Genomic DNA, 72,089 nt, shown 5'->3' on the forward strand with positions numbered 1-72,089 from the left:
TAACCTGCATGGTTTGTTTTGAACTTGTAATATTCGGAGGATAAATTTTTTTTGTAAAGTCCCGAATGTACGATGGCCCAAAAATCAGAATTTGGGAAAAACTGATACTTTTCAAATTTTGAACTTGCACTAATCGGAAGTAAACTTAGTTACCCAAACTTCCGAATTTACAACACAAATCATTGTCATTTATCTGCTCTTCTTTACTTTACGACCGTGACTACCTCCCAGTCCTGCACGACCATGGGTTTGAGCACCTTCAGTTGGAGCACCTTCAGCGCTCGATGAAGCTCGAGTTCCTTTACCCGTCTTTGATACTGCCACCTTGGGTGGATGCCTCTTCGTGACTTTCTCCCCAAACTGGGCAGCATAATCTTCGTTATCCATATTATCAACTAGGTCTCTAGCCTCTTTGATCTTCTCAGCTGGCATGGGATCTCCGCTCTTCAGGCATGCAGTTAACATTTTGGAAACACGCTTGAACCTATTCACCTGTTTTTTATACGTAATGACATAACATCAAACGGTAATTACCTAAGATTTATAGTAATAATATAAAATGAACAAAAATATAAGAACACGCACCAGTCTATCATAACCAGCTGGTTTGTCTTTGATGATACAATTATAACTTGAACTCGCCGCAGTAGTGTTGGATTTGATTTCACGTATAACCAAAGGATGTGATACGTTGTTATACCAACTCATATAGTCTGGAGAATTTTCATCACCTCGGGTGGTTCGTCTACCAGTGTCGATAATGAAGTCATTCCTCTTATCCCAGTTATCAAGAGCAGTAGGTGGGCCTGTGTGAACAATCGTGAGATTATCACCACTAGAAGAGCACAACTCCAACTCCAATTTGTAGTAATCCCCCATTTTCTCCACAGGTTGATGTTGTATATACCCGTGTTGTCGCATCACCCTAGAGGGGTTATACATCACATATCCTGTGGGGTGCCACAATGGTCCAAAATAAAGGGACAAATCCGATCGAACATTTATATGCCCACTGGCTCGATCTTCCTTGTATGGATCAAAGCATACGTCTGAGGCCTTCAATTGGTCCAAAATCTCCCTCATGCGAATCAACTGCTGCTCTTTTGTCCTAGAACGGTTGTCTTCAAATATATACTTTGTTCCTCTAGGAGTACCTTTGCACCATCCCGGTTTCTCTCCGGCCAACTTCAGGATAGGGAAGTGGTCATAGATCCATGCCTATATACATAAGAAACCAAGTTTTAGTAAATAGATTGTGTATATTCGGTAGTAATTTCCAAACATTATTTCCGATTATATATAATCGGAAATAAAACTGAGTACCTATCCACCGAATACCCAACATTCGGAAACAGATATGGATCATTTCCTAACGAATATGCGTCATTTGGAGTTCAGTAACCTATAGTTTTTCTGGCATGTATATTCGGTAGTAATATCAAAAGAATATTTCCGATTATATATAATCGGAAATAAAACTAAGTACCTAGCCACCGAATAACCAACATTCGGAAAAAGAGATGGATCATTTCCTACCGAATATGCGTCATTTGGAGTTTAGTAACCTATAGTTTTTCTGGCCTGTATATTCGGTTGTAATATCAAAAGAATAGTCATCGACTTCATGGAGAGGATCCAAAAGTCGTATAAGGTTTGCGTCGATCCGGTTGCCAGAAGTATTGGGGAATATGACACATCCCATTACACAAAGGAGATATGCGGTGGCAGCGTGGTTCACTTGCTCATCAGTTAACGTTCCATTATTTTCCTTCTCCAAGGTGCCTCGGAACATATTCATCAAAGCTGTAATGTTGATCTATCTTGTTCTGTAACTTGCATGCCTCCTAAACTCTGCTGTTGTTGTCTCTTCATCCCAACCTAAGCACTTTTTAGTTAGAGCATAAAGTTGTGCCCAACTTAACTGCTTTGTGTAGTTAAACTTCACAGCTGTGCCTTGGTCGGGAAGGTTAAGAATCTGCACAACATCATCCGGAGTAATCGTCATCTCCCCAAACGGCATATGGAAAGTATCGGTCCCAGGATACATTCTCTCCACGAACGCCGATATGGCCACACGATCATGTTCCAACAATGAATTCTCGGCGGCATTAGCTAACCTCGAGTTGGCAACAATTGACTTGAACCTTTCACATTCACCGGATAAAGGCCACGCAAGCATTTTTGTTGGTGCGGCGATAGGTTTGAGTAGACGGACCGCATCTTGATGATCCTATTAAAGTACATAAAAAAAATCCTTAATACAAATATTACGATATAACACATAGACAATACATTAATAAAAAATAGTAATTTTATTACCTCGGTTTCGTATATTTCTCTGGCCCATGAGTCTTTGTATCCAAATAGCAATTTTCCTCCATCCGCTGGTAGCCCAAGGATTGTGCCTGCTGGAATACCCTTCTTCTTCAAGTGCTGAGGGACAAGATGTGATGCTTTCTTAGCAATATCCTTCTTTACACCATCTTTTCCTTTTTTGGCTTTTTGGGTACCACTTGTGTTGTTCTTCTTCTTCTAATCTTGGCACTGGATCAACTGGTTCAATTTCATGGTGGGGTGTAACTTGTGGAGCAGTTGGTTCTGCACTTTGTTGAGCGGCTTGTTCAACACTTGGTTGCACCCCTTGTTCACTGCCTTGTTGTTCTACACTTTGTTCAGCACTTGGTTGCACTCCTTGTTGACTGTTTTGTTCTTGTAAGCTTTGTTGAGCACTTGAATTATCTTTGGCACTCCTTTCCCTCCTAGCATTAGCTGTCACTTTCTTCCTCCTTTCTCGACTTTGTGTAAACAACAAAGAAAGGAACATTATTTACAAACTATACAATCGGAAGACAAAGTATGGAAATATAACCCGAATGTACACATTCGGACGTAAAAAGACACATACTGTTCCCGAATACAAAAAAATCGAAAGCTAACTAAACATATTTACAACCGAATATGCATCAATTGGAGTTCACAAGCTCTAAATTTTTCATCCTACACAATCGGAAGAAAAAGTACAAAACTATAACCCGAATAAACAAATTCGGAAATAAGAAGACACATATTTTTCCCGAATGAAAAACAATCGGAATATAACTAAACATGTTTACAACCGAATATTCATCAACTGGAGTTCAGAAACTCTAAAATTTTATCCTACACAATCGGAGGTATAAAACATTATATTGTCTTCCGAATAAATACTGGCCCCAAAATGGGATTTTTCCTATATCAGAAATTTTGAGATTTTTTCAATATATATATATATATATATATATATATATATATTCGGTAGTGAGTGTACTTCCGAATACTGTGTGTCTACTTAAATATATTCGGGAGCCAAAAAATTCATTAAACTACCGATTATTACCAGTTTGTATCCAGGAAGATATGGCCAACAATATTCGGCCGATAACCATCAAATATTTCTCCCGAATACTGTCGATGTTCTTGATAAATGAAGAACACGACTACATTCAGAAGTAAATAAGCATGAATATTGCCCGAATCTAGATAAATGACCGAAAACCCTAGATTTTTTTTTTCTCGATTCGTCGAATTAAAGCGAAATAAACCCCAAAAATGATAGATTCTTACCTAATTGGGGCCATTTGAAGTTGACGAAGTGTTTGACTATCGGAATCGCAACCACCGACTACATCGACGGGTACTTCTTCTTCGCGTTCTTCTTCATTTGCAGCAACAATTTCTTTATTTCTTGCTAAAATCCCAATCTTTGGATCAATACCCCGAGCAACGTTTTTGGTTCTAGGTCTGTGGGTTTCATTTCCCTTATCTATTGTTTTATAAACGAATCGACGATGTTTTGATTTTACTATTCGCGGCGATGTTTCGGTTGAACACAAGAACGAGGGAAATTTTTTTTTTCTTCCACAATCGGAAGATAATATGAAACTGGAAGAAGAAGAGTTGAAATGAGTAGAATTTTTTTTGATTTGGTTTTTATACAGTTTTACCAGAAGGGCATTTATGTAACTTCAATACAATATAGGGTACCCCTTAACTAGAGTCTTTGGCTGGGTATAAATTGATGGCCCCTAAATTCTTTCGGGTGGCCCCTAAAAACGCGAGGTTAAATAGGGTAAAACTTAATTCTAAGATAATGCAACGAGATAGATGAAAATGATTCTGAATTTGTCAGATTTCAGATTTAGACAAATTTTTACAAGAGAATGAGTGAGACGTGAAACATGATAGTGAGACGTGAAACATGATAGTGAGACGCGAAACATGATGTAAGAAAAGAGATTGAACGATTCATTTGAATGATTGAACGATTCATTTGTAACATGGGATCTTCATCACTGTGTAAATAGAATGAAATTCATTTCGAGGAATTCGGAAAGTTGATGTCGTAAAAAAAATTGAGATCTGGATTGATGATAATATTAGTCCGAATGACGAAAGTAACCTTATTTTAATGAAGATTCACATCAATACCTACAGGAAGTGGGTTTCTGCCACGTCAAATCCAGGCTTCAAAATCCCGCTCTTTTGCGGTTGTGCATGCGGATGTAAAGAGTAGCTTGGGTTGGTCAGTAGCGTATAGTTGGATGCCAGCAACAATGACCTTTATTAATGCGGACATGGTCTATAGACAGATCAAGTAAATATTGGGAACTTCGGAATAAAATTAGTTTGGTTTCAAAAAGAAAAAAAAATATTGGGATAGTTCCTAATATTTCTAATGGCTAAGGCTCTGGGATCCGCTTACCGTGACCCGGTTAACTAAATGTGCTATTACGGCCGTTTTTAATGGCTGGATCACAGGTCCAGGCTAACTTACACGTTGACTAAACATACTAATATGACACGACACGATTAACGAAATTTCGGGATCATTTCTAATGGCCGGGACTCGAAAAATTAAATAAACACCCTATTATGACTTTGACGAACTAAACATTCAGCCCTTCGTAATAGCCAAGGTCGCAGGCTTCCACTATTCTGACATGACTAATTAAACATGCTATTAAACTGGCTAACTATATATTGAGATCATTCCTAACGGCAGCGTCCGTATAACCTGATATTATTTCCACAGTAACTAATATATGTTGCGATAACCCGACGAACCAAATATTGCGGCCCTTTCTAATGGTTGGGATCGTAGCCTTTACTGCTATGACCCGACTAATTAAACAAGTTATTAAAATCTGACAAACTAAAGACATTATCATGACTTAGCTAACTAAACACGCTACTATAACACCACTAACTAAATACTGGATTGTTCCTAATGGTTGAAGTCTATGTCCCGAGCATGGTAATTACAGCAATTTGATGAGATAATCACCTCAATTCCAGATCCTAAAAAGCAAAGGAATAATTATTAGCAATTCTCTTTCAGGTTTCTTTGCGGATTTCGCAAAATAGGTTTCTTCACTTACAGCTACAAAATTTTAACCCTAAAACTCATTAGAAATTAAGGGGTTTTAGATTAGGTAATGTGTTCTTTATTTATAAATGAAAGGATGTAATTGATGCTTATGTAATGGTCATACCCAGAAATCTTGGACGTAAGATTGATACATTAATGAATTACTCCTCCCAATAAAGAGAGAAAAACAAAGAAAGAAGAAAAGATAGTCTTTAGTGATACGGTATGTACGAGGTTCGAATTAAAAATGTAAGATATTATTTAAACATAGACAAGAGTGAGACGTCCCGTATAGAATAGAACTAGGTGATAATAGACGTACAACACGGGCCATATGAGTCCAACCTTCGAATTGATGCTTTAGTATCACGTTGTTGTACATGTCTTTTGTTAAGTAAAAGACTAACATACTGTACTTTTAAAGTAAATTACTACCAATTTAATCTTTCATGGAGTTGACCCAATTTGAACACTTCTGTTATGTATTATTATATTTAGAAATATGTTTGGTAGAGAAAAAAAGACATCTTATTTTTTGTTCTCTCATCGTTATCATTATTACATTCTAAAGTAAACTAAGTTGCTTCTTGAATAGTCTTTCGATTTTCACTAGGATTATCCGGTTGTGGCGTGCTGGTCATTGTGACTCTGTTGTCCCCGGATCTCAGTCCATGTGAATTTATGTCGTGGTTTTAGCAGTCAAAAAAAGATATGGTACTACTTTTTGTTCTGGGCACTTGCTTCTTCTTAAATTCATTGACTCATACCTTCAGACTGATCAATACTCTAGAGGCATTGGTAGTTGCCAATGCAAGTGCACCTGTTGCAAGGTATAATGGTTTGTTAGGTAACAAAAAAATATAATTGTTGGCACGTGTCTTGGTTAATTAGAAACGGACCACTAACCTCGAAACTCGCTTACAAACGTTCCAGTAATGATAACAATTATTGGAATATTGATGAAATTAAATCAAATAATTGTTTTTTTCGCTGGAAATGAGTGCCTAATTGCAGACTGATACGATTACTACAATATTATTAGGTGTTTACTAATGTTACAAAATTATAAGTACCCTGAAATGAGAAAGAAATAAATTATGTACACTGACGCTAACATGGGAGGTTGAGCCTGGTGATGTTAAGTTGGTCGAAGTGGGCGAACGTAATCTCGAACGTCCAGATACGAAACTTGAGTAATTCTTCGAGATCTATCGCTGCACATTCAATTCTTTTTTCTCTTTCGAGCAGAGATAAAAAGAAAACATAACTCTTCGTTTGCTCAACTCTGTGTTTTAATTTCGAAAAAATCCTTCATCTCCTTCGCTGAATCACAACAACAACAATTCTTGCCGAAAGAAAGAAACACAAGTGTATGTTCTTCTCTCTAAGAATCGATATGAGAAGATAGATTACTTGGTTAGTAAGGAAAAATTCTAGGGTTTGTTCTTTTGATTTTTAATTTATCTCTTGTTTTTATTTTGATGATTTTAATTATGCTTGATGAAGTCTTCTTTTGATTGGGACATTTAATTGGTGAATGGTTCCCAGATGTTACTTTGTTGTTGATTTACTTTTTTTCTTTTTCTTAATGTAGATGCAATAGGTTGATTTGAAGGTTAGGTTCTTTGTTTTTGTATGTTTACATTCGATTTAGTTTTAGGGTTGGTAAAATTCCTAATTGTCGTTTATTGATTGACAGACAATACGTTACTGATTGGGGTTCTGTTTTGCTGTTTCTCGTCGACAAAAATCAAGCAGAAGGCGATTTCCATATGTTTCCCAACAAAAACCTAAAAAGACAACGCTAGGTACAGGCGTACAACCCTTCTTTACTATCTATGTTTTATTTTTTATCTTTCTTCTGAATTTTTGATTTAGTGTTTTATATTTGGGATTTTAGGACAAGTTAGTTGAATCAAATTTAAAATTTTGTGTTTGCAGGAATATGGGATCTTTTTCAATCTTCACAGATATGGAACAGAGAGTCTGTAGAGAGTTGGATGATCGGTTCTGATTGAACAATGGGAATCATGGAAGCATTTATTCTTTTGGATGCAATCATGAATGATAGAGAACTTAGCTGGGTGAATAATTTAGAATTGGAAGGAATTCTTTTCAGTGCAAGGACTATTACAGGTAAAATTCCTTCCTCTACGATCTTTCGTTTTCCTTCTACATGCATCTAAATTACTGGGATGTGCATTTTCTCCTATGCTATTGTTTAACCAACATTCATCTTTAAGAGTTTTGTTTTATGAGGTACTTTTCGTTCTATAATCTAGACTAAATGAATAGATGCCACATTACTTTTGTTGTACTTAACATTCCCTAATGGATCAAATGTCAATTCGTAGTGGAATGCAGTTCATCATGGATAGTGTTGTTCAATAATTTTCATCTACGAAACAGGTACCAAAAGAGGTTCTCTTGGAAAGATGGGTGGTCGCCAAGGACTGACGTGCTTATTATTACTCCTAACAATCTTGCTGATGTTGATGGGCTTATCTTTGGTAGATGAGCCTAATGGTGTTCTTTTATTTTAGCTATTCAGAGATTCAATCATCAAGTGTAGCATTCAAAAGCCATGAAAGAAACTAGATTTCTTTCCAAAGAAAGAAGCTTCTACCCTTTAGTTTTGTAACTGGTAGCTGGAACACTAAATAGCGTCAAGGTACAATTTTATGAAAACCACTTTATAGAACAATGTATGCATATAATTCGTATTATGATACTCATGCAATGTTATTTTTCTTTCTATTATATTTGATTGAAAATGTCTTGGATGGAGTACAAGAGATCTGAAAACCTCCATCTTACTTTGTATATAACACAAATCCTCTGTGAGATCACCGACAGCTTGAAAATCGGGTGCACATTTTCTTACTATCTTCCTTTTCTCTACATCCCTCTTTTATCATTTACAAGAACAAATCAACACTTGATATTTTTTTGTATCATAATTACGTTGTGAGCTGTGTCACATGATATGATTAGTTCATTTCATAACTACATAATGTTAAGCTCTTTGTTTGGAACAGAGCTTGAGGTATCTATACTCTGCTGATGTTTCTATATACACATCCACCATTTCTTAACTTTGGTTTATGTCATCATGGATTAGTCAGTCGTGACACTTTCTTTATATTAATAGGTTGTATCTACCATGTGTTATGATAGTCATCATGGATATATGAATAAGACGGTTTTAGATTGATCTACTCTAATCAAGGATTTGTTTGACTTATTATGATGTAATCCTCCTACCTCACCAAATAGCCTTACCTACTAATGTAATTAAGTATGAAACTTACCAAAAATAATTTTCAACACTTTCCGGTGTTTCTTCTGTAATGGATACTTTTGATAGATCCTCAATGGTGGTACCAACATGACTTCTCAGCAAAGGTGTCTTTATTCGATTTTCTAAAACCAAAGTATGTAACTATATCTCTTATCATATCTCTATAGTCTTTTTTATTTGGATTCCGCAACATGTATATACTGGATTATAGCTAGATATTGTATGCACTGCCTCATGCATATTTGAAGTTTGAATTACATATGGATGCAAAACAACGCCAAAGAAAAGGTGATTCTCGGGTTCAAATTTGTATTGAACTTGAATGCAAGCAGAGATAGAAGGCAATTGTGCACGATAAGTTACCACAAGTAGGAAGAGTTGGAAGGAAACCAATGTCAACTGTAGGTTACTATAATGTCTTTTTTTCATGTTGAATTACAATTGAGTACTTATGTTAAATCAGAGTAAGATAGTAATAACATTTATGTGTTGTCTCTATTTATTTAGTCCTTTCATTTCAGCATCATCAGTTTATTTTACAATTTTTGCAGGAACACCCTATGACAAAAGAATTGAGTTGTCTATTAATAACCTAAAATGTATACATTCCTCTGGACAATCACTCATGCATTAAAAACATGTACATCGTTTAAGAAAATGGAAAAACCCCTATATTAAGAAAATAAAATAAGGTATTTCACTAGGAAAAGAATGAAATCTGGGAATAAAAGCACCAAAAGGTGACTGAGTAACTAAATTGCTTACTTTGTTATAAACGTTTATTTATATTAATAATATCTAGGGTAATTCCCGTTTATAACGGGATGCCCTTGTGCCTAGCCTATATAGAGGTTGTATTCTCCTTTATTGTTACACACATTAATAAGAATTCTCCTTCTCTCTTTATTTTTCTATCTTTTACACTACGTCATCAGCTAGGAAGCTCCATCAACTAAGCGGTACATGTTTTTCCTAAACCTAAACCTAATTATTATTTTTATTTTTATTTTCGTTTGATTTTTGAGCAGTTTACTTTATTTGTCCTCTGTACTATTATTGGTTTGTCTGTTCCATAGAAGCTGTAGACATTATTTTATATTTATTTTTCTTTGAAAGTCGTGATGGCTATACAGCTTCTCCTTGGATAATTAAATCATTAGATTATTTTTATTTTAAATCTATAGCAGAACTACAACCCTATGTATTCTCATGCTATATTTGTCCTGTTACATGACATATTTTCTTAACTGTTTTCTGTCTCCTTTAGTAAGACAAGTTCTTGGTTCCGTGAAAGTACTTTACAAGTCGTGTAATTATGTTGCACATCTATTCAAGCCAAAACTCACGAGTTAAACTTCCAAAAATATATATTTCTTTTTTTATAAATGGGACTTTGGTATCCATGATAATATACTACAACTAATGTTTTTATGTTATCATAATTTTTTCCCTTTCCGGGTTTTCTCTATAAGTTATGTATCTTCTCTTACCGCACTTCAATAAATTTATTGGTCATGTCTGGCTATACCGTCTAACCAATAATTTTTTTTATTATTATTTTTCTCTTATATACGTGCTTCATAAATTTATTGGTCATGTCTGGCTATGTCGTCTAACCAATAATTTTTTTATTATTTTTCTCTTATTACGTGCTTCACAATTGAATTTAACTTTATTATTTATTATACCACGTTTAATATTTTTTTTTATTTTTATACTCAGACAATGTCCAAACTCTCTAACCTGGACTTCATGATCCTTGACATTACTGGAAAGAACTATTTGTCATGGATTTTGGATGCAGAAGTGCACCTTAGTGCCAAGACTTTGGGAAACACTATTGTTCAGAACAACAAAGAATCCCCTGAGGATCACAGCAAAGCCTTAATTTTTCTCCGTCATCACCTTGACGAGGCTTTGAAGTCCCAATATCTTACGGTGAAAGACCCGTACACTCTGTGGACAGAGCTGAAATATCGTTTTGATCATCAGAAGACAGTGATTTTACCTCGTGCAAGGTATGAGTGGATGCATCTGCGCCTCCAAGACTTCAAGAGTGTAAGTGCATACAATTCAACACTTTTTCAAATTGTCTCTCGTTTAAAACTATGCGGTGAAACAGTTACTGATGTTGATCTTTTGGATAAGACTTACTCCACCTTTCATGCTTCAACAACAATATCGTGAAAGGCAGTTTAAGAAATATTCCGAGATTATCTCTTGCCTTCTAGTAGCTGAGCAGAACAATGAGTTATTACTCAAGAACCATCAAAGTCATCCAGCAGGTTCAATAGTTGCTCCAGAGATGAACGCTACAGAAAGTCGTGGCAATACTACTGAAAGCCGCGAGAAAGGACACGGACGTTGGTTAGGTCCTAAAAAGCCCAACAACAAGATGAAGGCTGGTAATAATTCCCATTATCAGAAGGGGAAGAAGAACGTGTTCCAAAAACACAAAGGTAAAAGCTCGCAAAACCATTCAAAGCATCATGAATCTGTTTGTCACTGTTGTGGTTCACCAGGGAAAATGTTTGTCGTACTACAAGGCACCTTGTTGATCTTTATCAGGTGTCTATTAAAGGAAAGGAAAAGAAGGCTGAAACCAATTTTGCCCAATATGACATACCCATGGATATGTCCCATCTTGATATTTATGACTTCAAGAATGATGGAAATGAGATTGAAGACATGGATTCCTTCCTCAAGGATATCTGAGTTTATTTACCTGTTTTATGATCAATTCTTTTTAGTAGATTGAATAGTAGTTTGGTTTGAATAAGTGACAATACTTTTGTCATATTTTTTTTTTAGAGATTGTTTTTCTTTTGGGCAGTTAATTTTAATGTATTAGTTATTGAAATTCTCTTTAGTAATGAAATTATTTTCTTAGTATTAATTCTCCATGACTTATATTATTGTCTTTATTTTTTTAAAGGGATATGGATATTGCTAATGGAAAGCCGAAAAGAAGTGACGAAGATATATCTCTTGTTGACAGTGCGACAACGCACACAATTTTCCGTAACAAAAGGTTTTTCTCCCATTTAATGTTGGCTACGACCAATGTTACTACAATTTCAGGGACTTCTATTCTTGTTGAGGGACATGGAAAAGCATCGATAATGCTCCCTAATGGTACAAAAATCCATGTCCAAGATGCCTTATTTTCAACAAGATATAAACGCAACTTGTTGAGTTTTAAAGACATTCGTCTTAATGGGTATCATATTGAGACAACAAACGAAGCTAACAAAGAGTATCTACGCATTACTGCCATTGTCTCAGGTAAGAAACAAGTCCTAGAAAAGCTTCCATCTCTATCTTCTGGATTATATCACACTATCCTAATAGAATCACATGTTGTGAGTCATCCTAAGATTTCTGATCCCGGTGTTTTTAAACTTTGGCATGACCGTTTGGGTCATCCGGGATCAACTATGATGCGTAGAGTTGTTGAAAACTCATATGGACATCCTCTAAATAGACTAAAAGTCTTATCATTTAATGATTGTCCATGCATCGCTTGTTATCAAGGAAAATTGATTATTAGGCCATCATTGATGAAAGTTGGCATCGAATCACCTAATTTTCTGCAACGAATTCAAGGTGATATATGTGGACCAATTCACCCTTCGTGTGGACCATTTCGTTATTTTATGGTTCTTATTGATGCTTCAACACGATGATCACATGTTTGCTTACTTTCGACTCGTACTGTTGCATTTGCAAGACTTCTTGCACAAATTATTAAGTTACGAGCTCAGTTTCCAGATTTTCTTATTAAAACTATTCGTCTTGATAATGCTGGTGAATTTACCTCTAAAACATTTAATGATTGCATGTTAATTGGAATTTATGTTGAACACTCCATCGCTCATGTGCACACTCAAAATGGCTTGCAATTGATTGCCCGACCATTAATCTTAAGGTCTAACTTGCCATTTTCAGCATGGGGTCATGCAATATTACATGCTGCAGCATTGGTCCGTATAAGACCAACCAGCTATCAAAAATACTCACATGTACAACTCGTATATGGGCATCAACCAAATATACTCATCTTCGAACTTTTGGTTGTGATGTGTATGTTCCCATTGCTCCACCATAGAGAGCGAAAATGGGTCCTCAACGTAGACTCGGCATATATGTTGGCTATGGCTCTCCATCTATCATTTGGTATTTAGAACCCCAAACAGGAGATGTTTTTAAAGAAAGATTTGCTGATTGCCAATTTAATGAATCAAATTTCCCGTCGTTAGGGGGAGATAAGCCAAAACTTGAGGAACGCCGTGAAATTTCATGGAATACACCATCATTGCCCACTTTGATCCTCGTACAAAACAATGTGAACTTGAGGTTCAAAGAATCATACATTTGCAAAATATTGCAAACCAAATGCCTAATGCATTTACTGATACAGGTAAGGTAACAAAATCACATAAACCTGCTGCAAATACTCCTGCGAGAGTAAGTATCCCAGAAGAACATCATGATAATCAGTCCACGATACGCTTAAAGCGCGGAAGACCTCTTGGTGCAAAGGATTTAGTTCCGCGGAAAAAGAGATCATTAGTTGGCATTCCGGAAAAAGCCATTCTCTCTGAAACATTGATTGATCAATCAAATACTGATACACAAGTTGCACCTGAAGAGGCACATGTACCTCAAAAAAATGAGATCTCTATAAACTATGTTGGTAGAAGACAAAACTGGGATAGGATACAATTATTCCTGACAGTAAATTTGCTTTTACAGTTGCTTTGGATGTCATTGAAAATATTGATGATCCTGAACCACAATTTATCGAAGAATGTCGACGTAGAAAAGATTGGCCTAAGTGGGAGGTTGCAATCCAAGCAGAGTACAACTTATTAGTAAAACGTGGAGTCCTTGGTCCTGTTGTTGTAACTCCTGAAAATGTAAAAGTTGTCGGATACAAATGGGTATTCGTACGAAAACGTAACGAGGAAAAATGAAATTGTGAGATATAAATATCGACTCGTTGCACAAGTTTTTTCACAAAGACCAGGTATTGATTATCAAGAAACTTATTCTCCAGTGATGGATGCCATCACATTCAGGCTTCTTATTAGCTTGACAGCTTCAGAAAAGCTTGAAATGCGTCTTATGGATGTAGTTACAGCTTATCTTTATAGGTCACTTGATAGTGTTATTTATACGAAACTTCCCAAGGGATTTTGTATGCCTGAAGCAGACAAGTCCAAAAATCGTAGTATATACTCAATAAAACTTCAAAGATCTCTATATGGACTAAAGAAATCTGGAAGAATGTGGTATAATCGCCTCAGTGAATATTTATTGAAAGAGGGATAAACCAATAATGTTATTTGTCCATGTGTTTTCATTAAGAAATCCAATTTTGGGTTTGCTATTATTGCAATATACGTTGATGATCTAAATCTTGTTGGAACTTTCAAAGAACTCACTGAAACCGCTGCTTACTTGCAGAAGGAATTTGAGATGAAAGATCTTGGTAAAACTAAGTATTGTCTTGGTTTACAAATTGAGCATGTCTAAAATGGGATATTTGTCCATCAATCTACTTATACAGAAAAAGTCTTAAAACGATTTTATATGGACAAAGCACATCCACTGAGTTCCCCTATAGTTGTGAGGACGTGAATAAAGACCCATTTCGACCTAAAGAAGATGGTGAAGAACTTCTTGGTCCGGAAGTGCCATATCTAAGTGCAATTGGTGCTCTTATGTATCTTGCAAATTGCACAAGGCCAGATATTGCTTTTTCAATTAATCTGTTAGCTAGATTGAATCCAAATTCTAACAAAAAAGAGAGATAAGAGTTCAAGAGTTCTCTCTCATGCGATTTTTTCTCTCCAAAGGCGATTTTTCTAGGGTTTGAAACTTTTTCTCGTTTTTCCTTCATCCTTGATCATCTTTTGGTGATTTAGGATGGGGGAAAACCATGTTTCTTCCACGCAATCTAAAGGGGTTCATAAGGCTACGTTTGCTGATTTAGTCAAGGGGAAAAAACCCTATATGTTAACATATTCTGATTTGTTATCCCTTCCAGAGGCGTCTTCATACCTTGAAGAACCAGCGTTAGTTTTACCTTTAGAACTAACAAAAGAAGGGAGGGATATTTTCCAGTTTAGTCTCATTGGAAGACTGAACTTTAAAGGTTTGAAACTTAATGAGGTCCAAAAAAAACTTGGAAGAACAATGGGGTTTTGGTGATGGTAGATGCAAGCTTGTTCCTATGACTAAGGGGTTTTTCATCATCAAGTTGATTTCTGCGGAAGATAAAGAGCGTGTATGGCATGGTGATTCATGGAATGTTCAGAACCAAACCCTTAGGGTTATGAATTTTTACCCTAATTTTGATCCTGAAAAGCAAACCACGTCTCATGCTACAGTTTGGGTGAGTTTCCCTGGCTTATACATTGAATTATGGACAAAAACAATTCTTCTATCTATTGCAAAAATTCTTGGTAAACCAATTGCTATAGACCAGAAAACGTTGGATCATGATGTTGGTAATTATGCTGCTGTTCTTATTGACATTGATTTTGCAAAAGAGATTCCTAAAAGAATATATCTTACAGCCAATGGTAAGGAGTTCTGGCAATATGTGGAAGTTCAAGATATGGAGAATGTTAAGTTTTGTTCTCATTGCAAATTTATGGGTCATAAATTTGAGAACTGTCAGGCAGCTCGTAAGATATTAGGGAATTCAGTTATGGATGGGAAACATGTTTTGAATGATACAGCAGATAGAAATCCAAAAAACAAAAAAAGGTGGCAAGTTAAAAAACCTCAAACTGACGATATTATTTCCCATGCAAACCATACAGATAACGTCAGTAAAGAAGTTCAAAGAAATATGGTGAGTAATGGTAATGATAATGAGGTGATTGATCAGGCTGGGAAGGAGATCATTGATCTAGTTCATGAGAATGCTGAAGCTAAGAAGTTGGAGGAGCAACTAGATAAAGAATTTATTGTTTATCGTGAGGCACAACTCAATTTGATCAGGTGTAAGAATGTTATTGCATCAAAAGCAGACGTTGTTATACGTAAAGTTGCAAGTTCTGGGAGTTTGGATTCATTGTCTGGGACTAAGAATGATACAGCTCCAGTGCCAAACCAAAACTCTGAACACAATTCCGTGTCTAAGCAAAATTTGGAAGGCACGTCAGTTGTGGATTTGGAAGGAATATCCGTAAATCCTAATATGGCAGGAAACGTGTTTAGTTCTAAATCTGGAAATTCCGTGTCAGTGAACAAGTCTGAAAATATGTCTGTGTCTAAGCAAACTCAAGTGGATAGACAGTCCATGTACAACAAGGATTTGGAGTTTGCTGATCGTACAGATTTGCCCGTATCCAAGCAAACAACAGCAACTCATATTCAGGCCGTGGCTGATTTGGATACTTCTTCAAAGCCTGAATCTATAACCAAGAGTAAGTCCAAGCAAACTGATCTTCAGGTCGTGACTGCTTCTATTTCTAAACAAGGATCATCTAAAGAGGATTGGAAAACAGTAAAGAGTAAGAGCTCTCCAAACAAAGGTACTCCTTTTAAATTTAAATCTTTTGAAACTACTTATGTGGATGAGATTTTTCAAACAGAATTAGTGGTAAATAACAAGTATGGTGCCCTAGAATTTGAGTTAGGCCTTGCTAACGTTTCTAGTGAGGTTTTGATGGAGGAGGAACAAGATGATTCTAGTGACTCGGCCAATAGTATGGGTTCGAAAGATTGGGGTGAAGTTGATGCAGATATTCTAGCCAGGAAGCAAGCTAGAAAAGTGGCCAAGCAAGCTGCCAAGATCATGGCTATGAATTCAAAGCATAATGAGGACAGTCCAAGCCGTGAGCATAACAAGGATATTCAAGCAGGGTTGGAGGAAAATGTTTTTGATATGGGTAATATTTTGTCTAGGGAGGAATTAGAGGAAGCAAGTACTATTCAGATTGATGAAGTGCGTGCTAAATTCATTAGAGATCCAGCCTTTAGACAAGATTATTTCAAGGAAAAAAAGGAGCAAATGGATAGAATGTCAACTAAGAAGAAAGCTCAATCTCCTATTAAGCTTGTTCCAGGTGGTAATTATGCTTTAGAAGAAAATGAAGAGGATTATGGCTATGATGATTATGAATATGAATACAAGGAGCCCTATGATTTAACTCAAATAATTGATGATCTCATTCCCAAGAAGAAGAATTTTAGAGTTGGACGACGAAAACGTTTTTAATTTCCTAGTTCTCTTCTTTATGTTAATTTTTAATGTTTAGGAGCTTATTTTATGAGTTTTTAGAGTTTTTTTTCTCCCCTTTGGTTTATGGGGGTGGGGAGGTCTAGAACCTCCCATTTTTGCTTTAATAAACCATTTTGACCTAGAAAAAAAAAAAGTTAGCTAGATACAACTCTGCTCCAACTCGAAGACACTGGAATGGAATCAAGCACTTATTACGTTATCTTAGTGGCACTGTTGATTTAGGTTTATTTTACCCTTATGAATCTAAGTCAAAACTAATTGGGTACACAAATGCAGGTTATCTTTCAGATCCACACAAAGGACGATCACAAACTGGGTATTTGTTTACTTATGGAGATACATCTATATCTTGGCGGTCAGCGAAGCAAACAATTTCAGCTACATCTACAAATCATTATGAACTACTAGCAATCATAAAGCAAGCCGTGAGAGCGTTTGGTTAAGGTCAGTAATACACCATATTCAAGAATCATGTGGATTTCCTTCAACTAAAGATTCACCAACAATATTATATGAAGACAATACTGCTTGCATTGCACAACTAAAGGAAGGATTTATCAAAGGTGATCGAATAAAGCACATCAGTCCAAAGTTCTTTTTCTCACATGATCTACAGAATGATGGTGTGATTGATATCCAACAAGTAAGTTCAAGCCACAATCTAGCAGACCTCTTCACTAAGGCATTACCAACTTCTACATTCAAGAAATTAGTTCACAAGATTGGAATGCGTCGACTTAAAGATTTGTAGGCCAAGATTTCGCTGAAGTATCCATCAGGGGGAGCATCATTAGGACTTAAACGCGCTGTACTATTTCCTTCGTCAAGGTTTGTCCCACTGGGTTTACTTGTCAGGGTTATAATGAGGCAGCATATGCATGTCCAACGCTGTTCTGAGTCTCACACGTTTCAGGTTTTTTTCTCACTTGATTTTCCTGATATATTTTTATGACTTAGACACAGTGATCATCAGGGGGAGTGTTATAAACGTTTATTTATGTTAATAATATCTAAGATAAATCCCGTTTATTACCGGGATGCCCTTGTGTCTAGCCTATATAAATAGAGGTTGTATTCTCCTTTATCGTTACACACATTAATAAGAATTCTCCTTCTCTCTATTTTTATATCTTTTACACTATACTTATCTTTTAAAGTATTTGGATACATAAACTAAGATGTAATATGTTTTAATGTATTACACTTGACACCAAATTATAACAAGATCACCAAGTTTTTTTATTATCTCTTTGGATTAGAATAAAGTCTGTTTTAATGCATGTAAACTGAAGGCTATCACGGGAGGTTGAGCCGGGGTCGTAAGGCCCCCAGTAATACCTAGTAAAGAAATAAAGAAATCGAAGAAAACAAGTTTGGTCGGAATTATTGGAGTCATGATCCTTTATCTTACCATTTGTTGTTCTCTTGGTTTGTCTTTATAGAGCGTAAATCCATTAATTGGTAAATTCTTATGGGTTTCTTTTCTGGACTGTGATTGTAAAACAGAATGGTAGATTTTATTTTTTTTAGATGGTATACCAAACTTGCTCGACCGGTGCTATTAGCAGCAAGTGAAAAATACTATAACCCCCTTGTTATATGGGTTTAACATATACAAGCTCCAAAAAATGGATCCTTCTCTCTCAGCTCCATACTTTCAGATTTTGATACTACTAGGCTCAAAACTTTCATTTTTAGGGCTTGATAATAAAGTACCATTTTCGTAATGTCAGTTTTACCCTTTTCAATATATACAAGAAGAAAATCAAAAGATTATTTTCATTTCTTCATGTTCTTTCTCTCTCTTCTATCTCTCTCGGCTGCTGAGAAAAAAAATCTAGGATTTTCTTAGATTCATTTTTCACCTTTTGAATCGATTTGATTCAATGGAGATTTCGTAAAAATCAATCTTAGTTGAAGATCGTAAGATTCCAGCGAAACCTAAACTTAGTTCGAATACCTCTGATCTTGATTCTGGAAGAGGAAATCTCAATCGAAGAGGAGAATCAGAAGATTACTATTGAACTACTACAATTTCATCGTCAAATCTAAGAAACTAAATAAGTTTTTCTCCTAACCTTTGTTTTTCCCTTTTGATTTAAGTGATAATTTTGTTCTGGAATATCAGATTTACGGTTATAAAATCTAATTTTTGATCAATTTTTTGATTCAGTTTACAATTACAGCATGTATTTGTGATCGTCTCTATTAATCTTTGTTCTGAGACAAAAAAAATCAGAAGAAATTATGCAAAATAAGAATGAGTTTATCTCATAGGTGTTTCCAGAATTAGTAAATTTATGAATTATTTGTTATTGAGAACTCGTATTGCTCTAATGCAGATCTTTTCACTAGAGATTACAATTTCGATCAGAAGTTTACTCTTACAATGACGAGAAATAACGAGATGGTAAGTGCAACATTTTTTCAACTTCAGGAATTGCTATTGTGAACACATAAATCACGAGGCCATCCAAGTGTTCACAAACAAGTGTTCACAAACAATATTCACATACGTCCTAATTCTAGAATCGTACATCGTATACGTAATGGGATGATTATATCGATTCATCGACTCAAAGCCTTCGAGCTTGTCATTGTCTAGTCGAATATTATCATAAATAATGCTCGTCTAAGGAAATAAATCATGAAATAAGTATAAATATAAAGCATATGAAGTTTAATGCAGAACGTAAGATGCAGAAATGTAAATGAGACAGATTTACGTGGTTCGTCACCAAGGCCTACGTCCACGGGGTTTGGTGTTTCACTATGTACTGAATGGTTACAAAGATAGTCGAATGACTTTAGAATATACATGGGTCTGCGGAAGTAAATGGATTACTTACTCTTCCTATTTCTCTCTCCTATATTCTCCTCTAATTTCCCTCCAAAATGGTCTGCCCCTTCTCTCTTATTGGAGAGGGGTATTTATAGGGAGATAACGTGGGTCCCATCTCTGAAGTGCCGTTGTAATCTTATCTTCTTGTGCTTTGTGCCTATTACGCAGAGGTCTTCGGTATATGCCGCGGCCTGAGCTTGAACACGAAGGGTTATCCTCGCTTCTTCCACGAGCTGATCGACACGTGTATATCTCTTTGGTATTTAATGCGGGCAGATGGATGTCTGCTCGTGTCAGACAAGTGTCTCTTTGTCTGGTCACATCTGTGTCAGCCAAAATTCCTTTCGGATGTTGATCTGGGATATTCCTCGGGATTGGGTGCGTTAATACCCAAGGGGTATTATCTGGTTCTCCTTTGTGCCATCATACCTCTGTGGTCCTCTGTCCCTGACCGTCAGATCTGCTGACCGATGGCATCTTCTGATGAAATGCCTGCTATCATGTTTCGATGTCTCGCTTCACATGCCTTCCACGTGTCTCTTTCTATACACGTGGAGGATGATGAGAAGTGTACATACAATTTGCCCCGCTTCTTCTAACTTGGGAGTATTTCGCAATTTTGAAGAAGAATGGTAGTCCTACACGTTTCCCACTTTGCATTAACTTCTCCCGTAACTGCTCCTTGGTACGAGGAGCAGTTATTGTCTTCTCTAGCTTCATAAATAGGAAAGAGAATGTGAAAAAAACTTTTATCCTCTTCTTGTCAGTGTTCATTCTCTTCTTGTTTTCTTGTTCTTGTTCTTTAGTCATTTAATATCACCGTCCTTGTGAGGAATATAGCATTCAATTTTCTGTTTCTTTCTTATGCTTCTTTTGTTCTTGATTGTTGCTGCCCCTGTATCTGTCGATACCTCCGATCCTCCTTTCTTCTACTACAGTTAGTGCTTGTCGTCCTCTTTTATACAGGTATGGGATTTTCTTATCGGTTGTTCACCATTGTTTTATATGTATTTTTATTCGTTTGTCCCCTGCTGCTGTGTTCTTTGTTTTGTGATGAAGATCATATATGTCGAAGCATATATGCTTGCCCCGTTCTTTGTCTACAGCGTCTGTGAGTTTGTGTATGAGTATTATCCCTGGATGAAGTATTTTTTAGTTTCTTAGGGTTTCTCATGTTTATCCGAATGAACCATCAATTATGGGTTTTTTGATCTTTAGTGATCTCCTCGTATTATTCTCTAAACTGTTTTTATGTTTCCTTGTAGATATGTTTGATCGTCCGCGGGCTCCTTACCAAACTCCGCCGTCTAGTCCGCCAAGATCCCCTCTGCGTAGATATCCTAATAGATCTCCACTTGGGGAAGGTCTTCACAAGTCTTCGCAGTCTGATCCTCGGGGTCACAGGGTTTCGTCTTTCTCCGGTGTGAAGATTATGCCTTCTAAAAAAGGGGATATGCCGAAGGGTCCCTCTGGGTCTAGGTATGCTGATAACCGTGCCTCTTCTCGTCCTCGTGAAGATTCTAGGAGTACGCAGGATCCTCCTCGTGATGACTCTAGAAGTACGCGGGCTCCTCCTCCTCGTAATGAAGTGGTGGATGCTCCGCCCCTTCGTTCAATGGCTCCTCCTTCAGCGCCTCCGCATAAATCTCTGCCGCCTCCTCCCGCGGTTTCTTCCAAAGGGAAGTACTCCAAGGGTACCATATCGAGAGTTTATCCGTCTACAAATCTTCCTTCTAAAAGGAAAGCTTCGGAATTGGGTTCTACTTCTGATTCCGCAGACGAGGAAGAAACTGTCCCCGTGATCCGCAGCATTTCAGTGGGTAAGAAGAAGGTCACTTTCAAGCATATTGATCTTGAGATGTTTAAGGAAAAACATGAACTCCAAGCTTTTGAGGTTCGCTTCTATGCTCCTGACGATGATATCACCTACGAGCTCCTTGCTAATTATCAGTTTGACGAGTTTCATCTGTTGACTAGGTTGGAGACTTCATATAAGTCGGGTGTCTCCTTTTATTATGACGTGTTGGATAATCGCGAAGGCTCTTCTACGAACACTCATAATCGTTTTGTATCACAACTATCTGGGAATTATCTTCGTTCACTGAAAGAATGTTATCTGCGGAGCAAGGGAGAGACTATGATGACCTGCTATGTTCCAAATCCCGCTGAGAGGGAGTGGTACACTCCTCAGAACTTTAACAGTTCTTTTGGGGATTATGTAAACAGCAGAAACCGTAAGCCGTGGAGTGTTAGTCTTCGTAACATTGCTGCTCCCCGTGGTGAAATTCGTCTCTTGAGTGAGGTGAGTGACGCCAAGCTGAAGTATGTTCCTGGTACTGAGGGATATGCTAAACGGAAGCTCTTTCCTGCTCGTGAAAGGATTAACCGTGACCATGATTATGAATGGCATGCTACTGTTATTGAGGTAGTTGGTCCTTGGGATTACGGGTGGATTCCGGGTCCACGTGATTGGCGTCCTTCTGACAATAGCAAGCCTCGTGAAACTCCTCCTGCTCGTTATGGAGATTTCTGTCCTTGGCGTCCTAATTTCGCGGGCATGAACTTTCCTTATGCTCTGGATGTCGTTGATGGAGATGAGGAGGAGGGTTCTGGTGCTATCCATTCATCAAAGAGTGCTGCTGCTACTGCCAAGGTATAGTTTCTTCTTGTATTCTCCATCTTTTTGCCCCTTTTTCCTTGCTTGAAATAATTTTCATTTTTGAAGTGAGGGAAAAAATGAGTCTTTGTGGGATGTGTACTGGTTTGTAGGTGTCGAAGAAGAAGAAACTTGGACCCAAGCAATCTTCTACTGCGGTTATCAGTGAGGTTGAGGGTAATGAGGAGGTTACGAGTCCCGTAAACCAAGGGTATGGTGAGGATGAAGAAATGTCCAACGGAGAAGAGCGTACCGACACTTCTTACCCTGATGAAGAATGCGGTAATAAAGAAGAGGTTGTCGCGGGTGATGGTGAGGCTGAAGTTGCCGCGGGTGGTGATCTTGAAGAAGAAGTTGTCGCGGGTGGTGAAGGTGAGGCTGAGGGTAATGTTATCGTATGTGGTACTGGTGGGAGTAGATCTGCCCCTGCTGGTGATGACATTGTTGGTGTGGTTACTTTGCCCGTGATTTCCCCAGAATTCTCTTTCGGTAGGATATATTCCGCGGGGGAATCCTTCGATGTGACTGCTGCCATGGGTCTTTCCGAGGACTTCTCATTGCTTTCCCCACATGATGATTGGGATGTGCTTTGGGACCTTGGAAAAGAATGTACCACTGATCAGCAGGCTGAGAACGCAGGTGGTTGTGCTGAGGTTGGTAATGTCGAGGCTTGCGCGGGTGAGGAGATAACCACCAAGGGGAAGTCTGCGGTTGAGTCTCTTTCCGAGGATTTTCCTTTCTCGCTAATGCCTGAAGGTGAAGATTCCATTTTGGCTTGGTTAAGGAATAAAAACCTGATGTTCGTCCCCAACCCTGCCCACGTGGTCACTGGTGAGAAGAATTCCGACGCTTATACTCGTCGAATGATGCAACTGTCTTCTGAAGCCCGCGTTGCTGAGATGTGGGAGAAAGATCTTAGAGCTTCGGAAGATAATTTAGTGGTTGATCCTCCCTCATCTGTTGCTGATATGATGGCCATAGCTGATGGGTACCAGTACGGTTCCCAGCAGCGTGTTTTAGAGGTAAATCCTTGTACTCTTTTTATGATATCCGTGTATTGTGTTCTTCGTGATATCTGATTCCTTTGGTATAATAATGTTTGTTGATTGTGACGTAGATGATGAGGAGCGAACATTGTAACCATGTTATATACCAGTTCTTTAAAGCAAAGTCTCTAAAGTTGGAGGCCAAGCTTCGTCATAGGGAAGAGGAGTTGTCTGCAGCTGAAGCGGAAATAAATAACCTGAGGGGCCGTCTGAAAGAAAAAGAACAGTTGGGCAATGCTGAGGAGAGTCTTCGTTCAGAGCTTGCTATAGTCCGCATGATTGGAGCAGACTCGTAGAAGTGTCTCGTCCTTCACAGGTTTGTATTTTACGGATTTTTCACTCCTTGTGATTCCCTATCTGTATTTTGGTGTTCTGTCTGAGTCTCCCCACCCTATCTTCAGTGGGTGGAGTCCCCGAGTTGATATGGCTTCGGAAAGAAAGGGAACGACAAAATCCCGTATTGCAGAGTTGGTGGGTGAAGAGTGAAGCCGCAAAGTGGAATGCTCGTGCTGATGAGCACAACGCCTTAACAGCTGAGTGGCGTGAAAAGAACATGATGGTTGATATGCAAAATAAGTACAATCATGACCGTTGTTTGTTTAATGGTACGCTGCTATGGACGCGTGACAACCTGCGTGATGCTCGAGAACATGCTTCAGACTTAGAGGCTAGAGTGCGCTTTTTAGAAGGAGAGTTACAACATGATCGTTCTTTCTTAGGCCCTGGGGTTAGGGATAGTATGTGCGTCTTTCCGAGGAAAGAGATAATGCTAGGGCCGAGGTTGGTGCACTTAGTAAAGCCCTAGCAGCGTCTCGAGCGGATGTTGCTCGCCAAGTGGAGTCTGAAAGAGATCTTGAGATGTGTATCGACTTCATAAAAGGATGGGGGAGGTGAATGATGAAGTCAACCATCTTCGTCACTTGGATTCATGAAGCAGGTGATTTAGACGCCAGTCAATTTGCTCTTACGAACCTTCAAACGGATTATAGAAACTATCCACCGAATATGACTTTTTGATGAGGCTCGGGACGCAGTTGTCAATGAGTATGAGGAGGCTTCGGCTAATGTCGAAGGTATAACCTCGTTTTATCGAGTGTGATTCTGTTATTTCTTCGTTTTAACCCCTTGGTATTTTTTTTTCAGCACTCGAGGGACAGCTTCACGCAGCAAATGAGAGCTTAAAAAGACTCAATCTGCCTTAGTGCAGCAGGAAGGACAACCAATATTTCAAAGGGTTGGCCGCGTCTCGTGAGGAAGCAGCGGAGATTGCCTCCAAAGAGGCGGAACGCCTATCTGTATTGCTGTGTCAAGCCACAGCGGACCGCTGTTATCACTTATAAGGCTCGATGTCAGTTGGCTGAAGAGACAACAAAGTCCTGGATAAGATTGAACTTGGCCTTAAAGTCGAACATGGTCTTGTCAAGAACTATCCGCGTCGTCCCCTTCCCGCGCCTTTGCCTGGTTCTTCTGGGCCTCTTCAGGTGGTAGCGTACCTCATCTCGCAGAGACAACCCCGTTGATGGAGCTTGTCGTCCAAGTAGATTTCTTTTATTAGTCATAGAAGTTGATCCTCGTTGATTATATAATTTCGGATCATTTTTTGATGTGTTTCCTGTTTTCTTATTTGCCGAGTCTTGTAATCAACTCTTTATGAAATGGATCATCCTTTTGGCGTACCTGCGTTGTCAATTCATCTTTTTATTTTAAAGTATTGTGAAGTGTTAAACTAGAAATAACTGGTTTTGTAAAAAGTTGAGAGTGTTTGAGTGCGACACCGAAGGTAAATACCTTCGTGATCGTCTTGAGACCTGTCACCCCCCCGCTGGCGAATCCTGGGCCAGAGGATTCCCAAACGGTGGGGGCCGAGGCAGCGTTCTAGGATATGGAATGCTTAATTGAAAATATTTACATGCACCCATTCCGTCGACCCACTGCCTTAAAATTGGTTGGGTATCTCTTTCTGCTGGGTGCCTTCCCCCTGGTCTTACACTCATAGACACTGATAGGGGAGCCCTGAGAGATTGTAGATTAACTACTTTCCCCAATATTGTTAATAAATTTTGTTTACTTGAAGATTCCCAAAAATCTTGTTTGATTGATAGGTTGAGGCCTGCTACTCTACTCCTCGTCCAGAGATAGAAACATGTAAAGCGGTTACGCTGCCTTCTTCTTCTGGTATTCCCACGCAGATGCAAAGCTGCGCTGCTCCTATGGGTAGTACGGTTTGAGCCATTTAGCATTCCAAGGGTGCCGGAGGACCTCGCCTTTCAGATTGCGAAGATAGTAGGAACCGTTTCCCGCAATGTCGTGTATTATAAAAGGTCCTCCCCATGTAGGTGCTAACTTTCCCCTTTCTTTTCTTTCTCTTCTGTCGTTGATACTGCGGGATTGTTCTTAGCACATACTGCCCCTCTACAAAATTTCGAAGCTTTACCTTTTTGTTGTACTCCCTCGCTAGTCTCCGTTGATAATTTTCCATCTTCTGCAATGCTGCTTCCCTCCTTCCTTCCAGGTCGTCCAGTCTCTCTAACATCATGTCTGTTGTGAGATTTTTCTCCCATGCTTCGGTCTTTGTGGTTGGCATGAGGATCTCTGTTGGGATGACTGCTTCAGCTCCATAAGTGAGGAGAAACGGGGATCCCCAGTGGCAGATCTTCGTGTTGTCCTGTATGCCCATAATACATTGTGTAGCTGTTCACACCATCGCCCCTTGTGTTCGTCTAATTGCTTTTTGAGTATAAGGGCGAGGGTCTTGTTGTAGCTTCCGCTTGTCCGTTGCTTTGAGGGTATATGGGGGTGGACTTGTTTTTCCTTATTTTGAAAGTGTCGAAGAGCATGTCTATGTTTTTCCCCTGTAATTGTTTACCATTATCGGACACGATTTCCGCTGGTATGCCGAACCTGCAAATAATGTTTTGGAATATGAAAGTAAACACGTCCACGTCTCTGATCCTGGCTAAGGCTTTGGCTTCCACCCATTTACTGAAGTAGTCCGTGGCTACTATCAAAAATCGTCTTTTCCCTGATCCTTCGATGAAAGGCCCCGATATCTATGCCCCATTTTGCGAATGGCCACGGACTATCCACAGAATTCAACGTTGTTGCTGGTGCATGTATCTTTTTGGCGAAACGCTGACATTCTTCACATCGTCGGGACATTCTTGCGCATCTTGTATCATTGTGGGCCAGTAATATCCTTGCATTTTTGCTTTGTCGGCTAGTGATCTCATGCCGCTATGATTTCCTGCGTCACCATAATGGATGTCGTTTAGAATTCGATGCCCCTCTTTCCTGGATAAGCAACGTAGTAACGGTCCGAGGAAAGATTTCTTGTACAGGATTCCATCCCGAAGGTCATATCTTCCTACTTTGGAGAGTATTTTCCTGTTTGTTTGTGATCCGCGGGTAAGGTTCCATCCTTGAGAAACGCATGGATCATCATTCTCCAATCATCTTCGTTGTGAAATCTTCGTCTTGATTTGCTCTTGACAGGATATCTTCTTCGTCAAAATCGTCACGGATGTCTTCTCCCACCTGATCTTCGATATTTTCTTCCACTGTATCTTGATTTGTAGCAAAGGAAAATTGTGTTGCAATCGAGGGTCGTATACCCTTGTTATTTTGATAGCTTCGATACTCTTGTCCTTCAGCATGGATGATATATATGCTAGGGCATCCGCGTGCCTGAGATCCCTTCTGCATAAGTGCCGGAACTTGATGTTCGGAATTTGTGATGCCAATGTTTGGACCAAGGCCATGTAAGCTGAGAGGGTGTCGTCGTACACATTGTATTCGAGCCCTATTTTCGTATGACAAGCTGCGAATCACTTGTCAGTCTTACATCGTTACCCCCATCTCTATTATTAAGCGGAGGGCATGTACGACTGCCTCGTATTCGACGATGTTGTTAGTATGCTCTTTGAATTCTAACCTGAGTGCCTGTACGATCCTTTCTCCAGTTGGGGTGGTGATGACAATGCCTATTCCTGCCCCTTCCTTATTTTTGGAACCATCAACGAAGACTTCCCATTGTCTTTGACTCGCGGGTTCGAGGACATCAACTGGATCCTTGCTTTCTTCTCGGCTTCTGGTATTCCCCTAATCTCTTCGTCGTTGTCCAGGGGGAGGTCTGCTAAGAAATCCGCCAAAACTTGGGATTTTTGGGAATGTTGAATTTCATGAATGATGTTGAATTGGTCCAGGTGGGTGTTCCACTTGGCTATTCTGCCTACTTTTCCCGCGCTTTTGAGGACTGCTTCCAGTGGTGCTTTGCATGGGACGCGGATGAAGTGAGTTAGGAAATAGGTTCTCAGCTTTTGAGTAGCCCACCAATGCCAGGATAGTTGTTCGATCTTCGTGTAGTTCCTTTCCGCAGAATTGAGGGTCTTACTGACATAATAGATAGGTGTTCTATCTTCGTATTGGTTTTGACCAACACTGCGCTAACTGCGTCTTCTGTCGCTGCTATGTACAATGCCAAAACCTCATCAGGATCAGGCTTCTGCAGGATTGGAATTGAAGCCAGGTGTTCCTTGATTCTTTGGAAGGCTTCTTCGCATTCTGCGGTCCATTCAAACTTACTCCCTTTTTTGAGAATATTGAAAAAATGTTTGCATTTGTCCGAGGATCGGGCAATAAATCTGCCCAAGGCTGCTATGGACCCATTGAGCTTCTGCACTTCTTTTAAATTCTTCGGAGATGGCATTTCTACTATGGCCTGAATCTTCTGGGTCTACCTCAATGCCCCTTTTTGTTACCAGATATCCGAGGAATTTCCCTGAGGTGACACCGAAAGTGCATTTTTCTGGATTTACTTTCATGTGATGTTTCCTCATTGCTTCGAAATATCTCTCAGGTCCTGGTGGTGATCTTTGCGCAGCTACTTTTGACGAGCATGTCATCAACGTAGACTTCTAAGGTACTACCAATCCATGGCCTGAAGATAGCATCGACCATTCTTTGGTACGTTGCCCCTGCGTTTCGAAGTCCAAAGGGCATTCTAGTGTAGCAATAAAGGCCATGCGGGTGTAGAATGTTGTGTAGTTGATCTTCTTCTGCCAGGGCTACTTGGTTGTAACCAGAATATCCATCCATGAATGACAGCTCTTCGTATCCTTCCACTGCTTCAACCAGCTGATCTATGCTTGGCAGGGGATAGCTGTCCTTTGGACATGCCTTGTTGAGGTTAGTAAAGTCGATGCATATCCTAACCCCTCCATTTTTCTTAGGAACGACGACCATGTTGGAGATCCATGTAGGGTATTTGACTTCCTTGATGAACCTGCTTCTAGTAGTTTCCGAAGTTCTTTTTCTACTGCCTTATGATACTCTGGTGCAACTTTTCTTATTTTCTGCCTGAAAGGTGGCGTGCCTGGTTTGATGCGCAGCTCGTGTTGGATTATTTTCGGATCAATCCCCGGCATATCTCCTAACTTCCAGGCGAATACATCCGCGTATTCTTTAAGTAATTTGGTTAAGGAATCTTCTCTTCTTTCGTCCATTATGGTCCCTACTTTGATCATCTTCGGGTTTTCTTCTTCCGTTCCTATGTTGATTTCTTTTACGGGCTCTACTGGTGTGAACACCGGCTTCGGGTCCCCGAGGACTGGGACGTTCTTTATTGCTATTTGGTATGTTTCTGTCCTTCGTTGGCTGCTGAAGTACTTCTCTGTGTTAGGACATTATCATCTTTTGTCAAACCCCTCCCGTGGTTTCCTTGAGGAACAGGTCTATGGCCTTTTCTTTCGCAGCTTCTTTATTTTTATCCTTCGGGTTTTTCGCTGCTCTTCTTGTTCGTTTGATACGATCCTGAGTGGTTGGCACTCTTTTGCAGAGACCCGATCTCCCTTGATTTCCATCACTCCCTCGGTGTAGGGAACTGAGATATTGGTAGTAAGTTGCGCCACTCCCTTGAGTTTATGTAACCACTTTCGTCCAATAATGGCGTTATAGGGGGATGGGGCGTCAACCACGCTGAATCGTGTTTCTACTTTCATGGGTCCGGCGTTCACCTGCAACACGATGTCTCCCAATGGCTTTGTGGGTGCTCCATTGAACCGTAGATGGTGTAATAAGAGGTCATTAGTGTTCATCATGGAGCTTCATCCGTTTGAATGCGTCGTAGAATAGAACGTTCACTGAGCTTCCCCCGTCTATGAGGATCTTTTTGAGGTTACATCCCCACTGGTAGTGTGAGGACCAAGGGATCGTTATGATCTTCCATATCTTCTTCGATATCTTCAGCATCGAAGATATAGGTGCGTCCATCCACTCTTCGTGTCGTCCACCTCTACGCCATCAATCTTATATAATTCGCAGTGGTCTTCGAACTGCTTCCGTAGCCTCTTTCCTATCTGCGCTGTAAGGAGGGCCCGCGGCTTCGGAACACGAGATGGTGTTGATTGTGCGGTTTCCCTCTGGAAGTTGGACTTGCTTGGTCCGTTTGGATCTATCCTCGGCGACCTCCTTTCGTATGTAATGTTTGAGTTCGCCAGCATCAATCAATTTTTGGATCATTATTTTGAGGTTTTTGCATTTCTCGGTCTGGTGTCCATTGAAGCAGTGATACTCACAGTAATCTTTAGACTTCTCGGTTCTTGGGGGTGTTTTCCCTTAGACCACGGCCACTCCAAATTTTCCCTTCCTTTGATCTCTCGCAAGATCCGAGCGTAGCTAGCATTGAGCTTCGTGTAAACCTGATCTTCGAATTTTCGATCGTCTTTTCGTCGTTCATCTCTTCGTTCCTTCCTATCTTCGTGAGGCCGTTCCACTGAGCTATTTCTTTGGCCCCTGGTTTGTTCTGCGGAATTGGTACGGTGAGACCTCTGTGTGTGCCCTCGGGTTCTCACGCTGGATTTCTTCAAGACGAGCGTACTTTTCAATAATTATTCGAAGATCTCCTTCTGTCTTAGGCACGCTTCCATGAATCTCAACAAATAGTGGACTCATTCGGTCTAATCCCCACTTGTAGCAGTTGATACTTACTACGGGTCCACACTCCCTATGGCTTGGCAGATCTTGTGCCATCTGTTGGTGTATTCCCTCGTGTTTCCTTGTAGCCAATTGCCAGAGAAAAAAGTTTATCCATTCCAGTGTTGACAGCTTTGTTGTACATGTATGTCCTCAGAAATTTCTCTGCGAGTTGATCGTAGGAGTTGATGGAATCAGGTGGCAGGTTGTCAAACCAAGACAAAGCCGATCCCTTCAGACTTGATGGGAAATATCTACAGAGGACGGCGTCGTTCTGACTCCATCGGGCTAAGATACGGTTATAATACCGGATATGTGCCGCGGGATCACTGGATCCGTCGTAGCATTCAAAAGTTGGGACAGGGCACTTTAACGGAATGGGGGTATTTGCCAGGCGATGAGTTAGGGGCGTGGAGTTAGCTTCTTTCATCACCTCTTCAAGCCTTCCTCCGCCTTGTCTGGCTTTTAACTGTTTGATCTCAGCCATCATCTCATCACGCAGCTCCTCCATTGCGCGGTAATATCCCACGTTCTCATGCTCAGTTGAGCGTTTCTTTCTTCGATCTTCGCTGTCATAATAGTCTAACTCTTCGGTGGCATATTCCGGATCGATGCGCTGCTTCCCCTGGCGTCATTTGCTAGGATGATTCTTCGGTCTCGATTGGCTCTGGCTTTAGAATTTGCTTCGTCCAGTTGTTGGCTAGTCTTCGTGCTTTGGGAATCTATCTTTCAAGTCTTGGTTCTCCCTGGCCAGAAGAGCTACGGCATCTGCGTAGACCTGCTGGCTCTTTTTCAATTCTTCGAGCTCTACCATCAGTCGGTGGGATGGTTTGATCCCTGATTGGGAGTTCCGGCTGTACCCCTACGGCCATAGTTCCCCCTTCGTCTACTGTGTATTAAGGGTGGCGAGGATCAGCTTCAATCGTTGGTATCTCCAAGTTTGGTCCCCTCGGTTGAGTTCCGCCCGTGGTCTAAAACACTGGTATGGTTTGATTCTGACCGTTGGTTGACGGCGATTCCGAAGATTGGTGGATGTGCGGGCTGATGCGTCATGATTCTGCTACCCCTTTTTTTGTTGATGGATTTGGCTTGGGACCAAGTCTTGTTAGCTTCTGTAGTCCTGGGGGCCGCAACAGTCTTCGTGTGCTGCTTTGAGGCGCGGCTGCTGGGAGTTAGTGTTCATAGGTGAAGTGATTTCCGCAGCATCCTGCCTCTGAGCAGTTGTTTTAGCTTTGTCTCCTTTCTGCTTGCTTCGGGTCATGACCGAGGTAACCCTCGGTGTCTCCTTTGATGAGGCTTTGGTTTTTCCTGCCTCTAGTATCTTCTCCATGTTTAATCCTTTCCTGCATAGGGAAATAAATAAGGAGAACCAAAGATATCCACGAGGATAGGGTTAGCGCCATTCGTACCCGCAAGACTATTGGAATAGAAGGAAATGAGTTGCCCAAGGGCCCTTAATAGAAGAGAAATGCAAAGATTTCATGGGCCTAGTTTTTGAAATAAAAATCTTTTAATAAACGATCATGAATCTTGTTTTCAGACTACTTTTGAAAAAGAACTCTTGAAAAGGCAGATCTGTCACGAGGACTCACGAATCTGGATTATTAAGTCTTAGTTGGAGGAAACACCTCACGTGCAAATCGGTGATAGATAGCCGCGGGTTTGTATGCTTCGAAATGGTGTTTGTGAAAATGAAGAACATGAACCCAAAAAATCAAAAAGGTTTTGAAGGCACGTTGAACCCAGAAAAGGGCACAACCATAGTGCGCGTTTTAAGGTGAAATCACAGGATAAGATAAATCTTTTACCGGGACAGAGTCCCTGTTTCTAGCGCCAAATTGTGAACACATAAATCACGAGGTCATCCAAGTGTTCACAAACAAGTGTTCACATACATCCTAATTCTAGAATCGTACATCGTATACGTAATGGGATGATTATATCGATTCATCGACTCAAAGCCTTCGGGCTTGTCATTGTCTAGTCGAATATTATCATAAATAATGCTCGTGTAAGGAAATAAATCATGAAATAAGTATAAATATAAAGCATATGAAGTTTAATGCAGAACGTAAGATGCAGAAATGTAAATGAGACAGATTTACGTGGTTCGGCACTAAGGCCTACGTCCACGGGGTTTGGTGTTTCACTATGTACCGAATGGTTACAAAGATAGTCGAATGACTTTCGAATATACATGGGTCTGCGGAAGTAAATGGATTACTTACTCTTCTTATTTCTCTCTCCTATATTCTCCTCTAATTGCCCTCCAAAATGGTCTGCCCCTTCTCTCTTATTGGAGAGGGGTATTTATAGGGAGAGTACGTGGGTCCCATCTCTGAAGTGCCGTTGTAATCTTATCTTCTTGTGCTTTGTGCCTATTACGCAGAGGTCTTCGGTATATGCCGCGGCCTGAGCTTGAACACGAAGGGTTATCCTCGCTTCTTCCACGAGCTGATCGACACGTGTATATCTCTTTGGTATTTAATGCGGGCAGATGGATGTCTGCTCGTGTCAGACAAGTGTCTCTTTGTCTAGTCACATCTGTGTCAGCCAAACTTCCTCTCGGCCGTTGATCTGGGATCTTCCTCGAGATTGGGTGCGTTAATACCCAAGGGGTATTATCTGGTGCTCCTCTGTGCCATCATACCTCTGTGGTTCTCTCTCCCTGACCGTCAGATCTGCTGACCGATGGCATCTTCTGATGAAATGTCTGCTATCATGTTTCGATGTCTCGATTCACATGCCTTCCACGTGTCTCTTTCTATACACGTGGAGGATGATGAAAAGTGTACATCCAGCTATTGTAGTTAATTTTGTTCGCTTGTCCTCTACCAGTTTTCAGTATTTCACTATTAACTACTTTGCTGGTAGTATTGTTTTGCTTTATCCACCACCTAAGCTACTAGTTCAGTTTTGCAGTGATAATTTGTTCGCAGTTATGCTTTTGATTTTTTTATTAATTAATTTAATGATAAAATAAATCTTAGTTGCTGATGGTGTGATGCATGATGGGTTTTTAAAATAATACATGCTATACAACTATACAAGTGATAAATTGAATATAGTTTACATTTCCTAGTTGCTTTCTGTCTTTAGTGCACTATATGTCGACTTAGAATCTCAAGTTGTATCTTCTGGGCGAGGTGAGGCAATGGTCAGAGACCTCACCTATAAACATTACGTTTCTTAAATATTAGTAAATGCCAATTATGTTTTGTAGTTGAGTCGACATGTTTCTAGACAATATTGCATCTTTGTTCTTTTTCTATGGCTTATATGTAATAGTAGCATAGTTGATACTGGATGACTGTGTTAGTAGATGGTGATCCTCACCTAAACCTGTGTAGGTTTCAAATCGAGCTTGTGTTTTTATGCTTGCCTATGTCATGTAACTTATTAGCATTCCTTTCTCAAAGATACTTGGTATTTTTATGTGGAGGAGGATAGGGTTCGAGATTGAGATTTGATCGATCTCTCAATCCTTTATCCTGATTAAAAAAACCAACTTCAGATTAGTAATTAGACCATCTTAACCTCTATTACTCATTTAACATTTTCAAGTTTGAGTTACTCTCAATTTTTGGCCTAACCTGGAGCTTTTATTAATTCTGAAATAATTATTATAGCTTCAATCAAATGATTGCAATTAGTTTTTCCTATAATTGCAGTTAAGAAACAAGGTTTTTAACCTAGGATTTCCAATAACTGATTAAGAAAAACTTTCTTGGCTTTTCAGAATAAGGTTTTAAGGATCAGTTCAATTGTTTTAACTCTGTAGTATTATATACAGATTGTATCAACTTTATAGTTTGAGTTTATTGTTCTTTTGTTTAGAATTATATTAGTATTTCAATGTGATTGAATTTCTCATTTCGATGAGCTCCTTTTAGGTACTGTTCTTTTAGGATATGGAGCCATTGGTGGTGCTGGATAATGCAAGTATAGTCAAATTTGCTTAACTCCTATTAAACCATGAACTAATAATTTTTTTTCCACCGTGCTTTAGGATACATAGGCTTGCAAGTTCATTACAAATTGCAATATGACATAGGCATTGATTAATGTTTGCGAAATCATCGGAAGAAGCTTCTTGTACATAATTAGTAACTGAAATTGTATATAGTTAAACTCAATTGCATGTGTAATTTCTGATTGCATTATCTTATAGATCTGTTTTTTACATATGAATTGCAGAGTGTTTGTTACTTGGAAAGCTAAGGGACGTGTAGCTACTAGTTACACATGCTAATTATATGTGTAACTTCTATGTACACAAGCTAAATGGATGTGTAGCTACTAGTTACACATGCTAATTAGATGTGTAACTTATAGATACACATGCTAATTGGATATGATATAAAGTTTATGTTTCTATTTTCAATAGCTAGGATAGTATTGACCAAATGAAGTTTCAGAAAAATAAGGTTCTTAATGACTCTATACATTGTTTACGTGTATGTGTGGATTTCAGAGAGTGGTGTTGTTGATATTGATACCACAAAAGTGGTTAAGCAGATGAGGATAGTGTTTCCGAGTGAGCTTCAGGTAAACATGACTCCATTAACCTTTGATTGTGATTGCCACATTTCTAGGTATCTATATGTGTTCGCATATGGATGTGTAAACTGCAGATTACACAAGCCATATGGATGTGAAACTTCTTACTACACAAGCCATATGGATGTGCAACTGCAGTTCACACAAGCTATTGTATGTACTCTATAATCATTATCAGCTGATGATGTTGTTATTGATCATTTATTTGAAAAGATGAGGCAATAATTTGACTTAAGAATGATTGTTTATTGTTTATGTTCATCAGGATGTGTATTGTGTAGCTTCTAGTTACACAAGCTAAATAGATGTGTAATTTCTAGTTACACATGCTAATTAGATGTGCAACTTTTACTTACACATACTGATTGAATATATAACTTTTGGTTTTAGTGATTGAATTGAAGTGATTTGTGGTCTGTTTTGTTGTTTTTGTTTTCATTGGATTGTTGAGATTAGTTTTTGTAGAAGAGATTGGATAGTTTTGTTTATAGAATTGTGAATTTTCAGTTTTGTTTCTCAATTTACAATTACTGAATTATTCAATTATTCAATTTTCTTACCCATTTTGTTTCTAAAGAAGATTGCATTTGCAGGCACTTGAATTAATGTTTTTGTTGTGCAGACACTAGTACTCGCAATAGACAGGGAAAGATCTAGAGAAGTTAGGGAAAAGCACGTAGGCAAGGTATTGCATAAAAATATTGGTGAGTATGTTTAAGACGGTATCACTTACATTTATTTTGGATAGTATTCACATTTTCCGTAAGATCTTCCATGCAACATCTATTTGCCTTCTTAGCACAGGAGCAATATGCATGTGTAACTTCCGAGTACATAAGTCATGCAGAAGTGTAACTCCTAGTTACACATGCTATATACATGTGTAAATCTTATTTACCAAAGTCAGGTACATGTGTAACTTGCAGTTACACTCCTAATATAATCTTATTTACACAAGTCAGGTACTTATTACCCACAAATGCTAGATATTATTTAAATTCTTTAAGTCCAACACTAGCCTGAACATTCCTATTAAGGAATCATCATCTTGAAAATCTATTTATTTTATGATGTACTTTAGTTTTATGTAGTTGGGCTTCAGGCACTGAATGTGTGTTCTGCGAATTTATGTCATGTTTGAAACTTTGTCTGCCAATAAATCAGAATTTAGTGGGTAATATGTCCTGTGAGCATTTCCACATGACCAGAAGAATCTTATGAGGAACGTGAATATGCCATATTCGTAACCAAAACCTTTGCTACTCTCGGGTGATTTGTTGATGTACGAATTGTTCAGAAAATAAAGTATGCAAGACAAACTCATTCGTACACACATATTGAGAAAAAGTTTCAAAACTATCTCAGTAACAGAATGCGTAGTGAACTATCTTAACACTTCCGGAAATGTATCCATATATTCTGAAGTATGCAAGACAAACTCATACAAAATTTAGGCAGCATGTATTTCACAATATGTCAGCTACATTTCCAACACACATACTACTTCAATTAACTTAATCTCGTGCAACGCACTGGCAAGATAGTAGTACCAGCTAACTGTAAAATGGTTACGCGCATCTTATATACTAATATAAAGAAAAGAGGTATTTTTGGGTGGTTTTGGTGTCACAACATGGAAATATCCAAATTATCCCTCGAATAAGTATACTAGCACGTAGAAGTTAGGAAGGCTATATCTATAAAATAGCAACTACAGAATCCAGGGTCGAACCTCACTGCACTCAATTGTGCGATTTCACATTTCTTTTTTTCTTTTCTCTCCTTCGACTTTAGTTTCCAACTTTTCCATTTCGTTCAAGTTGTTCTCCGTAGAAATTAATGGAAAACCAAAACTTAAATTCTAAAAGAGGTGATTTGTGATCAAAGAACTCTCTTTATTCTCTGCAGCTTGAAAAACCCTATACAAATGTTCTCCTGCAACTTGAAAAAACCCTAGGTTTTAAATTTTGGGTTTTTCGAAGAACAAGATGAAGTGAGACGCATGAATATCGATTCAAACCTAAAGACTGCTTCTGATTTTTTAAAGGGTATGATTTTAGTTGTAAATCCCCCAATTTAGTATATTTTTTGTATGTGAAATTAGGGTTTATGGTTTCATACAATTTTTCCTAATTTGATAAACCAATCTCTTCATCAAGTCACTTCCCTGTAAAAAGATTAGGTGTTTTTGGTCGGGTTTTGTTATTTATTCGGTAATGGTCTTCTTTGATTTTGTTTTGTGTACTCCAGAAAATTTTGAATTATCCCTCGAATAAGTATACTAGCACGTAGAAGTTAGGAAGGCTATATCTGTAAAATAGCAACTACAGAATCCAGGGTCGAACCTCACTGCACTCAATTGTGCGATTTCACTTTTCTTTTTTTCTTTTCTCTCCTTCGACTTTAGTTTCCAACTTCTCCATTTCGTTCATGTTGTTCTCCGTAGAAATTAATGGAAAACCAAAACTTAAATTCTAAAAGAGGCGATAATAAGAAAAATTGTGATTTGTGATCAAAGAACTCTCTTTATTCTCTGCAGCTTGAAAAAACCCTATACAAATGTTCTCCTGCAACTTGAAAAAACCCTAGGTTTTAAATTTTGGGTTTCTCGAAGAACAAGATGAAGTGAGACGCATGAATATCGATTCAAAACTGAAGACTGCTTCTGATTTTTTAAAGGGTATGATTTTAATTATAAATCCCCCAATTTATTATATTTTTTGTATGTGAAATTAGGGTTTATGGTTTCATATAATTTTTCCTAATTTGATAAACCAATCTCTTCATCAAGTCACTTCCCTGTAATTTGTGTGGGTTTTGTTATTTATTCAGTAATGGTCTTCTTTGATTTTGTTTTGTGTACTCCAGAAAATTTTGATTTATGCCGTTGTTGTTTTAGTTGATGTATTCATTGAGTGTTTCTGAAATTCTAATTAACCATTTGAACTTATTGGTTGCAGAGAGCATTCAAAGTACCACAGTTATCAGATTTGGGTGTTGAGGTAACCCATCATTTTTGTTCCTTTTGCCCTTTGCAATACGTGAAATTCCCATGAAGATTTCTTAGTTGTTTACTGAGTTTTCATGAATCGCTTCTGTTTTTACTCAGTTTGCTTGAGTTGTTTGCATTTTCATTCCTGATAAATGAGAATTTTATTGCATAGGTTGTTTCTTGCGATCAGCTTTATAACAGATAACCAGGTGAACCAAAGTAGAAATGAAAGCTGTTTTTTACTTTCTTAAGTTGTAGTGCTCTTATATTAATTTTCACTACGGTAGTTGGTGATTTGGATTGTAGCATCCCTCACCCTCCTTAGGCCTCCTATTCGGAACAATGTTTCACATGGCGCACCATAGCAGCACAAATCGTCATTTTAATGAATGGACTTTTATGCAGTTGTCGTTCATGGAATCCAATGAGGAAGTTAGCTAATTAGGAATATTACTTAGTCTACAGGTTCTTTCCACCTCATCATAAAACAAGATGTTAATTAAGATGCAGATTTTTCAAAAGGTGCATTTTTGGATTATGGTCTCAGGTTGTAACCAAGAAGCTATTTCTTTACTTATTCCCTTCGTATATTTACTGCACCAACACGAATCATGCAACTGTTTTTATCTGCCTTATTAACTGTGTTATGATTTTTTGGAAAATGTACATAATTGTAAATATGAGCTTCTTTAAGCATATTATGAGGCATATGTAAACTGACTATGAAAATGCAAACTTAAACTGACTATGAAAAAAAATTGAGTAGTCATGCACGTTAATGTGTTTTATCTTGAATGTTGATGATGTGTTTCATGTATACCCAGTAGTAAATCCTGACATGAGTTTGGAGACATATATAACTTGGTATCCTTGTCAACATAGGGGACTTTATCGACTTGATGACAGAGTTTTCATAAGTAAATCCGGGCTTGATGACTTCACAGGTTTGCATTCTACATTGACACCAGCTTTGGCAGTCGTAAGAGTTTCAGGTATTTGACTGGAAATATATTTAGACTTTTTTCTACTTCTGATATAATCCTATTTGACAAAGTTGTCTACTTTTTACCTCCTCAAAACAAAACTGGTGAGATTGCTCTGAATATTAATAGACATCTATCTGTTCCAAGACATTGATGGATTTCTCCACTAAATCTAGGTCCATCGGAAGCCTGTTCTGTATTCATTTTCTTACGGAAAAACTAGGATTACATAAAACAGAAAGTTAGCCTTCTTTCTAGAATTGACACCTTAAGATACTAACCCTCCAAAATGATACCTTCATTCGCACAAAAAAAAAAGAAAATAATAACACAAAGTTACAATCTTTTAACAGAAACTGAACATAGAATTAGACTTAATTACCCACTATGAGGAGTTAGAAATTCTCTATTTGGATTTCTGCAATTAATTTTGGTTTTAAATTTGCTTTTTCATTATGGGAGTCATTTACTTATCAAGATCATATTCATAGATTGATTGATCTTGAACAGTGTTATTTGAAGTGTTTTAGTGGTGGTATTGAATGGTGCAGAATGTCATATTTTCACTAATGAGCTACTGCTTGGAACTAATTCTGTTCTGCGCATTTTCCCTGTTAAATGTTTGCATTACCCTAATCAGCTGAAAATATTTTCTTGCTATAGGAGTTTACTGTTTCAGTGCATCTAATTATAACTTTGCTTGATAATTTTTTTTCTTATGCAGCAAACGAACAATCTACTGCCATAAATCCTCAGGGTAACACAGTAGTCAGGGGCAATGCAATATACATTCCCCGCCGAAGTCCCAGAATTATTGAGCAGCTTCAGCAGGGTGAATCAATTGATATTGAGAAAGAAAGAGGCAAGAAACGCTGCCATGACTCAGCGTGTTCAGATAATGAGAGTACCGAAACAAAAAGGCAAGAAAAGTGCCGCACTTATGGAACGAACGGAACGGCAGGCGCATCGCGCGAGCGTGTTATACTAGTCTATAGAAAGAAAAGACTAGTTCTATAGCAAGGATACACCACAAAACTATAGCATGGATACACCCAAAAATTCAGGTTTATCTGTTAAAATACCATTGTCACAGATACAAATCAAACCTGCTTAACCTAAGATGCAAAAATAACATCTGAAGTAAAAAAAGGAACAATCTTCCCTTCTTTTCTTCTTTTTCTTTTATTTTGGGGTTTTCAATTTCTGTTTTCTTTTTCTGGGATACCTTTTCAGACAATGATGACACACTATCACAAGACCAAATACCACTATCCCATTAGCAGTTCAGTTGCCTCAGAAGCAGGTTTGCCATCAGTCTCGACCATGATGGATGTGAGTCTCGTGCCTTTTTAGTGCATCTTCTTTCCTTCTGTTTGCTTCAATAATGATGAGAAGAGCAGTAATGTCAGCAGGGCTTACCCCTCCAACTCTGGTCGCTTGCCCGACAGTTTCTGGGCGGACCTGCAAGGCCAATTCCCAATAATGATTACTTATTGTTCTTCTAGTGACATAAATCTTAGGGTGCAGTATTTCAAGAATACATTAAGAACTACCAATCAAGATTAAAATATAGCTCAATCTGGTTCCTTAGCTTAAGACTATAAAATTAAGCAGCTTGAATCACCCCTGCATTGCAGTACAAGCAAGAGCTAGTTTCCATTTGAAAAACTGCTCCACGGGGAACAGTGAACAACAACGAAAATTCTTCTTAGAAATATGGTCTTCTTGACATTCACCAAGTTCTCAACCAGCCACTTCAAATATGAAATTCTTCTTAGCTCAACTTTTTGTTTCTTCTTTTTATTTTTTACAGAACGAAAGTTAACACGTGAAGATGAAATTAGAGGTAGTTGATGATTATGAAATCAAGCTGCTTATGCTGGAGCAGGATGGTTGTAAATTTTCACCAAGCTCGTATTTAAACTACATAAGCTAATCTTAAAATGTAACATGCTTGAAACTTTTAACTGTTGTATGAATTATAAAGCTACAGTACCTTGGTAAGTTTTTCACGTGCTTCCAAAGATAAGGTTGTCATTGCGTTGTAATCCAGATTCTCTGGAAGTGGCCTGTGTTGTTGATGAGCAACCTACAAGTTTATACAAGCAATTTTATATGCTTGAAATTTCTGGTAAAAAAACTATCCAAGATTACGAACGTGCACAAGATACAGAACCACTAGATGCGAAACAGAGTGAACCACAATAATGACAACTAACCTCTCGGAGTTGAGTCCGCTGGCGTCTAATGAAACCCTCGTACTTGATATCAATCTCTACACAATCTTTCTCCATTTTTGAAAGAAGTTTGTTTCCAAAACCATGATCATCAAGAACTTTGTACGAAACATGTGGTTTCTTTAGAAGGCTCTCTAAAGTGGAGCAATCCTTTACCGGCTGACCAGACAACAGAGTAACATCAGCAGCCAAACCTCCCCCTGAAGTAGCACACAAAAATGAGAATCTTTTCTTAATTTTATGAAGTAACCTTAAAATGCATCTGATGCAAGAGCATCAGTGGGATGGATATTACAGCTTCAGTGACCTGAAATTCGAACCGATTGTAGACGCTTCTTTTCCTCTGAAATTTGAGCTTGCTTGTCCTGGTACAGGTTCCAGCGTCTATCATCTATTAAGCCAATCTCCCTCCCCAGCGGTGTGAGACGACTATCCGAATTATCAGCACGGAGAAGTAGCCGATACTCAGAGCGACTAAAAATAGAACAAATCATTTCAAGCACAATCCAGTTAGGTCAGTCTAGAGACGCAAAACTTCTTAGGAATATCCCAAAGTTTACATGAAATGATGAAAGAACAGGAAAATGTTATATACGTTGCGGGGAGTTTCTGCTTGGACTTTTTACATCTTAATATGTACGAGAACTTCACACTAGTTATAAAATTTTGAAAACACTGAATTTTACCATATATGCTTGATCTTTGTGGGAAGATCCTAAAATTTTTGCCTGCAAAATGCTTCAGAAGGTATGGTGAACCAAATCACAAATTAAGTAAAGTGATTCCGATCATATTCCAGCATGCAGTGATCAAGACCATATGAACAGTTATTTGGTATGAGAGGGTGTATATGATCAAAATACTATCCAATATGAATCTATTTTCTAACTTCATGAAGTACTTGGCAAATATAATCCAGTTATGATGCATTATGCATGTGCTTCAAAGTTGAAATTCAGACCATGCTATACCGAGTAAAAGAGTCCATATTTGCCTACATAAGATACAATACAAATCACAAATCCTAGTTAACCAAATGTAGAGAGGCAGGATTGCATCTAGTGAAAGATGTCGGGAGTGGCTCAAATTCCTACAGAAACCAATACAAAGATTTGGTCTAGAAGAGACTCTTGTGTCACAACATTCTGGAAGATCAGGAGTTGTAAGGAGGCCTTTTACATTTTTTTATAAAGAACTATTGAGTGTATGAACTTTTCTAAATTTTAGGTGTTATGTAACTGAGTGAAGCAAATTCACTGGGATGAGGTATCTCCAGTTTCCAGCGTTACTATTCTAAAGACCTCTGAACATAAAGGGCTGCTAATAAGACAAATTGGCATGCTACAAGCCACACATGACGGATGTTTGTGTTTGAAACTAAAAGAATTCAGAACCAGAAGTACGAACTGAAGTCTGCATGAAGTAAACACTCGACTTTAACAGCTTTACAGCAGAGAACAAGGAAAAAAGATGAGAGAATGTGCAACTAACCTACGTCAATGAGAGTGAAGGAATCTTTTAAAGCTAACTACGGCAATAAGGTAGTATATCAGTTATTGAATTAAGACTAAATTGCTCGCATAACAAGAAACAATCAGGCGCTAGATAAAAGGCTGGCTGGAGTGAGGTAAGCACGGACCATAGAGAATGTGCAAGGCAGACAACGTATCAGGATGGGGTCAGCAGGTGAACTTCCATCTAACTGGAAATCCAGTGGAAAACAACTAAATAAGTAAACAGAGTAGCAGGACTCCACTTAGCCGGCTCTAAATCAGGTAATTTCATCTTTAGTTGGTAAATCGAACCCAAGAGTAAAGATGAAAGCAGACTCTGATCTGAAGAACCAAATCCGAAAACACCACCGGTGCAGAGTAAGATAAGTTGTCAACATTTAAGAGCATAGTCCTTTTTAGTGCGTATGAATCTAGGATTTTAACACCTTTGATCAATTATTCCTGATTACCTGGTCAACACACGGTAAGGTTCTCTAAGGTCTTTTGTGACAAGATCATCAATCAAAGTTCCTATATAACTGCTTTCCCGCTCAAGAATGACAAGAGGCTTTCCATCTGAATGTCGTGCTGCATTGATCCCAGAAATGATACCCTGCAAGATAAGGTCACAATCCTCAACCTTTGGTATTATTGAATAAAATACAGCAAAGAGATTAAGATTTTTTAGATATGTGGTGTTAGTGAACTGGGCAGAGCAAAGTAATTAAAATAATGTAAAATCTAATTAAGGTATACACAGGACACAAAAAACCTGAGGACACAAAAAACCTGAGCAGCAGCTTCTTCATAGCCTGTGGTCCCATTAATCTGACCAGAGAAGAAAAGCCCCTCAATTTTTTTGGTCATGAGAGACCTGGTGCACTGATGAGCAGGCAAAAAATCATATTCCACAGCATACGCAGGCCTCAGCATTGAACAGTTCTCAAGCCCAGGTAATGTTCTTAAGAGCGGCAACTGCAACCTCTCCGGCAAACCTGTTGAGAACCCCTGTTTAACGTAAAGTAATGTCACATGTGGTTCACACTGAAAAATAGAAGATCACAAGAAAATGTTCTGAGCATAGAAATTAATCCGTAAAAAAGTAATGCTAACATTGAGTATAATATAAGATTATTTGCGCAAGCAAAGCTCTAACATTCATGTTCATTTGAGGCAGAAACATTTCCAAAATTATCTCTTCATTTGCTTGTTTAATACTACGAATGCTTTTACCCATTCACATAGTCAGTTTTAAAGATGATTACTCAGGTGCAGACTTCATCCAAAACTTAAGATCGAGTCAGACTGATGCACATACATGACTTCACTCAAACTCCTCCGCTTTACATCTTTTCATGATTTCAACTCCAAGTAAAACAGAATCTGATGATAATAACGGGGGCCAAGGGGTTATAGAAAGTGCTGAATCAAAATACCTAACTTCCAAAATCTGGGAAATTGGTATTGAGCTAGGTTCATAGTACATTTTTCAAGCATTACCTCATCATCATTACTGATGTAGTAAATGTCAGAAAGAGATAATGAAATTTAGTAATTGGATTTCTATGGTGTACTTAGACTTGAGATAGTTACTAATTTACCAACTATGATTGCCTTTCCTTTTCCATTTGAGGCACCCCCAGGTTATCTGCTTTTAGTTTATTAAAGTTTGTTTGCCACCTAAAATATTCTGAATACCCCACCAGTCACTCCTAATTAACACAGCGAGCACCTTCTCCTTAAAATACTTCTCCTACTCTAAACCCTTAGTGTCTCAATGTAAGCACTTCTGCAATTTTAGGCCCTACTCACTTCTCATAGACGATAGGAATATTAAAAATAAAATAACCCACGATACTTTTAAGAATTATAAAATACTAGTTCAACACAAATCTCACATATGAGCCAACAGGGATGCATCACATTCCTTCTAAGTTAGCATCTGGTCATACTGTAAAATATTATAAACACCAAATCTTAAAAGCTCATCATACCTGTACATAGAGTTCTGGTACATCGCGACCCTCAGGTTCCAGAAAGATTTGATGGGAATCCTTATCTTTAAATCTTACTATCTGCACACTCAAAAGAGAAAGAGCGCTCTCTCATGAAACTTGAAAAAACACTTCTATGGTGGTATATACATCCTTATAACCAAAAGATTCTGCATAGGAAACAAATAATCATAAATGACGAGCTATTCTTGTGGTGTATCATATCGATAAATATTTATGTCTTACATGCTTGGCAGTTCATGCTTACATGTTTAGCTAACCATACAACTATATATACATGAAACACCAATTTCAGGTTCCGCACATTGATCAAAGTATCAAAATCAAGCCAGACCGATTGGGTTGAGGTTCATTTTGCATCTAGGTCGACCTGAGTATGTAAGCAGACCAAGTTGCAGTGATATTATGAAAAGCCAATTGACCAAATTAATTGGTAGAAAGCACAACTACAGACCAAGAAAGAAGAAGAGCACACATGATGATACAAATCATAGACATGTGGGAGTGGGGAACAAACAGAACATACATATGCAAAGGGGGCATTAGCCCATGCAGGAACTCTAACCGAAATTTAAATAGCATTGTAGATGAAGGCATCATCAAGATTCAGTAATAATCAGAAGTGTAATATACTCATGCCTTGTACCTTATCTTCAATAGAAGGACAGTATCTAGGTCCCTTAGCTTCTACCCACCCTCCATAAGTTGGAGTCTCATGTAAGTTTTCCTCTATAAGCTGGTGAGTAGCGTTTGTTGTCCGTGTTAGATAACAGCACATCTGTTCTCTTTCAATGTGGAAATCTGGATCAAAACTAAACCAGCTAACCTGCATAAACACAGTAGTAGTTAGACATGATAGTACGGTTGATAAACACAAATATGAACAGGAATTTCTAGGTTATGCTTGTTTGGTCTATATGGTCCCTCCATTACTCACCAGTTCCAACTCAAGACTCGACAGGAGCATATTGCATGAAAAACCAAATTTTGTGCAACTCAGAGTTTGTGTTGAAGACGGATCTCACTCAAACATACAAGCTATCCTGAGTTTTAACTCAAAAGACAGGATTTTTTTTCCATGGAAGTTTCCTACTATTTTACTCAATTGTAAGTGCACTCGATGCTAAATAAAACATGTGCATAGTTACGCAATACTTCCACACCTCAAATTGAAGGAGAACAGATAAGTTGCTGGAAAGCTCTAATTTCCACATATTAATTTCATACTATAGCTCAGACAGTCTGTACGGCAGTTTTAAGATTTTACTTGTTTTGCTAAAAGAATAAATATGTCTTGGTTTGCACTACTGATATCATTTAAAATTACACCTGCCTGCTTAAGGACCTTAAAAAATAATATTTTAACAATTTCACGTATAAGGATAGATATACACCTCTTCATCCCCATGTTGGGGTTCGAGACCAAAAAAATCAACAGTTCGACTGTCAATGCGAGCAGGTGTTCCTGTCTTCAAGCGATCAGTTTCAAACCCAAGTCGCTGCAGGTCTTCAGTGAGTCCATGAGAAGCTGACTCACCAGCTCTTCCTGCAGGCATAGATGCTCTTCCAACCCAGATTTTACCACCCATAAACGTCCCGGTGGTGAGAACAACGGAAGGTGCATAAAATCTCATTCCGAAGAAAGTCTGAACACCTTCCACGTCGTCATTCTTGCCTAGTAAGATATCCGTTACCATAGCCTCTCTAATTGACAGATTCTGTGTGCTGATTAACAGAAGTGAAAACGACCAATTAGAAGAAGTTTTGTATGTTTAGTCGTGTGCATGTATATATTATGTCAGGGGTGATGGAAGAAAACATTAACTTGTTATTATCAAGGTCTAGTTTCTTTATGTAAAAGTATAATTAATCCCCCTATATGGAACTAATGAGCTCTGCTATCAAGTGGTGTGAATCTTTGACTAAAGAAACTAAAAACAATTAAGAATAATGCTCCATAGTCACCTACAACATGGTGAGACGGCATATCTGATACCATAAAGTAGTTATAGATGGTATACCAGACATATAACGACCATTTTGGTTCAAGCACCCAAGAATACATATAATGCAACTCTTTGGTGCAGATTGATTCCTTATTGATTCAGCATCCTCCTTAGTCATTGTTGTATTAATTAATCTAATTGTTTCACTGGTTCATGCAATTCCCAGTTTCAATCCAGTACTTATACATCTATAAATCAGATGTTCAAGTATGAAAATATAGTGTTACGAATAATTCACGTTAGTCTTTTCAAGCCTTTTGCAGAACAAATGGGTTTAGGTACAGTAAGGATGATTTTCCAACTCACGTGAAATAATTCCTTGCAGGAACTACAGATAAACAAAGAACAATATGGCACATAAAACCATCTCTGGTCAAACCCAGAGAAACTATGATTATCTTTTCCTACTCTCCTGAAGAGGCAGCATTCTAAATTTTTGAATAACACGAGTTAATCAATGTAAAATCTAACAAGATTTCAGCTCAAATCCTTCCTATTATGGCCTTTGGGGTGCATGAAAATCACAACCCAAAAATATCGATAAACACCCAAAACATTGTTAATACAGCACAAAGAGCTTACCACAAGCACAGCATGATATGTGGTTATGAGCCAAACAAGTAACATACACTGAATAACACAAGATAGAAAAGCAAACAAAATACACCTGCCTCTCCACAATTTTTCTCATTTCCATGGCGTATTCCCTCTTATCAGTTTGGGCCCGCAACGCCCTAACAGCAGGGCCTCTTGATAGGTTGAGAACGCGCTTCTGTAGGTAGCATCTACATATGTTCACAGGTTGTAAATTGTCATTGTTGGTATACCTTGATAACATAACTGTAGTCGATAGTAGAAAAAATTTCAGCACTGAAGCATAAAACAAACATAATAATTTATTCAAGAGAGTATGTTGAACAGGCTGATCCTAATTTGGTTGATACATTATAACATTCATATTGTAAGCGCCAAAAATTAACGTGGGTGATTGTCTGTCTCATTCTAAACCTGCTCTCTACGAACAATGAATCATCAGATCGAACTTTCACTCTAGACTGCTGAGAGCTCACTTTTTTGGGGAGTGGGTGGATGGGGTTAAAGCAACGCTAACTCTGTCGCTCAAATACAATTTGGAAGAAAGCCACATAACAAGTGTTCCAACAATGAAATCTTAAAGGAACCCTTGTAACAAGTAACCACCCTGCATCCTCTCCCATCCCTCTTCCTCTTCGGACACAAATTAACGCTTACACCTACATCAATACTGTAGTCTGGTGCCACCTGGGTAACAAAGCACATTCTGCCATTACAGTGGCTCCTTGACATTTCTTATGATTACTTTGCATTTTGGTAAACTGAGAAGTAGAATAATGACTAGAGAAACTCAAGAGCATGAAAAGTAAGATGTACATCTGCATTATTCTCTTTCAATTACCTGTCAGCAATTTTCCCAATGTCTCCACCAAGTGCATCGACCTCATGTACCAACTGCGACTTTGCAGGTCCACCTACTGCTGGGTTGCAAGGCTGTACATTACAAAAGCTACAACTATGACAACTTTACTCATTAGAAACTGAGCACAGTGAAATGTAAATTGCTGGCAGAATACCAGTGAGTTCACACAGCTTACAGAAAACCCCACAATTGTTAATATGAAACTCGATATGGAAACTAGTGTACAGTCACAAACAGAATCAGAAAGCAGAGCAGAATAGAGTATAAAGGCCATCTCAAATAACAATGGTCCTATTTTCCAGATTTCAGATTTACGGGATTTGTAATATAATGGTATTCAAAACATTGATCAAAACACTGAAGGAACTTCATATGTTTAATGCAGTTGTGCACAGCAGGTTAAGAAATAATTAAATAGTATAGGACATATCTCAGAAGTGAAGAGCGGTAATCTGATAAAAGACTTGCAAAATAAGAAGACACACAATTTAAGGGAAAGAAAACATATTTTGTTTGTAATGGGTAATTCAGTTACTACATCAATGCTATCTGATGAAAAAATGAAAAGCATGGAACATATTCAAATTTCTTATAGGGTCAGCAAAACACAAAAAAAGAAAGCAGCAGTTTGAAATTATGCATGAACTAAACTCTAAATATATTACCTGCCATGCAATGCGATCTATATTTAAGGTAAGAAGAAGAGTTTTGGCCCCCAGGCGAGCAGATGCAAGAGCAGCTTCACACCCTGCATGCCCACCACCTACCACAATGACATCATATCTTTCTCCAGTTGCTTCAGCGCTATCTTTGGATTCTACATAAGATAGAAAGCGAAAGGACTCAATGACTGATTTCATGATCTAATCACCCTAAACACCTTCTTCAGGTAGACACTTTGGGTAAAAAACAAGCTAACTTATATTAAGAATACAAAAGAAGTGTAAATATACAAGTATATAGCGAGCACATTCAATTGAAGATGCAGTTTATTTGATGGACCCTGGAAACACAAACCAATCAGGTGTTTCAGTTTAATGAATTTCGTGTTGTTGCGACCCCATGGCATTTCTAGCTTCACAGGATAACTCATTTATTTTCTCGTATACTACGACTAAACTATCAATATTATCATCATGACTAAAGCAATGCCTGTACACAAGTAACTTTAGCAAGCTGCTCTATTGAATATTCTGTACTTAACATGAGAAATTTTTCAATCCACACTAGAGCAACCTTCTCTTTTGCATATTTGTCTAATGGACAGTTTGACAAATAATGATGCTAAATACACATAAGAGTTGGGCTTGTATGCGATGAAATCCAATGAAAGTCATACTAGATGCCCAACCATATAACTTTCGACATCACGCAAGAAAAGGTCATATAAGATGAAGCCACTATTCATTCCAAGAAGATGAGTACACAATTAAAACCAAGAGGTCTGGTGGTCTTGCACATAAAGCGAAAGTGGATAACATGAAGTTATTTTTAAGTTTGGACGAAAAATAATATATCATCAGAAATGACAATTTTCAGTTTGAAAAGGGAGTATTGACAGACATGACACAGGGAGGGTTCTTTCCTAGCACGAAGGAGGACTTACTAAGCGTACCGCTTGCCAAAGAAATTCTTCAATCGGTGTCGAGGCATAATTGTGTAGCTGACTGGAATATTTTGAAAATACAAGACCACTAGTGATTCATAGTACTAAGGGTAAAAGACCGCAAATGATAAGTAGTCAAACTTCAGATGTGTGGTGTAAGTAAGCGTAATTACCTCCATAAACTAGAAGACCCTTCAAACATACAACACAATACAATCGTGTATTTTAAATCTTTTAATACACGTATTGAATTTAAGATTCAACATTAAGTAAACAACAGCGAAGAAGGAAATGAAAAGGTTTTTTTTTTCTTTTTTTACAAAATCACTAACACTGGCAGATGTAGAAGTAGAAAAAAAAAGAGTAGGAATTTATCATACCTTGTTGAGAACTCAAAGAAGAAGAAGAAGCAGTGATTCCCCGAGAAGGGTTCCAATTGAATGTTAATCTGTGTCTCTGACACTGACGACTTAATTTCTGACGAAAACCAAAACCTAATCCTTGTGTGGATGGCTTGAATAAAAGTCTGCAGGAAGGATATGGAGATAGCTGTTGAGTAAAGGGGAAGGATGATAGACGAAAATGGCGCGAAATTCTGGTGACATGGAGAGCAAATGCAGTAGTCATGGAAAGAGAGGAACACCAATCGTGTTTGTGAGAGATCTTTCCAGTTGAAAGACGGGAGAGATGAGGTTGGTGTTACAATGTACAACCTCGGACATCGTAAACTTTGAAGTCATAATTACATAAATAGCCTCCACTTTGGTCCTTTTTTAGGTGGTTCCATGTGTATTTGGTCATTTTAGAAATCACCTTTTCCATTTGGTCCATAATTATTTAAAAATATTAAATAGATCAAAGTACCCTCTCATGTTAATTCCTACTTATTTTTTGTAGCAGTTCATTCTGTCTGATGAACTTCCGAGTTCATTCTTTCAAATGAACACCTAATAAAAACCTAAAAAATTCTGATTACTTATTTTTTGTAGCAGTTCATTCTGTCTGGTAAACTCCGGAGTTCATTCCTTCAAATGAACACCTAATAAATCACATATGAAAAACAGAGTTCATTCTGTAAAATGAACACAACTAGAAACTTCATTATTTATGACAAAAAACAGAGTTCATTCTTTCAAATGAACACCTGATAAAACCTATAAGAAAACAGAGTTCATTCGACAAAATGAACACCTATCAAAAACTAACTAATTCAAACCTAGAATTGAGTTCATTCTTTAGATGAACACCTATCAATTCAAGATCTAAAAACAGAGTTCATTATTTAAATGAACCCACAAAAATATCCATAAAAAGCAGAGTTCATTCTTTAAATGAACCCACAAAAAAAATCCATAAACACCTAACTTCATCTTCGTCGTCTTCATCATTCTTCAACACCAGCAGAAAAACATCGAATTCAAGATCTTCAACACGAGCATCAAACATCAAAAAATCAATATCGTCATCAAAATCAAAATCTTCAACATAAAAAATCAAGATCTTCACAATGAACAAGAGCAACAAACATCAAAAATCGGTTCATCCTTCACAATGAACCTGATTTCATATCTGATTTCATCTTCAATTCTTCATCTCAATCTTCATCAGCAGCAAACATCGATATCGGTTCATCATCTTCAACAACATCGTCGTCTTCAACAGCAGCAGCATCACCGTCTTCATCATCTTCTTTATCAAGACACAGCAGAAAAAAACCTAAAAACAGAGTTCATCTCCATCTTCAATACGAACAGCAGCAGCAGCAACATGAGTTCGTCGTCGTCTTCATCAAACAGATTGGGTTCGTCATCTTCTTCGTCATCTTCAACGAACAACATCAGCATTTCATTTGTCTTCGTCGGCTTCATCTTCATCTTCTGTAGGATCAGAATCTCGCAACGACAATGTTTCAGCGAAATTATCAATGACACAGCACAACAGCATCGCAGAACAATTTCAGGAATGATAAAATAAATGACGTCAGCAAAGATCACGAGAAAGATATGATAGTTCTGCGAAAATTAGAGAGTTTGCGAAATTAACATTTGTAAGGTTGCGAGAATGTCGCAAACCATACCCGGAAATAAAGGACAGATTAGCTGTCATCCACTATGTATTTCTTTATAAATAGTCTTTCGAGTTGTAAAGAAAGGGGGGATCTTTTTTGGGTAAGAAACAAGTAAATAGGAGAGAGAAAGTTCAAAGCATAGATCATTCTTAATTTCTTTATCTTTTCTTGTAAGAACATTCGAAGATTAATCAATAAAATTAAGAGTGTAAACCTAAAATGAGTTAAAGATGAACAATGAAATCATATGAGGGGTGTAGTGTAGGATTTCCTGCAACTACATAATGGCGTTAGAAACAGGGACTGAAGATCGAAAATTGAAGATTGTTGTTGAGAATATTCAAATCAAGAAAGTGATTAAATAAATCAGTGGATCGGTTAGAAGAAAGATGAATAGAATTAATGTAGATGACAAAATATTGGAGTGTAATATGATAACAAAAACGATGATTAATGAATTCCATGAAAACATCAAAGGAAGAATACATAAAAGAAATTTTGAAGGAAGGAAAGTTATGGCGGTAGAAAAGACATTACCCCTGAAAGATTGGGAAAAGCAAAAAATTACATTCATGGCGGCAGAAATACCAAAAGAAAATTTGAACCACACATCTCCGTTGGTTGTCACAGTGCCTATTACGCGAAAAAAGAAGGAGACAACGACAAAATCCATAGGAGAATGGATATTGAACAGAACCTTAATCGATACAGGAAGTTCAGTGGATATAATATTTTATCACGCATTCCGGGGAATGGGATTTAAATATGAAGAAATGTCCAATTCGACATATTTTGTTCACGGCTTTGGAAAATCCATAACAAAACCTAAAGGAGAGATAGTGGTACGAATTCCACTTGGAGAAATCGAAACACATGTAACGTTGTGCGTGGTGGATATGGAATCGCCATATAATATGTTATTAGGAAGACCATGGATACATGCGATAAAAGTTGTGCTATCAACGTTGCATCAATGTATTAAATTCCCCACACCAAATGGAATAGGTGAAATCAGAGGAGATGTTGACAATGCGAAATTATGTCATCAGATTGAAGTAAAGCATTATGAAGGACGAACAAAAAAGAAACAATTTCGCAGAAAGTTGGCAAAGGAAGCAAAGAAAGAAGAAGAATTTAGAGTATATATGATAAGGGCAAAAGAAGGCAAAGGAATACCCAGCGAAATTTAGGAAGAAGGAGAAGGACCTATGAAAATAATAAAAGAACCAACACCAATGGGAGAACCTAAACCCACTTACACTGCCGCAGAACCAACAAAAGAAATAAACGTTGGGACTATAGAAGAACCTCTAATATTGAGAATTGGAACCAAAATGGATATGGAAGAAGAAAGAACTGTAAACTTGTTGCGAGAATATAAAGATGTTTTCGCAGGAAACATGGATGAGATACCGGGAATAGATCCATCAATTGCATGCCACAAGTTGGAGATTGACAAAAATGTGAGACCATTTAAACAGAGAATAAGAAAAATTGCAACAACTTATCATTCCCAAATAGAAGAAGAATTACAGAAAATGCTTGAGGCGGGAATCATAAGAGAAGCTAAATACCCAGAATGGATAGCGAATACGGTCATTGTCCCAAAGAAAAACAAAGGAATCAGGATTTGCATAGATTTCACTGATTTAAATAAAGCTTGCCCCAAAGATAGTTTTTCGTTACCATACATTCCTCAAATGGTGGAATCCGCAGCGGGAAATGATAGGGTATCATCTTTAGATGGATACAAAGGGTATAACCAAATCCCTCTCGCTGAAGAAGATCAAGAACATACTGCTTTCTTTGCTCCTAGAGGTTTATATTGTTACACGAAAATGCCATTTGGTTTGCGAAACGCAGGAGCGACATACCAAAGAATGGTAGAGAAGGTGTTCGCAAAATGGATACACAAAACATTAGAAGTATACGTGGATGACATGTTAGTAAAGAGTAAAGAAGCTAAAGACCATGTACAAGACCTGAGGGAGATTTTTGAACAAATGCGGCAGTATAACATTAAATTGAATCCAGAGAAGTGTACTATTGGAGTTGCATCGGGAAAAATTTTAGGCTACATTGTATCAAAAGAAGGAATACAGGTTGATCCGGAAAAAGTGAAAGCAGTTCGTGATATGCCAACACCAGCAACAATAAAAGATGTACAAAAGTTGAATGGGATTCTAGCTTCGCTGGGGAGATTCATTTCGCGATCATCAGATAAATGCAAATATTTTTTCGATATACTCAAGAAGGGTGCGAAATTTAAATGGACTGATGAATGTAAAAAAGCTTTTCAAGGAATCAAAGAACATCTTATGAATACAACTATTTTACAAAAAGCAGAATCAGGAGAAGAATTATTGATCTATCTTGCGACGACGTCGCATGCATTAAGTGCCGTGTTATTGCGTGTAGACGCAGGAGTGGAGAAACCCATTTATTACATTAGCAAAACTTTTAATACTGCTGAGAAGAATTACTCAAAGATTGAAAAGTTAATCTTAGCATTAGTTTATGCATCATTTAAGCTCCGCATATACTTTCAAACACACAAGATAAAGGTATTAACAAAAGTACCAATTGAATCAGTGATGAAGAATTCTAAAAGATCAGGAAGAGTGGAGAGATGGAATGCACAAGTAGTACACTTTGATATTAAATATGAAATTTTGTCTTCACCAAAATCACAAGTTGTTGCAGATTTCTTGGCAGAATTTCCTTTAGAAGAAGATGAAGCAGTAGAGGAAATGATGGATGTAGTGACCGGTTGTCAGCCGTGCAAATATAATTTACACTTTCTCACAACTCAAAATAAATAATATAGCAAGGGTAAGAAAGGATCGTTCCCACAGAGAGGATCTAGGTTGTCAAATTTTTTTGGTTTCCTATATAAACAAGGGGGGATTTCTGATTTTTATGTAAAGGAAAATAAACTAAAAGCAAATAATGAAATAAACAAGCAAATCAATAAGATGAAGATATTGGTCAAGGATTAGTTTTCATTCACAAACATGAATTTGTAACAATAACTAGAATTGATATTTAATCTCAACTTTTATCAAAGGTCCTAGTGATGAGTGCTAAAAAGTGCATATTTCTATATATTTTTCTTGGCATTTAACTCATCTTTTGTGCATTAATTCTACATTTTATCCCATATTCTGTGTTTTCGTTGTTTTCAAGAATAAATACTTTTCTTAATTAATTTTGCATTTTTAGGTACTAAATAAAGCCTGGTTAACTCACGGAGCAAAAAGAGCAAAGAAACGGCAAAAACTCTCGCTAGGAGGAAGCGAAGAATGATGTTTGCAAGAGCCGGATCAACTAGAAGTGGGCTTGAAGAGGAAGAATTGTTCTTAAAGAAGATATGGGCTTGGCATACCCAAGGCCCAAAACCCTTACCCAAATCCATTTCCATTATCCATACCCATTTCCATGAGAGCCGTCAGATTGGATCCATCTCATCATCCAACGGTCGCCTCATCATTGTGCATCAAACTCCGAAGCTCCCGTCAAACACTATAGTACCTAACTCCATCTGAAGCCGTCAGTTTTGTTGTATCTCATCATCCAACGGTCGCTTCTATCGCGTCATTGGATCATTCCATCACCTTTTCATCCTACATTTTCACTTTGCTGATCATCAACCTTTGATACACCCGCCTCACACCCTAGCATCAGAACCCTATACCCCTAACCAAACGGACCCTTCTTCTCCATCGAGTTCTTCTTCTCATCTTCCCCAAAATGCAGAGAGCTTCTCCACAGTTCTGCAACTCCATCACCTCCACCAGCTACACCTTCTTCTCGAACCACACAACCACCGACAACACCACGACATCTCTCCCTAGCCTAGACTTCTTTCCAAATTCACATCTCTGAACCCTAGGTGTGGGTTTGACAAGAAAGCTCGAGCTAGGGTTTCACCAACAGCGAGGAGAAGACAAAATTGAGGGCAGGAAAAGCTTCAGAAGAGAAGAGGGGACATACCCAAAGCATGGGTCGAGCTCAATTCAGGAAATTGGTGAGAGAATTTGATTTTCCCCAAAAAATTAGGGTTTCGAATTAGGGTTTTGTATTTTTGAAAAACTATAAAAGGGAAGCTGTAGAGAATGCAAAAGGGGTTCTTGGGTCATCCGAGATACCCCCTAATTGGGTAAATTTCATGTTTAATTTCATTTTCAATTTCAATTCCATAATACTATCAGTACATGTTCTTCACTGTTAAATTTTGTTCTTGTGTTCTAAACTTTGTTCTGATGTTATGTTCATGTTCTTGTGTACGTTAATGTTCATGTAATTCCCCTGTTTGACTCACATGTTCTTGTTTTGAGTCTTAATGCTTGACAAACATGAAAACTCCTAACTTCAGCATGTTCTAAATCCACCACTAGGGTGAGAAGACCCTTAAGCCTTGTTGGTTAGCCTTTAGGTTGATTCTTGTAGAACTCAAAATAGTCTAGGCTAGCTAAATTCCTAAAAGCCTCACTGACTTGTGATTAGTGGTGCTGTAAAAAGACCACTAATGCTAGGGGTTAGTGGTAGCTCTAAGGGATTAACCAGCCATATTAGTTAGAGACCTAGAAACCTAAATGACCTGTGATTGTTTATGCTTTAATCAGATAGGCAATGCTAGGGGTTAATCTAAGGATTTTAGGTTAGATAACTTGCCACATGAATTGCCCTGGCCAAGAGACTAGCTTGAACTAGACCCTCTTGTCCATTAGGGACAAGGATTTAACCTAGGTGAACTAGCTAGGTGAAAGGGAAATCTTAACCCTAGAATCACACTTCCATTCCCACTGTTTTCATTTTCTTCACTGTTTTCTTTCACTTGTTTTACCTTCATTGCTCACTGTTTTAACCCTTAGCTCATTATCAACATCTTCATGTCAATTATTGCCTCTGTCTCTGTTACTTTTAAGTTATTATTGTTGTTCTTGCTCACCACTGTCAATATCTTCACTTTTACTCACTGTCAACATTTCTGTCTTGCATCACTATTCACTGCCTTCATCCATCACTGCTCACTACCACTCTAGTTCATTGTCACTGTCACCATAGTTTACTGCCCTTAGCTCACTGTAGGATAACTTTAGCTTAGGAGAATCTCAACACATCCCCAAGTCTCTGTGGATCGACCCGTACTTGCACATTTGCCACTTTCGACGTCGTGCACTTGCGGTTATAATTTCTGTGACTCTTTTATAGAGCCACCAAGTTTTTGGCGCCGTTGCCGGGGACTTGGCATTGTGTGGTTGATGTTTTTCCTTGCTTTCTTTTGCTGCTATTCACTTGCATATCTTGCATTTAGTATAATCATTTAGTGTAAGCATTTATCTCATCATAACTTGCATTTTCATCTTTGCATAATTTTTCATCTTTGCATCATTTTCCCTTGCTGTTCTTGACAGCTTCTGTTGAGCTTTCCAGGTGCTCCTGTTGCTGTGCTGTTGTGACTCTGTTTTGCTTGGCTGAGCCCTTGCTGTTGCTGCTGATTGAGTTGCAGCTGGGCCTGCCACTTGCTGCTACTTTCTTCCTCTTCCCTGTGCTGCTGGCCTGTGCAGCTTGCTTCTGTGCTGAACCTGTAGAGCTGCTGCTGCCAAGCCTGCAACATTGCCCCTGTTCAGCTACTGCTTGTGGTGCTGCTGAGCTGCTTCTCCTGCTGCTACCTCCTGCTGGAGCTGCTGTTGTTGTGATCCAAAGCCCAACTGGGCTTTTGCAACCAAACTGAGCAGCTGGGCTGTGCTTAAGCAAGTAAGCCTAAATCCATTAAGAGAACCCAACCTGTGGGCTTCCATTTTTAATTTGTGGGCTTGTAATAATTTTTTCCATTTTTCTGTTGGGTTTGTAATTAATTTCGTGTGGGCTTGTTTGTTTAATTGCTTGTGGGCTTGTGGTGTTAGATTGATTTGGGCCTGTAGTTTTAAATTAGAAAAACTGAACTTTTGAAAGCCCAACTGGGCCTCAGACCAAACAAGCAACAGTTTGGCTATTTCAAAAGCTACATTGGGCTTCAGTTTGCATACACATTGTGGGCTTAGTTCACCTTCCCTTGGCAGTTGGCAAAGCAATTTCTCCCACCAATGTGGGCTTGCTCCCAACACTAAAACCAAAATTCTTGCTCCCAACACTAAAACCAAAATTCTTGCTCCCAATACTAAAACCAAAATTTTTGCTCCCAATTAAAAACCAAATTTTTCTACCTCTTTAAAACCAAATTTGCTCCCATCAAAACCAAAAGCTCCCAAATGGGCTTTGTCTTCAAAGTCTAAAACCAAAGTTTTCAAAACCCAATAAACCAAAGTGTTTTCTTTTCCCATTAAGTCCAAATTTTCTAAAACCCATTAAAAACCAAATTTCTTTTTCAAACCCGACAAAACCAAATGTTACCCATAAAAACCAAATTTTTCCCAAAAATCCAAACCCATTAAAAACCAAATTTTGGGCTTTGTAACATAGTTACTTAGCTTTTGAGCCCAATCATGTCTAGATCTTGGTCTACAGTTGGGGAATACAACAAATCCCTTAGAGAACTTGCGTATGGACATACTCCACGTTATGAACCTCCCATAGACCATGATGTCAATAGTCATAGGAATTATAATGGACATTTTCAGAGTCCCGAGCCTCAATACATGAACCCTAATGACTATTCACACATGCATCATTCATCACAACGTGAAAATGAACATTTTGCTAGTGCCTCACTCACACAATCATCACTGATCGATCAATTAGAAGATCGAATCGCAGCTTTAGAAATGCAATCACATGAGGAATCTGTCACATCTAATTTTCTTAGGCAACCTGAAATCTATGCATGTCCCGCATGTGGTAGTTTAGACCACCCTGTTGAGAATTGTCATATTTTGCATAATTTTAGGCAATCTAGAGAAAATCCAAGGTATGAAATGCCCATAAATTGTGAGAATGGTAGTCATTGGGACCATAATCAATCCTTTGAGGGTTGCGATCAATATTTTGTAAACCCTAATGACCATGCACGCATGTACCATTCACCACAATTTGAACATGAAAAATTTTGTACTCCCATGAATTTAGACTCCACCACAGAAGCTTTAAGACTCAGTAAGCAAAACTTTGATAGATCTACATCACGAATTCATGCATATTTAGATCAGATTTTGCTTCACCTACAAAAGGAGGAAATTCATGAGGAAATGTATGTTGTCCCTAATAAAGTGTCTAGTCCCATTCATGTAAATGATGTTGAATATGAACCTAATTTAGAGGAACATGAATCGACTAATGACACCACCACTGTTAATGAGGACCAATATGCATGTACCATGATGATGATTATGATGATTATGATGATATGTTAGAAGAACATGAAAATATTGTGGAACCTGTTGGTTCAATAACATATGGCTTCTCGCCCTCGACCTTCATGAATGTTGTTTTTTCTAATACTCATTGTAATTCATATGATTTTGATATTGACATGGGATTCGTACAATTATTCTGTGAAGATGAGCATGACATAGGAATAGTTGAATCTTCTGTAGACACTAATGCTAATATGCATGAAAATATATTTGATGTGTCTGATTCTCTACCTAGGTCACATTGTGATATTTCTCCTGATTTGCCGATGCATGAGAATAAATTTGTTGATGATGTTAATGACTCTGATTGTGATCTTGCCAATTTGTTTGATGATTGTGAGCATGTTGTGACACGTGTAGAAGACTTAGGAGATGTTGATGTGATTAGTAATGATGTGCCTATCGTCCTACATAAGTCACAATCTGATGGCCTTCCACCTAACCTAGATTTGGTTTGTACCCATATTGTCAAACCGACTTTTCTGAGAGTCCCTAATCTAGGTTTGGAACTGTGTGCTTCCCAAGTCCTTTTGGACTATTTTGCATCTAAGTATAATACATTTGAGGAACCACAGTTGGAATTAGCATGTTTGCTCGTCCCTAGCACAGTTCATTTCGAGCTAGACCTTGTACATGATGAACCCCCAAAACTGCGAGATTTTGTTTCCAAAATTTTATCCGTTGAAAAATCCAGGTTTGGGGGTAGCTCATTTTGTTTCACAGTTTCACTTGCGTTTATTTCCTGTTATATTTGTGTGAAGCTGTTGAAACCTCTACACTTTGTCTTTTGGGTTGATCCTCAACTCTTTAGATTGTTAGTGTATGGTGAATTTTTTGTATATAATCCAGTAGATAAAATTTCTTAAAACCCTTTTGTTCCTTTTGTATATATTTTGCTAATCCAATATGATCTCGGCTGACATATGTTGGATTCTTGCCTTGAATAACGGAGTTCTAATATTGCTTTCGCCGAAATCGGGTATTCTCTTTCCTTTTTCTCTACTCAACATGATCCTCTTCATATGTTGTATTATAATTTTGTTCATATTTTGAAACATTGAGGACAATGTTTAGTTTAGGTTTGGGGGTGAAAAGTAGATACTTTGATAATATGCCATAATTGAAAACAAGAACTCCTTCTTTTTGAAAAAAATGAAAAAATAAAAAATAAAAAATTGAAAAAAAACATAAAAATGGAGCTCATTTACCTTGAAATGTTGACTCTTGTGCAAATATGTAATTTTTAGGAGTCTTAGTCTAGATATTTAGGCACCCTGATTCTAGCACAATTCACATAGTGATAAGAAACTTGCACGCGCACGATCTACCAATACATGTATAGCCTCGATCTTCAAGGTGTTTGATAGGAAGTCACGATTGCCAATCACTTTAGAATACTGAACGAAACTTGACTAGCTTGTTCTTTGGTTGGTTGGGATAGAAGGTGGAGGTTACATTAAGAAAGACAACCATCGAATTTAACTGGGTGCATCAAAAAGGGCTACCTCTTGCAAAGTGTCATGTAATCTTTTGTTTCCTTTTGTATATGTATCAAAAGTGTTTCCTTATCAAAAAAAAAAAAGAAAAAAAAGATCAATTTTTTGTTTCCTTTTGCTGTCAGCTTAAACTGACTTGCACATGTCACATTTGATGGAATCTGAGCTTATATTTTGTCCTAGAACTTTGTAGGTACGTTCTAAGCAAACCTTCACGAGACTTCACTCGTCCACTAGGGACACTTAGTGGTTTAAAAGGCTTAGTGCATACGCTAAATGCATTCGAGAGACCAGCGACAGTGGTATAGGTAGGATTTCCTTAGTTTTGTTTTACTTGAGGACAAGTAAAATTCAGGTTTGGGGGTATTTGATGAGTGCTAAAAAGTGCATATTTCTATATATTTTTCTTGGCATTTAACTCATCTTTTGTGCATTAATTCTACATTTTATCCCATATTCTGTGTTTTCGTTGTTTTCAAGAATAAATACTTTTCTTAATTAATTTTGCATTTTTAGGTACTAAATAAAGCCTGGTTAACTCACGGAGCAAAAAGAGCAAAGAAACGGCAAAAACTCTCGCTAGGAGGAAGCGAAGAATGATGTTTGCAAGAGCCGGATCAACTAGAAGTGGGATTGAAGAGGAAGAATTGTTCTTAAAGAAGATATGGGCTTGGCATACCCAAGGCCCAAAACCCTTACCCAAATCCATTTCCATTATCCATACCCATTTCCATGAGAGCCGTCAGATTGGATCCATCTCATCATCCAACGGTCGCCTCATCATTGTGCATCAAACTCCGAAGCTCCCGTCAAACACTATAGTACCTAACTCCATCTGAAGCCGTCAGTTTTGTTGTATCTCATCATCCAACGGTCGCTTCTATCGCGTCGTTGGATCATTCCATCACCTTTTCATCCTACACTTTCACTTTGTTGATCATCAACCTTTGATACACCCGCCTCACACTCTAGCATCAGAACCCTATACCCCTAACCAAACGGACCCTTCTTCTCCATCGAGTTCTTCTTCTCATCTTCCCCAAAATGCAGAGAGCTGCTCCACAATTCTGAAACTCCATCACCTCCACCAGCTACACCTTCTTCTCGAACCACACAACCACCGACAACACCACGACATCTCTCCCTAGCCTAGACTTCTTTCCAAATTCACATCTTTGAACCCTAGGTGTGGGTTTGACAAGAAAGCTCGAGCTAGGGTTTCACCAACAGCGAGGAGAAGACAAAATTGAGGGCAGGAAAAGCTTTAGAAGAGCAGAGGGGACATACCCAAAGCATGGGTCGAGCTCAATTCAGGAAATTGGTGAGAGAATTTGATTTTCCCCAAAAAATTAGGGTTTCGAATTAGGGTTTTATATTTTTGAAAAACTATAAAAGGGAAGCTGTAGAGAATGCAAAAGGGGTTCTTGGGTCATCCGAGATACCTCCTAATTGGGTTAATTTCATGTTTAATTTCATTTTCAATTTCAATTCCATAATACTATCAGTACATGTTCTTCACTGTTAAATTTTGTTCTTGTGTTCTAAACTTTGTTCTGATGTTATGTTCATGTTCTTGTGTACGTTAATGTTCATGTAATTCCCCTGTTTGACTCACATGTTCTTGTTTTGAGTCTTAATGCTTGACAAACATGAAAACTCCTAACTTCAGCATGTTCTAAATCCACCACTAGGGTGAGAAGACCCTTAAGCCTTGTTGGTTAGCCTTTAGGTTGATTCTTGTAGAACTCAAAATAGTCTAGGCTAGCTAAATTCCTAAAAGCCTCACTGACTTGTGATTAGTGGTGCTGTAAAAAGACCACTAATGCTAGGGGTTAGTGGTAGCTCTAAGGGATTAACCAGCCATATTAGTTAGAGACCTAGAAACCTAAATGACCTGTGATTGTTTATGCTTTAATCAGATAGGCAATGCTAGGGGTTAATCTAAGGATTTTAGGTTAGATAACTTGCCACATGAATTGCCCTGGCCAAGAGACTAGCTTGAACTAGACCCTCTTGTCCATTAGGGACAAGGATTTAACCTAGGTGAACTAGCTAGGTGAAAGGGAAATCTTAACCCTAGAATCACACTTCCATTCCCATTGTTTTCATTTTCTTCACTACTTTTTCCACTGTCATTCTTAGTCACTTGCTTTGCTTCCTGCCAACATCTCACAGTTATCTTTTGTCACTGCCTTGCATATAGAATTAGCTTAGGAGAATCTCAACACATCCCCAAGTCTCTGTGGATCGACCCGTACTTGCACATTTGCCACTTTCGACGCCGTGCACTTGCGGTTATAATTTCTGTGACTCTTTTATAGAGCCACCACCTAGGATACCTTGATCGCAAGAATATCCCGCTAATTTCCTCTTGTCATCAACAAATACATTAAAAGATGAGAATGTGAATTCTACCTAGAAAGCAACCTAAAGTGTAAAAGCACAATTAAGTTTAACTCCCTAAGAGCACTAACTTCTATGAAATAAGACTAATCAATGCAAACGAACGTGTAAAAGCACTAATCCGTTTTAACAAAGGTTATGATCCACTTGTGGCTACTAGGATGTATCACTACAAGCAATACTCACAATTATGCTACTTGCAATCAGGAATTATCACTTTTGCGTATAATAACCCTAATCTAGCAATAGAGATGAAAACTAATTCAATCGATTCGCGACTCGACTAAACATGCATTCAAATCATATAACAATATTAAAAGTGAATCATAAGCAACAAAATATGGAGACAAAACTAATTCATTGCATAAATATCATGGTTGGGATTTCAACTTATTCCTTAACCAAAAGAGAGTTATCTAAACATGTGAGTGGAGTTCATAACAAGAAGGAAAAGAAAACCAATCATGTTTCTAAACCCTAGGCAAAAATAGAAGAGAAGATATTTTTTTTTTTTAGAGACAATAGCTGTGAGACCCTTTTATACTTCTTGTATTTCTGCTAATTGCTTCGACCGGTCACAACTCAACCACATTCTCGTGTTAACTCGGCCCACAACTCCAGTCCAGCCCATTAGGTTCATTACTTGCCATGCCTGTCAGCTTTGTGGAACTGACAGTGCAAATTCCAGCTGCAACTCAGGCGTCACACAGCTCCTTTTCTGCATCGCCCCTGACATACTTATATACTCTGCTCAATTCCACCATTCCGTTGTCATCTGTGTACCGACAGCTCCAGGCCACATCTGATATGCCTTTCTCGTCCAGTCAACATGGCAACAACATCACCATTTTCACTCATACCGCCACTGCAACATAACCAGCTGGTGCTTCTGTTACAATTCTGAAACCAGTTCTGTGTACTTTATCAACTCCATTCTCTCTTGTTTCCTTCCTTGTCTCGACAACTAGCATACATTTCAAGCTTCAACCATTCCCTGTACTCAGCTGCAATTAATCATTCACAGCTCCATAACCTCCACCTGCATCATATCAGTTCAGTTCCTGCAGCTCATTGCGCAGCATACTCGAGCCAATCTTCTACAGCCATCTCATGTAGCTCCTTCATGTACTTCTGCAACAGTTCAACACCTAACCACCTGCAATGTCTCAGCCTGCGTTGAACTCGATGACAACCAGCTCATTTGATCTCTGCCATCATCTCCTTGCACTTCCAGCTCAAGCCATCCCTTCAAACAATTCCAGTCCCATTACCTTGTACCACCACTTGCAGTTAACACAACCATCTTCCCATCTAAACTTTCTCAATTCCTGCAACACAATACTTCTTAGCAACTCATACCCAACAGCTTCTCAGTTTAATCTAATTCACTGCCAAAACCCCATCAATCTCGAACCGCTTTGCAGCTTCCATCCAGCACAATCACTACAACTTCAGACTATCCTTCCCATTCACTGTAAAGCATTCGTTCGAGACAAACAACAACTTCAACTCAATTCCTTGCTTTTTTTTCATCTACTCCACTGCAGCACCAGCAAATCTCATTCATCTCGATCATCGGCTCAAGCTCAACCAACAACAGTAGATTCTTAATCTCATTATCTGTAGCCCCTTGCACCACCGATTCATACCAACTCAGACTCCACATACACACCTGCTCTGTCACAGCCTTCCAGTGCTCCACCAACACCATCTGCAGCTTACAGGAAACACCATCAAAGCCACCTGCTTCCCTGTAACTCAGTTCATCACTTACTCTACCTGTCATTCATTACCACTAACTGCAACTGCATCTTCAATCATTCTCCATCCCTACACAAGCATTTCAACTCCAGCTGCAGCTCTCCAGAATCTATTCTTCTCTGTAATTCCATGAGAAACAGCAACGGCTTAACCTGCAGCTGCAAAACCCATTCTCAGATAAGAACCACCACTGCCTGCATTCATCCCTGCAGTGCAACTCAGCTTGCAATGTCATAGTCACTGTAATTCTTCGAACTCAACTTCTGCCGAACTCTTCTCTGTCACCAACTCATCCCGTTACCACCAAGCTACAAAGCATCATCCTTGGCCCTGAACTCTATATGCACCTGAAGCTGGAATACCAGTCCATCAACAAAATAGCACCAGAACCACTGCCAACAAGACTTCAGTTCAACCTTCTTCCTACATCGACAGAAACCTATTTGTTCTTCTCAATCTGAGCCAAACCCATCTTCTAATTCATCATCAACAGCTCCAAAATCATCTTCACCACCAGCAGACCTTGATTTCTCATCAATTCAATCTTCTCCAACCCCTAAAATCCATTGAACCCATCTCTGCAATTATCCTTCCAATCTTGCATCTGAGTCTCACTCATCACAGCAACTCAACCAACAGCTCCAACATCAACTCAGTTCAGAACCCTAAATCATAATTCCCATCACAGATTCATTCTCGAGTTCATCTTCAACAAATCAACAGAACCCATCACAAATCGAACCATCAACAACAAGAACATACAAACCCTAAATCGACCGCCACAATCGAACCCATCTGCTTCTCTGCAACAGTTGTTCAATTTCATCTCTCGATGTTCTCGATCTGTTTCATCTCTCCCTCCAATTTCTCCATCCAGCAGTAGCAGTAGTGCAGTCATCTCCTCTGAGTTCGAACAAATGATAGAGAGAATTCAATTTCTCTCAATTTTGGGGTTTGGCCGGCTGTAATAACATGTGATGGTTATTGACACTCTTAGTTCTTGGATAAGGGCCACCTGAAATTGTATGGCCGGTCAGTTCCAGATAACCGACAACCTAATTAATCTCCTTCTTGCACAAAATGGGTGATTTCTCCTTCTTTTGCTCATAATGACTCCATTGCACCTAATAACTCAAAAGCAAACATAAGATACATAATCCACCCGAAAAATAGCAAAGAAAGCATAAACAATAGATAAATATCAAGGTGATTTAGACACCTATCAAATTCCCCCACACTTAGATTTTGCTAGTCCTCGAGCAAATCAAACAAAACAATTCTAAAAGATACATACAATTCATCACTAGAGATATACCTACAAAACCTACTTTTCCAACTTACTAGTTTTCCGTAATGATAGCATCCAACGCGCTAAGAAGACATAGAGATTCTGCATACTAGTCATACGAAGTTAGACACATAAATGAACACAATATCATCCTTAAAAGTTGAGAGAGAAATAACCATCCATTATCGAAAGAAATTCGGGTTCGGAGTGATCAAAAGTCTCGACTCTGCCTCACAAGAAAGGGTTTTATGATATTGCTCTCAATAATAAATAGCTCTTTATGGGTCACACATGTGTCCAGGTAGGAATGAAGAGAGAATCCTGTGACACGTTGAATAGTAGGAAGGCCAAACCCTCCGAATTGTTTTGAAAACCCACATCTTTTATTCATTTTGAAAACCCTTTTTTCTGACGATCTCTAAGAAAGGAAATCAACCACTTAACGAACGTGGGAATATGCTTACTTACCTTGTTATCCGTTCGGCATGCAGTTAGCACCACTCTCACAACATCCATAGAAACGTCTTCGGTCTTCAACTAGTGATGACAACTCTTGAACTTCGTAAAATCTTGACAATGTGATTCTTTCCTCTAATTCCTTGTTGCATGAAACTTCATTATAGATATTTCTTCTTCCATTGGCTTTATTGAAAGAACAAAACTAAAAACGAACTATACAAAACCAAAATATGATACAAAGGATTTTTCTTGTCTCTTTTTTTTTTTTTTCCTTTTTTCTTTCTTTTCTTTTTTTTTTTTTTTGTTTTTTTTTTTTCTTTTTTTTTGAGACAAGAAAAATAAAACAAATACAAAATAATAAACCTAACAAAATTTTCTCTTATCTCTTATCTCTTTTTCTCTTTTTTTTTTTCATTTTTTTTTTTCTTTTCTTTTCTTTTTTTTTTTTTTGACAAGGGACTTATAACAATGACCATGTCCCAAGTTTTTTTTTTTTTTTTTTTTAGAACAAGAGAAAATAATATACAAATATGTTAAAATAAAAATTGCAAATACAAAGGCCATGGTGTAAGTACTTTACCGCTTGATTCTTCACAACTTGTATGTCTCGATATCATAAACTCCTTGAACTCTCATCTTGATAATCTTCGCTCTTCTACATAAAGTCTTCGACTTGTAAAAATTCTGCTCCTTGTCTTGTTGCTTTACTTGAATCTGAAATATGCTCATTTCTGTATTGTTGCTTGTAAACCTTAAACGTCTTCAACTTTCCTTCGAATTTGTGATGCTCCTCTTGTTGATGATGATAGTGTTTCTATGGACCTGTTGGTGTAGAGAGAGATAAAGTGGATGGTGCTAACTGCGAACAAGATTACAAGTGATATGTAAGTTAGCAATTCGACGTCACCATCATGATTGATAAAATAGCACTCAAGAGATCAAAATAGTGCTTCTATTGGTGGGAGGTTGGGTAACTCACCATTCTACCCGGAGTTTACGTACGGTGACACACACTCTAAAAGCACATATTTATACAGGTACAAAGAAGTGAAGGTCGGTGCCTCACATGATGTAACAATAGGTAGTCTCCACTATAGGGGACCACTACTCTAATACCGAATTCAATCTGCACCTAATTTGCCACTGGCATAGTTAAATCCAACTTTAACTCTCATACAAGTAAGAAACCTGATCATGTTCTCTGTCATCTCTAAGTTCAGTCACTCTTATGAGAATTTCGATGTAATCTTAGCGACATGTATACTATGTGACTCTAAACTAACTACAAGTTGGAGTTATTCATGCACTAATTTACAAAAAAGTTGAAAAATCATGAAAAATTTACAATGCAAGCTTAACCACTCCCCCACACTTAAACTTTACATTGTCCTCAATGTAAATTGAATCGTCCAAAGAAAGTCAAGATGGGAAATCATATAATGATATGCGACAAGAAATCAGAAAAAGTAAATACAAGACAAGAAAAAGCTAAAAACAAAACAAGAATATAAAAATAAGACAAAAAAATACTCATCGTATGGGTTGCCTCCCATTTAGCGCTTGGTTTAAAGTCGTCGGCCCGACTATAACCTTGCAAGATTCATTCCCCATATACCAACAATCTGAAAAGTTGGGGATCCTTCCACGTAACCTGTTTTGCAAACACTTGCACAATCTCTTGTAGCACGGAATCCTCTTCATCCTTGAAAAATTCAACTGAACTATTCACCTCTTGCATATCATGGTCCTCTATCAAACCTTGCAACCATTCTTCGTCTGTTTCTGCCTTAACCAAAATCTCGGCATCAACATATTCATTACAATCCTTTGCAAGCTCAATTGGGTCTTCCACAATATTGGTCATATCGGTTTCATTCTCAACACACTCCTCTTCGTTGTAAGGCACATACTCTTTTGCGGATCCAAATTTTATTATAAGAAACTTTTTTAGAACACTCAAAAATGCAGCATCCTCAAGCTCCACCATTTGAATAGGCTCTTGATCATTATTAAGATCAATACTTGAGTAATCTACACAAGTGTCATCATAGTCCTTTTCATCTTCATCTTGATCCCAGAATTCCATTGTACACCTTTGGGTAATGTCACCATGAGTTGCTTCAAACGACGTATCTTCATAATCATCGTCAATTTCATAGCTAACATAAGATTGGTTGTCGCTGAATTTAGTGTTGCTAACCTCAAATTCATCCTTTTGAATAGGCGAATGATCATTATTAAGATCAAGAGTTGAGTTAGCTACACAATTATCAACGAAAGTCCCCAAAGGTTGGCCTTTTTCAGCATTAGCATCAATCAAATATTCATCACACACCACAGACACATTAGAATAATTATTGCTTTGAAAACAAAATTCTTCTTCATACCTTTCTTCCTTGTATTCATCAATGCTTCTTCGTAAGATAGCCATACCTTCACGAAGTTCTTGGAGTTGCTCGTTTGTAGCCTCTTTATCTTTTTGAAACTATTGTCGTAAAAAGTTGGAAAAGTTGTCTAACAAGTTAGAGACTTGTTGTTCACGAGCATAAGAATCCTCCAATCCTTGTGGTTGTTCATACACATACCCGCCATAAGGTTGTTGAGGAAAACCATAAGGATCCATGGAATATTGGTCATAGCCAATGAATTGGTTTTGATTATACCCTTGGAATTGTTGGAAGTTGTCATGTTGTTGAGATTGTTGGAAACCGTATCCACTGTTCCAATATGCTCCATCCATGAGAAATAAGTACCTGAAACACGATTCTCAAAACAAGGTTAAAAACCAGAAAATAAAACAAAACTAAATACAAGAAAATAAGAAACCAAAAACAAGTGACAACCGCTGCCTCCCCGGCAGCGGCGCAAAATTTGACCGGTTGTCAGCCGTGCAAATATAATTTACACTTTCTCACAACTCAAAATAAATAATATAGCAAGGGTAAGAAAGGATCGTTCCCACATAGAGGATCTAGGTTGTCAAATTTTTTTGGTTTCCTATATAAACAAGGGGGGATTTCTGATTTTTATGTAAAGGAAAATAAACTAAAAGCAAATAATGAAATAAACAAGCAAATCAATAAGATGAAGATATTGGTCAAGGATTAGTTTTCATTCACAAACATGAATTTGTAACAATAACTAGAATTGATATTTAATCTCAACTTTTATCAAAGGTCCTAGGATACCTTGATCGCAAGAATATCCCGCTAATTTCCTCTTGTCATCAACAAATACATTAAAAGATGCGAATGTGAATTCTACCTAGAAAGCAACCTAAAGTGTAAAAGCACAATTAAGTTTAACTCCCTAAGAGCACTAACTTCTATGAAATAAGACTAATCAATGCAAACGAACGTGTAAAAGCACTAATCCGTTTTAACAAAGGTTATGATCCACTTGTGACTACTAGGATGTATCACTACAAGCAATACTCACAATTATGCTACTTGCAATCAGGAATTATCACTTTTGCGTATAATAACCCTAATCTAGCAATAAAGATGAAAACTAATTCAATCGATTCGCGACTCGACTAAACATGCATTCAAATCATATAACAATATTAAAAGTGAATCATAAGCAACAAAATATGGAGACAAAACTAATTCATTGCATAAATATCATGGTTGGGATTCCAACTTATTCCTTAACCAAAAAAGAGTTATCTAAACATGTGAGTGGAGTTCATAACAAGAAGGAAAAGAAAACCAATCATGTTTCTAAACCCTAGGCAAAAATAGAAGAGAAGATATTTTTTTTTAGAGACAATAGCTGTGAGACCCTTTTATACTTCTTGTATTTCTGCTAATTGCTTCGACCGATCACAACTCAACCACATTCTCGTGTTAACTCGGCCCACAACTCCAGTCCAGCCCATTAGGTTCATTACTTGCCATGCCTGTCAGCTTTGTGGAACTGACAGTGCAAATTCCAGCTGCAACTCAGGCATCACACAGCTCCTTTTCTGCATCGCCCCTGACATACTCATATACTCTGCTCAATTCCACCATTCCGTTGTCATCTGTGTACCGACAGCTCCAGGCCACATCTGATATGCCTTTCTCGTCCAGTCAACATGGCAACAACATCACCATTTTCACTCATACCGCCACTGCAACATAACCAGCTGGTGCTTCTGTTACAATTCTGAAACCAGTTCTGTGTACTTTATCAACTCCATTCTCTCTTGTTTCCTTCCTTGTCTCGACAACTAGCATACATTTCAAGCTTCAACCATCCCCTGTACTCAGCTGCAATTAATCATTCACAGCTCCATAACCTCCAACTGCATCATATCAGTTCAGTTCCTGCAGCTCATTGCGCAGCATACTCGAGCCAATCTTCTACAGCCATCTCATGTAGCTCCTTCATGTACTTCTGCAACAGTTCAACACCTAACCACCTGCAATGTCTCAGCCTGCGTTGAACTCGATGACAACCAGCTCATTTGATCTCTGCCATCATCTCCTTGCACTTCCAGCTCAAGCCATCCCTTCAAAAAATTCCAGTCCCATTACCTTGTACCACCACTTGCAGTTAACACAACCATCTTCCCATCTAAACTTTCTCAATTCCTGCAACACAATACTTCTTAGCAACTCATACCCAACAGCTTCTCAGTTTAATCTAATTCACTGCCAAAACCCCATCAATCTCGAACCGCTTTGCAGCTTCCATCCAGCACAATCACTACAACTTCAGACTATCCTTCCCATTCACTGTAAAGCATTCGTTCGAGACAAACAACAACTTCAACTCAATTCCTTGCTTTTTTTTCATCTACTCTACTGCAGCACCAGCAAATCTCATTCATCTCGATCATCGGCTCAAGCTCAACCAACAACAGTAGATTCTTAATCTCATTATCTGTAGCCCCTTGCACCACCGATTCATACCAACTCAGACTCCACATACACACCTGCTCTGTCACAGCCTTCCAGTGCTCCACCAACACCATCTGCAGCTTACAGGAAACACCATCAAAGCCACCTGCTTCCCTGTAACTCAGTTCATCACTTACTCTACCTGTCATTCATTACCACCAACTGCAACTGCATCTTCAATCATTCTCCATCCCTACACAAGCATTTCAACTCCAGCTGCAGCTCTCCAAAATCTATTCTTCTCTGTAATTCCATGAGAAACAGCAACGGCTTAACCTGCAGCTGCAAAACCCATTCTCAGATAAGAACCACCACTGCCTGCGTTCATCCCTGCAGTGCAACTCAGCTTGCAATGTCATAGTCACTGTAATTCTTCGAACTCAACTTCTGCCGAACTCTTCTCTGTCACCAACTCATCCCGTTACCACCAAGCTACAAAGCATCATCCTTGGCCCTGAACTCTATATGCACCTGAAGCTGGAATACCAGTCCATCAACAAAATAACACCAGAACCACTGCCAACAAGACTTCAGTTCAACCTTC

General features: G+C 38.3%; 1 protein-coding gene, 2 long non-coding RNA genes and 1 pseudogene across 4 annotated transcripts; 3 read left to right on the plus strand and 1 right to left on the minus strand.

Moving 5' to 3' along the window:
* Positions 1-6,495: 6,495 nt before the first annotated feature.
* On the plus strand, positions 6,496-8,271 carry LOC113299113. Of its 2 annotated transcripts, none has more exons than XR_003334635.1 (4): positions 6,496-6,823; positions 7,107-7,215; positions 7,349-7,543; positions 7,817-8,271. It is a non-coding gene; the product is annotated as an uncharacterized LOC113299113 (long non-coding RNA). The 2 variants fall into 2 exon arrangements; XR_003334636.1 differs by having other exon boundaries at positions 6,496-6,777.
* A 2,505-nt stretch (positions 8,272-10,776) lies between these two features.
* Positions 10,777-11,863, plus strand: LOC113295406. The gene is made up of 2 exons (XM_026543748.1): positions 10,777-11,167; positions 11,644-11,863. Exons 1-2 carry the CDS (start codon positions 10,837-10,839, stop codon positions 11,754-11,756), a joined length of 444 nt encoding a protein of 147 aa, XP_026399533.1. The 5' UTR covers positions 10,777-10,836; the 3' UTR covers positions 11,757-11,863.
* Positions 11,864-37,380: 25,517 nt separating this feature from the next.
* LOC113299116 lies at positions 37,381-40,216 on the plus strand. Its single transcript, XR_003334637.1, has 4 exons — positions 37,381-37,721; positions 38,002-38,043; positions 38,916-39,025; positions 39,741-40,216. It is a non-coding gene; the product is annotated as an uncharacterized LOC113299116 (long non-coding RNA).
* LOC113299115 lies at positions 39,927-50,534 on the minus strand (annotated as a pseudogene).
* Positions 50,535-72,089: the final 21,555 nt, after the last annotated feature.

This window comes from Papaver somniferum, chromosome 7, assembly GCF_003573695.1.
Source record: "Papaver somniferum cultivar HN1 chromosome 7, ASM357369v1, whole genome shotgun sequence".
NCBI lineage: Eukaryota > Viridiplantae > Streptophyta > Magnoliopsida > Ranunculales > Papaveraceae > Papaver > Papaver somniferum.

Bases quoted from the DNA above. Each gene is read 5' to 3' on its own strand.
- LOC113295406 (XM_026543748.1), top strand. From the start codon at position 10,837: ATGTTGATCTTTTGGATAAGACTTACTCCACCTTTCATGCTTCAACAA. The intron at 11,168-11,643 runs GTAAAAGCTCGC...ATTTTTTTAAAG, and splicing joins CGTGTTCCAAAAACACAAAG to GGATATGGATATTGCTAATG.